Source organism: Hevea brasiliensis, chromosome 1, assembly GCF_030052815.1.
Source record: "Hevea brasiliensis isolate MT/VB/25A 57/8 chromosome 1, ASM3005281v1, whole genome shotgun sequence".
In the NCBI taxonomy this organism is placed as follows: domain Eukaryota; kingdom Viridiplantae; phylum Streptophyta; class Magnoliopsida; order Malpighiales; family Euphorbiaceae; genus Hevea; species Hevea brasiliensis.
The window spans coordinates 95,113,807-95,185,895 of NC_079493.1; the positions used below are offsets into that span (position 1 = coordinate 95,113,807).

Consider the following 72,089-nt stretch of genomic DNA (forward strand, 5'->3'; position numbering starts at 1 on the left):
TATAAAATATTCGTGGTAGGTTAGAAAATTATAATTCCTTTTGCAATAGCTTAATAATATTGCTAAGGACGGCGGGGCAAAGTTTTAAAATTTTTAGAGCTCATTTGGGCAGTTTGTGCAAAAGGGCTAATTGTAAAGACTAAATTGAATGTTTGGATGGGCCTAGGAGGGCCATGTGATGTGATTGAGTTGTGGATGTGTGACTTGTGGATATAGAAGTGCATTTTGAGCCCTTTTGCAGGTTGGGTAGGTCCTAAGTATAGGGGAGACTCTGCCAGATTTTTTTCATGACTTAGGGCGTCTTTGGTCCTTTCTAAACTTATAGTGAGTCAAATATATTATATAATTGCAATGAAATTTGTCAGGTGAGCCGAGACAGCCTTCCTCCTCCGCCCAGCCACCGTAGTAACCTCGGTTCAAGTCTATAATTAAAATATTAATTTTAATTATAATTTTAATATTATTATATATTCAGGCATGCCCATGCATCACTTATAAATATGTATCTATGTATTTAAACATTAGGCACATTTTATATTGCATTCTTAATTGATGAAGTGCCATGGATGTTGTTTGTGGTAATTTGGAGCAGTGTGCGTGCGTTAGTGTGCGTGTGATGTGGTATTGAATATGGATAGGATGGGTAGACGCGGCTTGAGAGACACTCATTGGGACCTGGTCCTTTATGGATAAGTCGGGGTAAGCATGGCTCGAGATGATCTCGCTGACCTCTGTATTTGGTTTATCAAGCGAAAGTCTGGCTTGAGAGACACTCGCTAGCAGAGGTTGGATTAAGAGAGCTGTATAGGGGATCAGCTCCCATACATGTATTGTTTGAACATTATTAGGTGTGTGAGTGCTCCAAATTGTCTATTTACTGTTATGATGTGATGTGTATGAAAATTTTGATGGTGTTGCATTCCACTCCTTAGGATGCATTAGCTTTAGGTAGCTATAGAAATTATAGTTAAAATTGGTATTTTACTCTCTGAGTCGAACGCTCACTCCTGTTCACCTTATTTTTTTAGGCTACAGAAGGATTATTTGTTATGACTAACCTACTCCTCTTCTTCGCAGGTCAATTAGTAATATTTAATGTATTTTGTATAATTTAGCCAAATTTTAGACTCTGCATGTGTTAGGAGTATTTTAATCAATTTGGAGACTGTAATATAATATTATGTTGAATTTGTAAGAACATTAAATACATGCATGACTAGATTAGATGAGGGAGCTGAGCTTCCATTGGATTTTATGATATTATCAGTATGTGGAGGGTGAGCTGAGCTCCCCAAATGATTATATATTGTGCTTACAGGTCGAGCAAGTCAAAAAATCCCCATTGTATGGTCCATGTTATGGTCGGACTCTGTCCGATTGAATTCTTGAAATTGGGCTTAAAATGGATCTTAAGATTGGGTTAAGGAATAGTTAGGCTTACTACGAGCCTCGGGAGCTTTAGTTTGGCCCAGGTCCTAGTGCCGGTCTGGCCCATAGGTTGGGTCATGACAATTGTGGTATCAAAGCTTAGGCTTCAGTTTCATGGGGAGTATATGTCTAAAGTTTTGGGAAGAGTCTAATAGGAGTCACATGCGGAGAATAGGGTCCACATTTTTCCTTGCATTGTCATCTTTGCTTCTAGTTTCTGCTTTATATAATTGTGTGTAAATATGAGTCTATAGAGTTGTGTAATATGCTATTTTGAATTTTTGTGGGCTAATGCTGTTGAATTTCAAGAAAATACATAGAAGTAGAAGAGCTACCACTACACAGAAAAGGATGTGCCAGACGAGATGTCGGCATAGGATGAGGCGCCTAGCCCAAGGAAGCTATGCAGGAGACCTAGAGCTGCTCAAGTAGAAGAGCAGCTGCCACTAGTATAGGAATAGTCTTTTGTGGCCCAGGGTCCTATGGACCCAATTGCAGCTACCCTAGCCGGATTGCAGAGAACCATCGATATGATATCATAATATATGGTCCACCCTCCACAACAGCAGCAGCCCATCGCACCAAGAGGGGAACCTTACAAACAGATAATTAATTTTAAGAAGTTGGTGCCTAGTATCTATAATGTGACTAATGATGCTTACTGATTTTTGGACTCCTGCAAACAGGCAGGAGTGGAACTATAGTTGACTAACAGGAGATTGGTAGAGTGTGTACAACATGTATTGGGGCCAGTGCTAAGGCAGCGGATGACAAACTACGTACTACCTCGCATTGAGGGATTGTCTTGGACCCAATTTGTGGAACTGTTTATCAACAGGTTTATGCAAGAAAGCTTCAGAGACTAAAAGCAGTGGGCCTTTGAGGCCTTAAGGTAGAATGGCAGATCCGTAGATGAATATGCTATAGAATTTTTGGAACTGAGTAGGTATGCCCCCATAGCAGTGGCTACAGAAAATATAAAAGTAAAGAGGTTCCTAAAGGGGCTGGACAGGAGGTATGTGAACCTAGCCATGATGTCTTATCAGTCTTTTGATGTGGTAGTTGATCGAGCCTGACAGATTGAAATTAGCTATACAGGAGATGATAGCGGAAAGGTAAAGAAGAATAGAGCAGAGGGTTCTTCAGGATTTCCCCACATGAGTACCACGGATAGTGGAGGCCAAAGTCATTACAGAGGAAGAAGTAGAAACAACAAGAAGGGTGGTTTTAAACATAGATATCGAGGATCTGCACTGTGGCAGATCCGGTGAGTGGTCACGCTTGGGTTACAACAGCCTGGTCCGTTTAGGATCCTCCTTGGCACCTTGCATGCAGTGTGGAAGAGGACATTCAGGACCTTGTATGATGGGTTCAGGAGTATGTTTCCTGTGTGGCCAGCAGGGTCACTTTGCTAGAGAATGTCCCATATTTAGCAAGCCACAGATGGGGTCATAGGGTTCTATTGCAAATGTTCCCCGTCAATTGTATCCTGTTGCTTCCAGCATGGCAGGCAGTCAATTCAGTGGCTAACAGGGCCGAGGACAAGGAGGACATGGATTTGGAGGTAGGTCAGGAGGTAGAAGTCAATTTCAGGGTTCTGCAATGCAAGGTAGGGGTCAAGCTCGGGTTTTCACCTTGAGCCACTAGGATGCTCAGGCTTCCAATGCAGTTGTGGCAGGTATTCTTCTAGTCTGTTCCTATGAGGCTCGTGTTTTGACAGATCCGAGTGCTATGCACTCATTTGTCTCCCCTATTTTTGTCATGAGATTGGGTAGGAACCCTACAACTTTAGAATGCCCCTTGTCTGTAGCTACCCTCTTAGTGACAACATAGACGTGGATATGGTTTTTCTAGGTAGCCCAGTGGTAGTGGATGGAAGGATCCTCCCAGCAGACTTGGTTCCTCTACCAGTAATGGATTTCAATGTAATTTTGGGAATGGATTAACTGGCAACTCATTATGCCACTTTAGACTGCAAGAACAAAAGGGTGTACTTTCATATACCTGGTGTGGAAGAGTTTAGCTTTGATGGTGACAGGAGCGTGGCTCCATATAACTTGGTGTCAGTAATTAGTGCTAGAAAAATGTTGAGGTATGGGTGTCAAGGGTATTTGGCATTGGTGAGAGATACATCTGTAGAAGGTATTAACATTGAGAATGTTCCTGTTGTCAAAGAATTTATGGATGTCTTCCCTGAGGAGCTTCCAGGGTTACCACTAGGAAGGGAAATAGAGTTTTGCATTGACATTGTGCCAGGTACAAACCCCATATCAATGTCACCTTACAGGATGGCCCCAGCAGAATTAAAGGAACTAAAGGAGCAATTACGGGAGCTTTTGGACAAGGGTTTTATCCGTCCAAGTACCTCCCCCTGGGGCACTCCTATTCTACTTGTGAGAAAGAAAGATGGGTCCTTAAGGTTATGTATTGATTATAGATAGCTGAATAAGGTGACTGTGAAGAATAAGTACCCACTTCCTCGGATCGATGATCTATTTGATCAGCTCCAAGGGGCTAGATTCTTTTCCAAAATAGATCTACGGTCAGGCTACCATCAGTTGAGAATCAGGAATGAGGATGTGCGCAAGATAGCATTCAAGACAAGATATGGTCATTATGAGTTCCTGGTTATGTCGTTTGGACTCACCAATGCACCAATGGCCTTCATGGACTTGATGAACAGGGTGTTGAGGCCGTTCCTGGACCGTTTTGTCATCGTATTCATAGATGACATTTTGGAATACTCTCAGACCGAGAAAGAACATGTGTGGCATTTGAGGATGGTGTTGCAGACTTTGAAGGAGCACCAGCTATATGCTAAATTTTCAAAATGTGAATTTTAGCTAGAAAGCATCTCATTCTTTTGACACGTGATTTCTAGTGAAGGTATTCAAGTAGATCCCAAGAAAATTAAGGCTATAACTGATTGGCTTCAGCCTACAACAGTTACTGAGGTGCAAAGTTTTCTAGGCCTAGCTGGTTACTATAGGCATTTTGTATAGAATTTCTCCAGGATAGCCGCTCCCCTAACTAAGTTAACTCGAAAGAACATTCTGTTCATTTGGACAGATGATTGTGAGGAGAGCTTCCAAAATCTTAAGGAATGTCTAACTACAGCCCCTGTGTTGACATTATCAATGAGTGGTAAAGGATATACTGTGTACTGTGATGCCTCCAGAGTTGGTTTGGGATGTGTTTTGATGCAGCATGGGAAAGTAGTGGCTTATGCTTCAAGGCAGCTAAAGAGGTATGAGCAAAACTACCCTACCCATGATTTGGAAATGGTGGCTTTAGTCTTTGCACTAAAGATCTAGAGACACTACCTGTATGATGAAGTGTGCGAGATATACACCAACCACAAGAGTTTGAAGTACATCTTCTAACAAAGGGATTTAAACTTGAGGCAGAGGAGATGGATGGAACTTCTGAAGGACTATGATTGTACCATCTAGTATCATCCTGGGAAGGCCAATGTAGTAGTAGATGCTCTGAGCAGAAAATCTTCTGGCAGCATGGCCACAAATCAGTGATGAGGAGACCGTTAATTCAGGAAGTACACGAATTGATGGATCAAGGTCTGATCTTAGATATTTCAGATGAGGGTGTATTATTGGCCCATTTTTCAGTAAGATAGACCCGCGAGATAGAATCAGAGTTTCTCAGCATAAAGACTCACAATTAATAAAGATTATAGAAAGAGTACAGCAGGGTGAATGTTGTGAATTTGGATTTGCTAGCGATGGTGCTCTCATGTAAGGTTCCAGGATATGTGTGCCCGATGTGGACAACCTCAGGAATGAGATCATGCAAGAGGCACACTATACACCCTACAGTATCCACCCAGGCTCCACCAAGATGTACCATGTTATGAAAGATAGCTACTAGTGGAATGGCATAAAGAGAGACATAGCAGACTTTGTGTCTAAGTGTTTGACTTATCAAAAAGTGAAGTTTGAACATCAGAGGCCATCAAGGAAACTGCAAGAGCTCCCTATCCCCGAATGGAAGTGGGAAATGATCACTATGGATTTGGTAACTGGGTTGCCTCATACCACTCGGGCATATGATTTGATATGGGTAATTGTAGATCGTCTAACTAAATCAGCACATTTCTTACCTGTGAGAACCACCTATTCTATTGCACAATATGCCAAGCTCTATGTTTGAGAAATAGTCAGATTGCATCGAGTTCCTGCTTTCATAATATCTGATAGAGGGCCCCAATTCACTTCTCAGTTTTGGAGAAAGCTACAGGAAGCACTTGGCACACAGTTAAACTTCAGTACCGCCTTCCACCCTCAGACAGACGGGCAGTTAAAAAGGACAATTCAAACACTGGAAGACATGCTTCGTAAGTGTGTTCTGGACTTTGGAGGTCAATGGGATGATCAGCTACCCTTGGTGGAGTTTGCCTATAATAACAGTTATCATTCTAGTATCGGGATGGCACCCTATGAGGCGCTATATGGCAGAAAGTGTAGGCTTCCTTTGTGTTAGACGGAAATGGGAGAAGCGAAGGTGCATGATATAGACCTAGTACAGTACACTTCAGAGATGATTCGTTTAATCAGGAAATGATTGAAAACGGCTTTAGCAGGTAGAAGAGTTATGTAGATCCTAGATGGAGGGATGTAGAGTTTGTAGTAGGCGATTACGTATTCCTAAAGGTTTCTTCAATGAAGGGAGTTATGAGATTTGGAAAGAATGGCAAGTTGACACCTCAGTATATTGGACCTTTAGAGGTTATTGACAAAGTCGGAGCAGTTGCTTATCAGTTGGAGTTACCACACAGCCTTTCTCATGTTCACCCTGTGTGTTCACATCTCCATGCTTAGGAAATACATACCTAATCCTTCTCATGTGCTACATCCGGATAATATAGAGCTGAAAGAAGACTTAACATTTGATGAGCAGCCAGTAGCTATAGTGGACTACCAAGTGAGGCAACTAAGATCAAAACAAATTTTTATGGTTAAGGTTTTGTGGAGGAGCCAATCAGTAGAAGAATGCACCTGGGAGTCAGAGCGGGACATGTGTAGCAAGTACCATTTATTTGTTTAATGTGTAATTCTGTTTTTTTATACTGCCTTGCGTAAAAATTCGAGGATAAATTTTCTGTAAGGGGGAAGAATGTAACACCCCTAATTTTTAAATTAATTATTTTATGGGTAGCTATTAATATTTTATTTTATTTAAATTTTAGAAAATTATTTGAAATTTTTCGAGTTTTTGAAATCAGGTTCTATTTTTCGAAAATATAAAACTTTGATGATTTTTAAAAATTTATTTAAAGACCACATGGCAAAACTAATAATATATTTAGACCCTACGAATTTTTCTGAGTTTTCTAGAAATTTTTCAAAATTTTTGAGCCTCGTTTTCTGTTCCAAGGCAGAGTAAAAATTTAATTTTGGGTATCCTGAATCGAACCGACTAAATCGAATAGGACCGAGTTGGACCGGTCGAATCAGATCGGCCCTTTCCTTTTTCTATTCTCCTTCCCTGCGCGCCTGACTTTTCCTCTCCCCTCTCCATTTTCTCTCTCCTCTCTCCTCCCCTTGTCGCCCCATCACCGACCCAGCCTTCCCCAGTCGCTGGCAAGCCTCTAGGACACCTCCCCATCGCTGGCTGACGCTCCAGGCCACTGGAAAATGACCCCAAAAACTCCCCTTTGCGTGAGCGCCGTTTCGGCTTTCGGGGCCGATTCGGCCACCGATTAGACCGGATCTTATCCCAAAACACATCTACACCTCGAGAGCTTTTCGTAGACACCAAGAACACAAAAATCCATTGAGCAGTTTGTCCAATTTTTGCTCGTGAAGTTTTAGCCTATTTTGCTTTTGGGCTAGATTTCTCGAAAACCGTAAACCCCACAAAAAATCAGAGAGTACCGGAGTGCTCCACTCGACGAGAGCTTCCCGGTAATACCCATTTCGAATTTTTTTTGACACTGTTTTCTGGTGGGTCTCATGAAACTTCGTAGTATTTTTCCGAGCATTAAATGAGTTTAGAAAATTTTGTAAAAATTATATACTAAACCCCGTGTTGTGGGCTTCGCGTAGGTACCTTCAATTCACAGAAATTCAATAATTGCTCAGGTCTGTAATTTCGAATCGGACAGGTAGACTACCAAAAAAGTTTCAGAATTGGACCAAAATTATAGGCTACCCCACCATTTTCAGACGTTCCGGATGCATCCCCAAGGTCTCCGAAATTGGCATAGGTAAACCCGAACCCTACTTTTTCTTAATTATCTAGTGCCTGATTTTGATGAAAAATCTATAAAATATTCGTGGTAGGTTAGAAATTTATAATTCCTTTTGCATTAGCTTAATAATATTACTAAGGACCGCGGGGCAAAGTTTTAAACTTTTTAGAGCTCATTTGGGTAGTTTGTGCAAAAGGGCTAATTATAGGGATTAAATTGTAATTTTTCAAATTATAGTTATTGACTGTTTGGATGGGCCCAGGACGGGCCATGTGATGTGATTGAGTTGTGGATGTGTGACTTATGGATATAGAAGTGCATTTTGAGCCCTTTTGCAGGTTGTGTAGGTCCTAGATATAGGGGAGACTCTGCCGGATTTTCGGCACAACTTAGGGCGTCTTTGGTCCTTTCTAAACTTGTATTGAGTCAAATATATTAAATAATTGCAATGAAATTTGTTAGGTGAGTCGGGACAGCCTTCCTCCTCCACCCAGCCGTCGCAATGACCTCTGTTCAAGTCTGTGAGTAAAATATTAATTTTAATTATAATTTCAATATTATTATATATTCAGGCATGCCCATGCATTACTTATAAATATGTATCTATGTAGTTAAACACTAGGCACATTTTATATTGCATTCTTAATTGATGAAGTGCCATGGATGTTGTTTGTGGCAATTTGGAGCAATGTGCATGCGTTAGTGTGCGTGTGGTGTGGTATTGGATATGGATAGGATGGGTAGACGCGGCTTAAGAGACACTCGCTGGGACCCGGTCCTTTATGGATAAGTTGGGGTAGGCATGGCTCGAGATGATCTTACTGGCCTCCGCAATTGGTTTATCAAGCGAAAGTCTGGCTTGACAGACACTCGCTGGCAGAGGTTAGACTAAGAGAGCTGTATAAGGGATTAGCTCCCATACATGTACTGTTTGAACATTATAGGGTGTGTCAGTGCTCCAAATTGCCTATTTACTGTTATGATTTGATGTGTACGAAAATTTTGATGGTGTTGTATTGCACTCCTTAGGATGCATTAGCTTTAGGTAGCTATAGAAATTATAGTTAAAATAGGTATTTTACTCTCTGAGTCGAACGCTCACTCTTGTTCATCTTATTTTTTCAGGCTACAGGAGGATTACTTGTTGTGACTAACCTGCTCCTCTTCTTCGCAGGTCAATTAGTAATATCTAATGTATTTTGTATAATTTAGCCAAATTTTAGACTCCGCATGTGTTAGGAGTATTTTAATCAATTTGGGGATTGTAATATAATATTATATTGAATATGTACGAACATTAAATACATGCATAATTGGATTGGATGAGGGAGCTGAGCTCCCATTGGATTTTATGATATTATGAGTATGTGAAGGGTGAGTTGAGCTCCCCAAATGATTATATATTATGCTTACAGGTCGAGCGAGTAAAAAAATCCCCGTTATATGGTCCATGTTATGGTCGGACTCTGTCTGGTTGAATTCTTGAAATTGGGCTTAAAATGGGCCTTAGGATTGGGTTAAGGAATAGTTAGGCTTACTGCAGGCCTCAAGGGCTTTAGGCTGGCTGGCCCAGGTCCTAGTGCCAGTCCAGCCCATAGGTTGGGTTGTGACACATACACACTCTCTCTCTTTCTTATTTCTTTTCTTTTTCTTTTTTCGGTCATAACTTCCTTCTCCGATTACTGTTTCTGGCATTCTTGGTATCAAAATGCTCTTTTCTTTATGGGCATTATGTAGATATCAAGCTTGCATGGTGTCATTTTTCGATTTGTGTGAATCAAGTTTTAGAATTTTTCGCCCATTTTGACTTCCAAACAAAATTCTCCCAAACCAAAATTTTTCTAAAAAATCTGAGTATACCAACGTGTTGTGCACTCTGAGAGCTTCGAGTATTTTTCAATACCAAAAAATTTTTGAGACCTACGAGCTTGCTAGTGAGATTTCGAGTCTTTAAAGTCACCTTTTACGTTAAATAAAATTTTTTTCTAACTCCTTATATTATGGGCTTCATGTAGGGACTTTCGTTTTAGAGAAATCCTACTGGTGCCCGGGACTGTAGTTTTGGTCCAGACGCGTAGGCTCTGAGACACATCTAAGAAGTAAGTCGATATTATAGTCGTTCCTACCATTTTCAAATGCCCCAGACACGTTCCAAGTGTCAGAATTAGCATAGATAACCCCGAATGCAAATTCACTCCTTTTGCCTTAAGTTGAATTATAGTTCAATCATTAATAAAATATTCGTGAGTGTATGAAATATAGTAATTTTAAATATAATATTAAGATAATATTATTAAGGACCTCCAAGGATATTTATAGAATTTTCACAATTGAATTGGATATATTTAAACAATAATGAATTTTAGGCCCTTAAGTTGAAATTGAGCAATAACACTAGTTAATTGGTTTTGGCAAGCCCCGAATGGCATTGTATTGTGTTCTATTATGAGCTTGAGGCCTTTGGGTTGTTGAGATATAAATTATGTTTTCTTATAGGGAGGTTAGGTCCTAAGTATAGGGGAAACTCTGTTAAATTTTTGACACAAAACTAGGAAGTCTTTTGTTTCTTTAATTTAATTATTATTGGTTTATTCTTGATAGTTCTTTGGTATATTTGCTTAGGTGATCCAAATCAACCATTTTCTTCTTCTCAGCAGAATCAATAAGCTTTAAGTTGCACTGTGAGTTAGATATTGATTATTTTTATAATTTCAATATTATTTATATTCTTGGCATGCTTATATATATATATATATATATATATATATATATATATATATATATATTAGAAGCATTCTTATTGTTATACATTTAATTGTTGTTAATTGTTTGTGATTGTCGTGTTGAGGATAATTTAGAGTTGTGTATGTGCCATATAGGTATGGTATATGATGGATATAGATTGGACGGGTAGTCGTGACTTGAGCTAGTCTCACTAGAACCCAGTCCTTATAGATATGGAAAGTTGGAGTGAGGCACAGCTTTAAGTTGATCTCACTTGGGACCGCATTTAGGTTTGAGCAAAAGTCTAACTTGAGTTGAGCTTACTGGCTGGTCTTAGATTAAGAGAACTGGATAGGGGATCAACTCCCATAGTTATGTGTGAAAATGCTATTCTGGGTGCGTGTGTAGCTCCAAATTATCTTCTTGTGTGAGAATTGGATGAATTGCTTGATATAAGTGCTCAGTGTACATTTTATACTTAGGAACGCATCAGTCTTAGATAGCTATAGAAATTATAACTATAATCAATATCTAAACTCTCCAAGTTGAACACTCACCCCTGTTCAATTATTTTTCCCCAGGTGATAGGTGGATATTATTTTGGAGTTAACATGTTTTCTTTCTCACAGGTAACTTGAAATGGTTAATGTATTAATTGTTAATTTTATTATTCAAATCTAGAACTCTGCAGTGACTATAATTGTATTCTCGTATTATAAAATTAATGTACTTGACTTATAGTGCTTATGTGATATTGCATTCAGGGTGAGCTAAACTCCCCATTTTGATATTGGATGTTGATTTGGTTTGTGATAGTGAGCTGAGCTCCTCAATTGTGGTTTTGTTTGTAATACAGGTTGAGTGAAATTTCTCCTCGTTGGATTGTCCATTTTATGGCCGAATTTTGTCCGTTTGTTTTCTTGATATTGGGCTTTTTTTTTTTTTTTTTGGTTTTATTATTGGCTTATAAACTATATAGGCTTACTATGGGCTTTGGAAGCCTATGCTGACCTAAGTCCTAGTGTCGATTTAACTCGTGAGATGGGGTCGTGACACTATTTATAGAGTATTAAAGTCTAACTAAATAAAATAAAATCTCAACCACTTAGTCAAGATTAGATCACTATCTTAAAAATTAAAATGAGCAACCTTAAAAACTATTATCTTTAAAATCTTGTGGGATACCGATGAATAATAAATCAACCATATTTGACTCAGTGTTAACATTCTCTCTCTTAATTCAAACATGGACTCAAAATAGTTTTTTTTTTTATTGTGATTGGAGCACTTCTCTCCAAAAGACAGGTTGATATGTTGGCGCACTTCTCTCCAACTAACAATTTTGGTGCATTTCTCACTAATTTTTGATCATTTTGGAGCACTTCTCTCCAATCTCTTCATTATTGATGCATTTCTCTGACCTTTTTAAGCCTTTTTTATCAAAACTTTTATTTGAGCACTTCTCTCCAACAACCTATGATAAATTTGTGTTTAAAGATTTCTCTCATGTGCCTATAGGATCATTGAGGCTCTGATACTACTGTTGGAACAAAAATAAATGTAGAAAAATAAAGAATAGAAAGAAACACTCTGTACAACTCCATTGACACAAAGATTAATTAATTGTGCTATTTATATAGCATTAAAGTCCAACTAAATAAAATAAAATCACACATAAATCTCAACCACTTAGTCAAGATTAGATCACTATTTTAAAAATTAAAATGCAACAACCTTCAAAACTATTATCACTAAAATCTTGTAGGATACTAATGAATACTAAATCAACCATGTTTGAATTAGGTTCTAGCAGATAGCTATTTTAAATATGGTATTTGTGGTTCACATAATGTTAGTGGTTCTCATTATTATGGTTACATACACTATTATGGCTAGGACTATTGTGATTAGAAGAATGGAGTCGTACAAGGCTTTGCCTACTACCGCTTCTAATTCTAATCGTATTCAGATGAAGGCCTTAACTAGCACTCAAGCTTTATATTTTAGACTTTACTGGTGGTGCATTTTACCCTTACGCTTCCTCTCTTTTGTGCTTCAATTCTAGGGTTAATTTTTCTCTGTTCGATTTAATTTCATCTCAAATTAATGATTTGTCTGTAGCCTATTTAAATAATAAAACTCATCTGCATTAATCTATAACTGATGTGCTCGTGATGTAGAACAAAGGAAAGAATCAAAAGTAAAGAAAAAAAATCAAGGACCAATCATTGAAGAAAAGAGAACTAATTTTCAAAGTTTATTGATCTCATAAAATTGTTATCACAAAAATTGCTAACAATGAAAAACGTAGGTCTTATTTATAAGATTAGGAATCCCAATTTCTTTAGGATTTTAGAACCTTAATTCAATCATAATTAGGAATTGAAGAATCTTAATTTAATTAGGAATCTAATCTATTTAAGATATACAATCATCAAAAAAATAAAATTCTTATTTTTTATATTTTTTCCTAAAATAAGTACTCTCAAAATCTTTAGGAGTGTATTCTGCATCATTCCCCCTTGGTTAATTAGAACACCACTCCGTAGAGTAAACTTGCAAATGACCATCCAAGAGAGAAGGATATAGGCTTTGGAATTCGTTGTGTGATCCAAATAGCAATGGAATCAAGATGGCCTTACCACTTGACAAGAAATCTATGAAATCCACCTTGTGAGGAAGAAACGAGCTCATCACCAAGCACAGTGTCAATGATATCTCTAGGCTGAGGAAGTGTTAGTAACTTTGGCACAAGCTGATCTATATAAACACTAGAAGATAAAATAGGAGGCTCAAAAGTGCCTCGATAAGTGACAAGTCCTTCACATTGAAAATAAGGCCAATATTCATATCTTTAGGTAAGTCAAGTAAATATGCATTAAATCCAAGTTTTTGCAAAATGGAAAAAGGGCCAATAGTTCGAGCATGAAGTTTTTCTAGAGAATTTTTAGGAAATCTTTCAAGACGAATACGAATAATGACATAATCACCAATATTGAATTCTTTATTCCTACGATGCACATTAGTAGCAAGTTTGTAATTTTCATTATTTAAAGCAATCTTTCTCATAATCTCAGCATGCAAATCATGAATATATTAAGCAAAAGATTCAGTAGGTTAGGAAACATGAATATCAGGTGGAAGAGGAACAAGGTCAATTAGGGTACAGGGAGAATAGCCATGAATAATCTCAAAAGGGCTTTTACGTGTGGAACAATTTACTGAATTATTATAGGTAAACTCTATAATAGAAAGAACCATATCCCAATTACCTTACTTCTTTCCTACAAGACACCTAAGAAAATCACCCAAGCTATGATTCATAACTTTAGTTTGACCATCTCTTTGAGGGTGAAAAGCCAAAGAAAATTTCAATGTAGTGCCAAACAACTTCCAAAGTGTCTTCCAAAAGTAATTAACAAACTTAACATCCCTATCAGATGCTATAGAAGAAGGTAAACCATGCAATTTGACAACTTCTATAAAGAACAATGCCGTTACATGTGAAGCATCATATGTCTTGTTACATGGAATGAAATGAGCCATTTTTGAAAACCTATCCACTGCTACTAAGATAGAATCATGCCCTCGAGCTATTTTAGGTAACCCAAGAACAAAATCCATACTTACATATTTCCAAGGGGTATGTGGAATAGGAAGAGGAGTGTACAAACTAGTGTTATGTTTCTTAGCCTTAGCTAACTAATAAGTGCGGCACTGTGAGACAATCCTAACAACATCTCTCTTCAATGAAGGCCAATAGAACCTATCATCAACAAGTGCAATGGTCTTATCTTTTCTAAGATATCCTGCTAGCCCACTTACATGTAATTCCCATACTAAGAATTCTCTAAGTGAAGTGCAAGGAATGCATAATTTGGTGGCCTTAAAAAAATAACCATCAAGAATAACAAAATCACAACGATTACCTGTATTCACCTCTTGAAAAATAAGACCAAAATCAGGACAAGTATTATAATCATCTTTCATTCTTTCAAATCCAATGACATGCGCACTTATTTCATGAAGAACAAATGCTATATGACTAAGTGCATCAGCTGCTTATTCTCAACACTAGAACAATGTTTAAGAATAAAGGAATACTCATTAAGAAACTCAACCCACCTAGCATGTCTAGAATTCAATTTCTTTTGTGAGTTCATGTAACACCCCTCACCCGTCTACAGTGTAGCCGAGCAAGGTATGCCACATTCGGTGCCAGAGCACCCTATCTTATCTTATCACGTACATTAATAATTTAATGTCCATTTGTTTTTATTATCCCACATATAATTTTTTTTATCACATTTCATTCTTATGAAGACTCAGACAGAGTCTCCTCTGTTTTATTAGTGCATGGCGGGTTTCACTATTTACCTGTTAAAATTTTCATATCATAAGTTCAATCTATATCAATTTACCTCTTGTCATATCCTTCTCATTAGTTTTCATGTATCACATCATATCATCAATTCATATCATATGTCATATAGTCAATTCATGTAAAACACATTTACTTTTATTAATAGAATTCATAGACAATAATTTACAATTTATATTACAGTCTCAAAATGAATTACATCTTTGACTTATGTACATAAATAAAAAATGCAAAATCTAAATACACAAGAGCCCTATAAAAAATACTCTACTGAGGTGACTCCCACACTAGTGCAGATCTGCTTAGAATATCTGTCTGGACTCTACTAATCAATCTCTCCAATACCTACGCAAGGAAACAATTCATTGCGCTAAGCATATTGCTTAGTGGTGCATAATTTAAAATAAAGATAATTGAATAATCAAGGATAATTATTTCATGTATAATTTCATATAGAGATTCATACTTTATGGACTCTGAGTCAATTACATGTTTACTGAACTTTAAAAGCAATTATACATGTCGAGATCCTTTCTAATAATTTATTCCATTTTCAGTCTTCTTAATTTCATATCAGTGGTTTCTTCATGTAATTATTTAATTTTTAAAGCTTATTACTTATGAATCGTTTCATAACTTTAGCTGCTCTATAGGAGCATATTAATTTACTGAGATCTCTTCAAACAATCAATTGATTTTTACACCTATTACTCATATCTGTGATCTTTTTGGTATTTAATTAAATTTAAGACTCATTACTCATATTTGTGCCCAAGTAGCCTATGACAGACTATAAAGACTGGATACACAGGAGTATACAAGTTAAATATCCGTATGCCTATCATGTATACATCTGTCATGTCAGGCACAAGGCCAGTGGGCAGGCATAAAGCCAAAAATCATATCAGGCACAATGGCCAACGGGCAAGCATAAAGCCAGTAGAACAATCATATAAGACATATATTGTATATCAATGATTATTCCTATGGGCAGTACTGCAATCTGTAGTCCCTAATTGGTATACCAATCGATCTAAGCTATATACATAAGTCTAGGTATACTTTGGGCAAATTAGTATTATTAAGCACTTATAGTTTTATTATTTCTTGCTATGTACTATTAAGGGTTCATAACATATTGTTATTTCACTTCATGTACTATTTATGCTTTATACCATTTTCATGTCATTATAATGGGAACAAAGGCCCCAAGTACATATTCATATAACTTATGAATTTATCACTCTCATTATTTTATGTCATGTACTATACATATTTATAGTATTGTTATTTCATATATGATGGAAACATAGGTTCCAAGTGTATTTTCATATAACAAGCCATTTAGGTAATTTAAATTTTATGTATCAAATGATTTCATTTCACCTTGTAGTGGAAAAGTGGGTCCCACATACCTATTTCATGTAATTCAGTGTTTAGTAAGACATTAGGGTCATTAGGGTTAAAACCCTAACATAAGATAAGTTGTCTTATGAATGTTTCTTTAGGTTTAGTTTTAATGTCTTAACTTTACCTATCAATTTGATCACTTTGTGGCCACTGTTTGGCCATGCTTCCTTCATGGAAGTTTTTCTTCTATGTCTTTTCTTGTTTTCCCTTTTTGAATCATGTCATTTGGATTTCTGAAACTCAAGTTATGGTCAAATAACCATAACTGGTTCATTTCCTAATTCTGGATCCTTAGCTAGGCAGATTTTGGAGTTATAATTTACCAATTTAATTGGACATATTGTAGTCACTTTTAGACTTAGTATTCTTCACATAATTTGTTGCCCTATGTCATATGGTCACTCAAAATTTTGGATTGCAATTTTTCAAGTCTTGTAGAATTACTTAGATCCAAATCACTGGCTTGGACTCAAGTACCCTGTGCCAACAGGATCCTAGTTTAGGTAAGTAGTTTTGACTCAACTTTTAGGATTATTACATTTATAATTTGAGGAAAGTGTCTAAAACAAAGTTGTAGATCTATTTCTCAGGTTTCCATAACAATATGGCTCATCCCAATTGGAGTTTCCAAGTGAGAGATATAACTAAAAGAGTATTCTAGAGTCAAATGGTCACTTAGGCAATTTCCAGAATTTGCATACTAACTTGATCTTATCAATTGACCTAGTTCCCTTGATTTGTGGGTTTTGATCAAAACACCAATATTGTAGATTGATGTCTCATGAACATTTTGCCACTAGTTTCATTAAATTTGGATTTCTACAGACCAAGTTATGGCCTTTTTGCCAAAACTGGTCAAGTAGCCTTTGTCTAGCAATTCTGGGCAGTTTTGGTACTGGATAGCTTTGGTAACCCAAATTGGGCAAGCAATTTGGCTCAGTTAGAGGCATTTCTAGGCTCTGTGATCTTCATGAAAGTTGAAGTCCTATGTCTAAGCTTTCCAATGGTATAAATTTCAGGTTATTTGGATCTGTCTGGAGTAAGTTATGACCAAATGAATGTACAATATTCATTTGGTCATTTTCTGGATTTACTATTTGGTAATTCGGATTAGGTCACTTTTTGGACAGAATTTGGGCATGATTTCTCCATGAAAAATGGTGCATTTTAGGTCTAGTTTTACCTCCAATTGGTCTCATATCAATTGGAGCCACACAATTTCGGTTATGACTCAAAACACACACTGAATTTCAATAATTCTCAACCTGCACGAAAGAACACTCCCAAATTTTTGTTTCTCCAACTCCCAAACTTCAAATTGGCATTCAGGGCAGTTCTAATATCATCAATTCATTTCAACACAATCAATTTCTAACAATTACATCAAGTCTCCAATATTTAGTTCAAAACCCTAATTCACATTGTCAAGGTCAATCACAATATACATATGAATTCAAATTTCTATCACAAGTAACTTCATCAATCAACATATAGCCCTCATCTACTTATTCATCAACACTGTAACACCCCTATGTTCGGTAGTGCGTTCTACTGTTTCGGTGACCAGTGTCGGTCCGGACAGCTAGAATGCCTAGAACTACATTTAAAAGTTAGTGAGGAGACATAAAATAATGAAATACAAGAAAAGAAAATACAAGAAAAATAAAGGAAAAATAATAGCAATGAAATGTAACCAAGTTAAACGAGCGGAGAACCCTAGCGATGGGTGACTGCACCGGGAAGTTGCGGCATTGACCGTTGACTAGCCCTGGACCGCAGGGAACCCTGGAAAATATTTTTAAGACTTAAATGAACATCTATTGAGGCATAAATATTATTAGAAATATCAAAGAAAAATTAATTAATTAGTACAAAGAAAAACGGGAAATCGAGAAAACGACAAAACTCGGTGTTACCGAAAAATCGGGAATGCAACCCGAGCAGGGGCATTGTGGTCATTTGACACCCCGAGTTGTCTTTTGACCTAAATTTCCATTAAAAATAAATGATATTACACTTGGAAAATGTCATGAAAAATTAAAATAGTGGTACAAAATCTAAATAGCAAAAGATAGGGGGAAAATGTGCAAATTATGGAAGTTTAACATAAAAAATGTTTTTAATCCTATTAGTGCTCCACTAACTCCACTAAAGTGGACCATTAAACATATTGTGGACAGCAGATCACTCATCTTTCTCAACCTCACTCACCTTGCCGAATTGAAAAAAACTCTCAAAACCTCCATGGACGGCCAACCATGGCCAAAGCTTCCTAACCTCCATGCAAGCATGAAGTAAGCCCCTTTTCCACTTGATTTCTTCACTAAAGTTGTTCTACACAACTTGGGCAGTAGATAGGCAGCAAGAAATTTAAGTTTTGGTGAGGTTTTGAAGAATTTCAAAAGTAGTAAGTATGTATTTTTTATTCTTGTTTCATTAAACCTTGAATGGATGTTATGGGTAGTTAATTTGTGGAAGGATTTTTAAAGTTTGATGAGTTAATGGAGAGGTACATTTTGACAGCCATGGAACTTCAATAAGAACAGTTTATACTTGCATGTAAATAGTGGTTTGAATGATGATTTAAATGTTTGATTGTATTGTACTTGAATTCCATGTGTAAGGTATAATTTGGAAGCTTAAAAAGTGAAAATGGCAATTGATGGATATGTGTAAACTTGTGGCAGCCTTATGAAGAAGATCAAAATGTGTTGTTTCATGGTTTGGTTTATGGAATTATATTGTTGAATTATGTTGTTATGGATGACAGCATGTATGTGTGTATAAAGGTTTGAATTTGGACATGTAAATGAGGTGCATTTATGTGTTTAATTGTTGTAATTAGACTTGGAAAATTCTGGGTTATAGTGTGCATATTGAGAATGGTTATAAGCTGCCAAAATGACCAAAAATGTATTGTTAAATGTGTTAATGGTAAGGTAAAAAACAGAAATGACATGGAAGAGTTAACTTGGTAAGCATAGGATGTGTAATTGATGAGTGATGAACAATGTGTAATAGGGCAGTGTATGTTTTAGCTTAGAACTTTAAGTGTGTGGCTCCAATTGGTATGAGACCAATTGGAGGTGAAACTAGGCACAAAATGTGCCAACTTTCATGAAGGAAGCTTACCAAAATTCTGCCTAGAAGATAACTTGAAAAATGACCAAATCTGGATTAGTGCTTTGAAAGCCTGAAAATTGACCATTTGGGCAGTAGTTGGTGTTTTGGCCATAACTCACTGAACATAGGTCCAATTGACCTGAAATTTTTACCATGAATAGTTTAGATATATATCTACAATTCTTATGAAGACACCAACACCCAGAAATGATCATAAGCAATTCAAATAGCTTGCACAAGTTCGGGTACCAAAACTGGCCGAACCAAAAGTGACCTAAAAATGACCTAAAGTTACAATTTTGGTACATTCTGTCCAGCATTGGTAAATTGACCATAACTTGGTCTACACAACTTAGAATGATCTGAAATTTTGCCCCGCATGCAATAAGACATAGGCCTACAAGTTTGTAGTTTGGACCGAAACCCAAAAACCGAGGGAACTAGGTCATTCGGCTATGTCAAATTAGTATACCGAAATCCAGCAAATTGCAATAAAATGCAATATACTTGAAAATGAATTTGGTAACATGTACCAATACTAAAAGGCTATTAAATGTGACATATTGGTAACATTAGAATTGACTCACTTAGAGTGCATCAAGGGTCAATATTATAGGTTGACTAATGAAAGGAATTGAAGGGAATAGTACCAAGAAAGTTTAAATATTGGATTTTATTGTTAGAAACAAATTCATTGAGTACTAAAACACTTTAAATTGTGTGTTTCATTTGAAAAGGATATTGAGAAGCATAAGGAACACTGAGTCAGGGCCAAGAGGTATATATCAGAGGTTTGTGCACAATAGTTATTTCTTTTGAATTTTTCAATTGAAATAAATTATGATTATTTGTATGTTATTGTTTTAAATTGTGTTTGTGCACAATAATTTTGATTTCTCATTTTCTACTTAAAAATTTAATTGAACATTATAGTTTTAAATTGTGTTTGTGCACAATAGTTATTTCTTTTAAATTTTTCAATTGAAATAAATTATGATTATTTGTATGTTATTGTTTTAAATTGTGTTTGTGCACAATAATTTTGATTTCTTATTTTCTACTTAAAAATTTATTTGAACATTATAGTTTTAAATTGTGTCTGTGCACAATACTTTTTATATTCACTGCTTTTACTAGAAAATTTATTTGGAGAAATGAGTTATGAATAATTTTTTATTGTTTTGGCTTTGAGAATCTTATTTGGAAATTATTGTGTTGCCTACTTGGCAAATGGAAATTTTGAGATAAAATGTGATTTGGGAATTGTATGAAATATTGTGATTTGGAATTGTTTTGATTCACACGTGGCATGACACTGTTATTATATTCCTCCCTCTTTGACTTATCAGTCTGGGGTGAGTGTGATTATGTTCCTCCCTCTTTGACTTGCTAGTCTGAGGTGAGTATGGATGAGTACTAATTATCTAGCTAGCTTCCTCCCTCATTGATTTCGATTATTGGGGTGAGTGTGTCTTGTCGTGGTGTACAACACGACATGTGCGAAAAAAATTGTGTCATGGCCTAAATGGTGTTATTGATTGGCAAAACTATATTATTCAGTTATTTGATCAAATGGTGTTATTGATTGGCAAAACTGTGTTATTCAATTATTTGATCAAATTTGTGTTATATGAACTTTGTAAATTGTGAAATGGAATTGTGTATTATTTGATTTGTGAATTGTCAATAAAAGATTTATATATCACAATTCAAATTGTTATTGTGCACCACTGAGTAAATTTTACTCAGCGATAGCTTTTCATTCTTTGTCGCAGTAGACAGATCGACAGGCTAAGCATTTGCTAATGCTATATTGAGAGTTCACCGGGTATATTGAGTATATCATATTTTGCATTTTGTATTGTAATGTATGTTCACTGTATGTATATAGTGTTCTTGATTTTGAGCAGTTGTAAATTAAAATTGTACATTAAAGTTGTAAACTAAATTTGTAAATTATTTTGGTTTGTAAATATTTCTTTTGTCTCAGCTTTTGAAAACATTGGAAAATTATTGTGGATTGAGTAGACAAATGTTGAGAAACTTATTGTGTTGATTTGGATGTTGGAGTTGAGATTGAGAAATATATTTGAAGTGCTTTTTACAGGTTTTTGAAGAACTGTTTTATTCAAAATACAGATGGCACTCTGCCAAAATTTTTATAGAAATTATTAATTCTTCAAATGTGTTAGCTGTTTCACTTCAGTAAAAGAAACTTTTAACACCTGTAATAGTGCTCACCACTGTAAAAAGAAGTAAGAAAAGTTTTAAAATCCCTTGTAGTGTATTTAATGGGTTATCAGGGCGAAGTTTGGTAATTCATTAGGTATACTACGGGATCATATTATGCCTTACCGAGAGGTAGGGTGTGACAAACACCATTAATCAACATTTACATACATGAAATTATCAATCTCCTAAGTTCCTCAAGGCTGCCAAATTGAGACATTTACACAAAGTCCTCAATAATTTGTTCAAACCCTAGTTCAAATTGTCAACCTCAAACATACACATGCAATTAAATTCCAGTACATATTATTACCTTAATCAACATCACTAATCATCATTTACATGTAAGAATTAATCAAATTCCCATACTTCTCAAGGCTGCTGAAACTTAACACTTCTCTTAACTTACCATTTCTTTTGATTTCAAGCATAATTCACTTCATCTTAACTTCAATTCAATTTTTAATGAAGAAAGGAAAAGGGTATAAGCACTAACCTTGTTTCAAAAATCTCTCAACCTTGTAAAACTTCAAAATTTCTCTTTCCTATTGCTGCCTATATACTTCCCAAGGTATGAGGACTAATTTTTGTGAAGTGAACTTGTGATTTTATGTGGAAAATGAGAGGGATATTAAGCTTGCATGAAAGAACTTCCATGGAAGAAGAAATGGAGATGGAAGTCGGCCAAGGTTGAGAGGAAGAAGAAGAAATGAAGTTAGTGGTTGAACTTTTGTCTTCTAATGCCTTATATATTCCCACTAGCAATTTGTTTAATTCATTATAATAATTTAAAGTTTTCATATTTGCAATAATTCCCTTTAATTTCCTTTAATTACATTACACATATAGTTTCATATTTTCATGGGATTTTTAAAATTATAATGTCACTTATTTTAATGGACATTTAGGTCAAACGTCAACTCTAGGTGCCAAATGACCAAAATACCCATCTTCAGGTTATAGTCACACTTTTTCGGTAATATTGATTAAAGCCCTGATCCGACAATTCCTTTAATTTCATTTTCATCTATACCGATTAACTAAATTTTCTTTGACATTTTTAATGTCATTTGTACCTCAGTAAATCTTTAATTAAGTTTCAAAAATTATTTCCTAGGGTTTCTCGCAGGTCTGGGGTTGTCAACTGTCTATGCAGTGACTTCCCAGTACGGTCACCCATCGCTAGAACTACAGCTCATTTAACCTAGTTACATTTCATCTCTTTTATTTTTCCTTAATTTTTCTTGTATTTTCTTATCATTTATTCCATTATTTTATGTCTCCTCACTATCATTTAAGTGTAGTTCCAAGCATTCTGACTGTCAAAACAGTGGAACATACGGACTATCTATGGTGAGGGTGTTACAATTCTTTCCCTCTAAATAAAATTTCATCCTTGAAATTTATCCAGTGTAAATAATCGAGGAACCATTATCTCCTTGGCTTTCTGCTTTTTCATGTTATAATACTTCACTTTCTCTTTACTCTGTCTTACTAGACTTAGCTCTACAATCTTATCCTCATCTCTATTTACTATTGGAATACGTAGCTCTACACAATAATTCTAAGTTGGTACTGTAATCTGTAGCTTACAGCACAAACATCAAGAACATTACATAGTTACCATGGTATATCCTAATAGATCAGATTTTTCCTATACTTATCCTTTTCGAATCTATGACATTCTATGGACCGAGATCCATACCTTCACCTAAAATAACCAGAGAAAACAGATCTGTATTAGTGTCACCTCGACTCCTATATAAAGGCTCATGCATGTTATACACACTATATCTTTCTGTCTATCTAGGTCTAGAACCGCCTAAACCTTTGCTCTGATACCAATAAATGTAACACTCCTCACCCGTCTACAATGTAGCCGAGCAAGGTATGCCACATTCGGTGCTGGAGCACCCAATCTTATCTTGTCATGTACATTATTAATTTAATGTCCATTTATTTTTATTATCCCACGTATAAATTTTTTTTATCACATTTCATTCTTATGAAGACTCAGACAGAATCTCCTATGTTTTATTAGTGCAGGCGGGTTCTACTATTTATCTGTTAAAATTTTCATATCATAAGTTCAATCCATATCAATTTACCTCTTGTCATATCCATCTCATTAGTTTCCATGTATCACATCATATCATCAATTCATATCATGTGTCATATAATCAATTCATGTAAAACACATTTACTTTTATTAATAGAATTCATATACAATAATTTACAATTTATATTACAGTATCAAAATGAATTACATCTTTGACTTATGTACAGAAATCAAAAATACAAAATCTAAATACACATGGGTCCTACCAAAAATACCCTACTGAGGTGACTCCCACACTAGTGCAGATCTGCTCAGAATCTCTGTCTGGACTCTACTGGTCAATCTCTCCAATACCTATGTGAGGAAACAATCCATCGCGCTAAGCATATTGCTTAATATAATTTAAAATAAAAATAACTGAATAATCAAGGATAATTATTTCATGTATAATTTCATATAGAGATTCATATTTCATGGACTCTAAGTCAATTACATGTTTACTGAACTTTAGAAGCAATTAAACTTATCGGGATCCTTTTTAATAATTTATTCCATTTTCAGTCTTCTTAATTTCATATCAGTGGTCTCTTCACGTAATTATTCAATATTTAAAGCTTATTACTTATGAATCATTTCATAACTTTAGCTGCTCCATAGGAGCATATTAATTTACTGAGATCTCTTCATATAATCAATTGATTTTTACACCTATTACTTATATCTATGATCTTTTCGGTATTTAATTAAATTTAAGACTCATTACTCATATTTATGCCCAAGTAACCTATGACAGACTATAAAGACTAGATACACAGGAGTATACAAGTTAGACATCTATATGCCTATCATGTATACATCTGTCATGTCAGACATAAGGCCAGTGGGCAGGCATAAAGCCATAAATCATATCAGGCACAATGGCCAACGGGTAGACATAAAGCCAATAGAACAATCATATCGGACATATATTGTCTATCAATGATTATTCCTATGGGTAGTACTGAAATCTGTAGTCCCTAATTGGTATACCAATCAATCACAGCTATATACATAAGTCTAGGTTTACTTTGAGCAAATTAGTATTATTAAGCACTTATAGTTTTATTATTTCATGCTATGTACTATTAAGGGTTCATAACATATTGTTATTTCACTTCATGTACTATCTATGCTTTATACCATTTTCATGTCATTATAATGGGAACATAGGTCCCAAGTACATATTCATATAACTTATGAATTTATCAATCTCATTATTTTATGTCATGCACTCTACATATTTATAGTATTGTTATTTCATATATGATGGAAACATAGGTTCCAAGTGTATTTTCATATAACTTATGTGTTTAGCAAACCATTTAGGTAATTTATATTTTATGTATCAAATGATTTCATGTCACCTTGTAGTAGGAAAGTGGGTCCCACATACCTATTTCATGTAATTTAGTGTTTAGTAACACATTAGGGTCATTAGGGTTAAAACCCTATCATAAGATAAGTTGTCTTATGAACCTTTCTTTAGGTTGAGTTTTAATGTCTTAAATTTACCTATCAATTTGATCATTTTGTGGCCACTGTTTGGCCATTCTTCCTTCATGGAAGTTGTTCTTTTATGTCTTTTCTTGTTTTCCCTTTTTGAATAATGTCATTTGGATTTTTGAAACTCAAGTTATGGTCAAATAACCATAACTGGTTCATTTCCTAATTCTAGATCCTTAGCTAGGCAGATTTTGGAGTTATACTTTACCAATTTAATTGGACATGTTGCAGTCACTTTTAGGCTTAGTATTCTTCACATAATTTGTTGCCTTATGTCATATGGTCACTCAAAATTTTGGATTGCAATTTTTCAAGTATTGTAGAATTACTTATAGCCAAATCACTGGCCTGGACTCAAGTACCCTGTGCCCACAGGATCCCAGTTCAGGTCAGTAGCTTTGACTCAACTTTTGGGATTCTTACATTTATAATTTGAGAAAAGTGTCTAAAACAAAGTTGTATCTCTATTTCTCAGGTTTACATAACAATATGGCTTATCCCAATTGGAGTTTCCAAGTGAGAGATATAACTAAAAAAACTATTCTGGAGTCAAATGGTCACTTAGGCAATTTCTAGAATTTGCATACTAAATTGATCTAGTCAATTGAAATAGTTCCCTTGATTTCTGGGTTTTGATCAAAATACCAATATTGTAGATTGATGTCTTGTGAACATTTTGCCACTGGTTTCATTGCATTTGGATTTCTGTAGACCAAGTTATGGCCTTTTTGCCAAAACTGGTCAAGTAGCCTTTGTCTAGCAATTCTGGACAGTTTTAGTACTGGACAGTTTTGATAACCCAAATTAGGTAAGCAATTTGGTTTGGTTAGAGGCATTTCTAGGCTCTGTGATCTTCATGAAAGTTGAATTCCTATGTCTAAGCTTTCCAATGGTATAAATTTCAGGTCATTTGGATCTGTCTGGAGTAAGTTATGACCAAATGAATGTACACTGTTCATTTGGTCATTTTCTGGGTTCACTATTTGGTAATCCGGATTAGGACAGAATTTAGGTTACTTTTTGGACAGAATTTGGGCATTGTTTTTTCATGAAAAATGGTGCATTTCAAGTCTATTTTTACCTCTAATTGGCCTCATATCAATTGGAGCCATGCAATTTTGGTTATGGCTCAAAACACACACTGAATTTCAATAATTCTCAACCTGCACAAAAGAACACTCTCAAATTTTCATTTCTCCAACTCCCAAACTTCAAATTGGCATTCAGGGCACTTCTAATATCATCAATTCATTTCAACACAATCAATTTCCAGCAATTACATCAAGTCTCCAAAATTTAGTTCAAAACCCTAATTCACATTGTCAAGGTCAATCACAATATACACAATTTAAATTTCTATCACAAGTAACTTCATCAATCAACATATAGCCCTCATCTACTTATTCATCAACACCATTAATCAACATTTATATATATAAACTTATTAATCTCCCAAGTTCCTCAAGGCTGCCAAATTGAGACATTTACACAAAGTCCTCAATAATTTGTTTAAACCCTAATTCAAATTGTCAACCTTAAACATACACATGCAATTAAATTATAGTGCATGTAACTACCTTAATCAACATCACTAATCATCATTTACATGTAAGAATTAATCAAATTCCCATGCTTCTCAAGGCTGCTGAAACTTAACACTTCACCTAACTTACCATTTCTTTTGATTTCAAGCAGAATTCACTTCATCTTAACTTCAATTCAATTTTTAATGAAGAAAGGAAAAGGGTATAAGCACTAACCTTTTTTCAAGAATCTCTTAACCTTGTAAAACTTCAAAATTTCTCTTTCTTTTTGCTACCTATATACTTCCCAAGGTGTGAGGACTAATTTTTGTGAAGTGAACTTGTGATTTTATATGGAAAATGAGAGGGATATTAAGCTTGCATGAAAGAACTTCCATGGAAGAAGAAATGGAGATGGAATTCGGCCATGGTTGAGGGGAAGAAGAAGAAATGAAGCTAGTGGTTGAACTTTTATGTTCTAATGCTTTATATATTACCACTAGCAATTTGTTTAATTCATTATAATAATTTAAAGTTTTCATATTTGCAATAATTCCCTTTAATTTTCTTTAATTACATTACACATATAGTTTCATATTTTCATGAGATTTTCAAAATTATAATGTCACTTATTTTAATGGACATTCAGGTCAAAAGTCAACTCTAGGTGCCAAATGACCAAAATGCCCTTCTTCGGGTTATAGTCATACTTTTTCAGTAATACCTATTAAATCTTTGATCCGACGGTTCCTTTAATTTCATTTTCATTTGTATCGATTAACTACATTTTCTTTGACATTTTTAATGTTATTTGTACCTCAGTAAATCTTTAATTAGGTCCTGAAAATTATTTCCTAGGATTCCTCGCAGGTCTGGGGTAGTCAACTGTCTACGCAGTGACTTTTCGGTACGGTCACCCATCGCTAGAACCGCAGCTCATTTAACCTTGTTACATTTCATCTCTTTTATTTTTCCTTAATTTTTCTTGTATTTTCTTATTATTTATTCCATCATTTTATGTCTCTTCACTATCATTTAAGTGTAGTTCCAAGCATTTTAACTGTCAGAACAATAGAACGTATGGACTACCTACGGTAAGGGTGTTACAATTCAAATAACTCAATGCTTGGTGGTTAGAAAACAAATGAAACTATTGTGGTAATAAATAATATCTTCAATGATGAAGAGACTAGACTATAGCATAAAACTCCCTATCATAAATGGAATACCTTTATTTTTCCTCATTGAGTTTTCACTAAAGAATGCCATAGGATGACCTTTTTAACTCAAGACACCTCCAATGCTATTACTTGAAGCATCATAAGCAACTTCTTAAACTTTGTCAAAATTAGGATGCCCTAAAACAGGTGCTTTAGTTTTTTAACTTAATTTCACCAAAGGCTTTAGCAGCAACTTTAGCCCAATTAAACTCACCTTTCTTAAGACAATCAATAATAGGAGCCATGATTGAACTAAATCCCCTAACAAACCTTCTATAGAAAAAGTAGCTAATCCATGAAAACTACGTACCTCAGAAATTATTTTAGGTGTACACTACTCTTTAATGACTCTTACCTTTTCAAGATTAGCTACTATACCTTGCATAAACACAACAAAACCTAAGAAAAGCATTTTAGATTGCATAAAAGAACACTTCTTAACCTATATTTAATAGTGATGTTTATGGCTTTACTATTCATACACATTCTCTAGGAATTATCTTTCTTAGGTGTTAAGAGTGCAAGAACAACACATGGGCTAAGACTATGCCTAACAAATCCCTTTGTCACAAGTTCTTCAACTTGCCTATTTAACTCAGCTCGCTCCATAGGGTTCATCCTATAATGAGGAAGATTAGGTAACTGTGATCCACTAAGTCAATAGCATGTTGAATATCTCTCATTGATGGTAACTCACTAGATAACTCATTAGGCATAATGTCAGAGAACTCTTCTAATAAGTGTTTTACCTCAGAGGCGGTGTCAAGTCTAGATTCCCCCAAGGGACCTATTTAGCTATGATAGCTAAGCAATACTTACTTTCGCTTCCTACCTTTTCAAAAGCCACATGATTCAAAATGGTAATTTTCTTTTCAGCTTTAAGTGAAGACTTAGGCTTTGGTTTTGAAGATGAGGAGTTCTTTTGGGAAGGTTTGGCAGATATCAAAATGGTTTTCTTTCCATGAAACTTAAACACATAGGTGTTTTCCTTACCATGGTTAAGCACATGATGATCATAAAAGCCAAGGGCAACCTAAAAGAATACGAGCAACATTCATAGGTAAATTATCATAATAAATTTCATCTTTATAATGACCCATTTGGATGGGAACAAGATATCTTTCAGTTACAGGCAAAGTTGTATTATTTACCCAAGTAACCCTAAAAGGTTTATCATGACAATGAAAGCATTTTATGGAAAAGCTATTAGCTCGAGACTCACTAGATGCAACAACAGAATGAGAATTAGCAAAAATAATAGCTTTACCTATGCTTTTTCCTGTGCTATCTTTAAGATTGAAAGATGATTTTGACATAGTTTTAATCTGGCTTACACTCACAGATTGTGGAGAAGACTTAGGTTGATATGATCTAACTGACTGTGAAGTAAACCTACAGGAGGTGGGGAATTGGTAATAACTCTCAATCTTTAAAGCCTTGTGATAAGCTTCCTCTATTGTTTCAAGAGAATATAATTTGAGTTCCTTTTGAATGTTAAGTCTCAATCCATTAATAAACTGATGAAGTACAAGGAAAGGGTTCTCAACTGAATCACAACATAAATCACATTAAGCAAAGTTTCCTCAAAATTTTCCATGTATTCAGTAACACTAGAGGTTGATTGCTTAAAATTCATCATCTTATGTACTATATTGTTCCTATAATATCTAGGTACATACTTCTCCTTCAACTTACTTTTCATGATCGCCCATTGAGTAATAGGAGGCTCATTCAAGCGCTCCATATTGTGTTGAACACTTTGCTAATATTTTATGGCAGCTCAAGTCAATTTTATTTTGGCAAAACAAACACGTTCCAAATTAATCATGTGATAAAAATCACAATACTCCTCTATCCCATCTAAACAATCAATGAAAGTATCAGGGTCTAATTTTCCATCATATTTAGGAGCATTTAGTTTGATCTTTCTAGTAATATCAACATGTTCATTATTAGCATATCTAAGAGATTGCCTATGGTCTTTATTAAAGAGTCTACCATGAGGATCAAGTTGCCTATAGTTTCTATCAAAGGCCCTACCATGATGATCATAATGGTCAAAATGAGGATCTTGTCTAAAATGAGTGTTTGGTGTTACATCAAGAACATGATCATCATAACCAATATGTGTCCTTTCTTCAAAGTGCAAAGGCATATTACTAATGTGATTAAACCTCACTTGTTTTGTTGCTACATTACTACCCCTATGCGATGCATTTTGTGCACCTGGTGTATAAATTGTAGCAGGTACAGACTCAACAAAATGAGATGACCCTAAGTGTAGCTTAACAAACTTTTCTTCCATTATGGTTTGCTTGCCAATAGCTTTCAGACGTTTAACAATTTGTTCCACTTGTCTCTTTAATTCAACAAATTCAGGTTGATCATGTAATGTGGAATTTGGGGGTGGGTGTGAGCTAGAGGTATGGTGCTTATCTTTAGTAATATTGAATGCTAAGTAAACTAAAATTACTAAAATGAATGCAAACAACAAACTTAATGCAAACACACACCAATAAGAATATTAATTCCAATTTTAATGATTTATGTCAAGGTTATGGGTGATTGGATTGGATATATGATTGGTATATAAGTAGAAAGACAAAATTAAAGGAATGAAATTGAGTAAGGCTAATGTTGAATGGGTAAGGTGAATTATGAAGCAAATTTTTGGATCTAAAGTCCCTTACAAAACTACCCAATTTATGAATAATAATCAAGTTTCAAGTAGAGAAGTGTACCTCACTGAAAACACAAAATTTAGTTTCTTGGAGTCATTTTCTAAAAAAATGGTTGTCAAAGTCGGACTCAAAACGTCAAAATTAGTCAAGCAGGACACTTTCAATTTTTTTACTGACTTGGCAGTAATGACATGGCACTGGATGACTGATGCGGCAATGACGTGTTGATTGCATGGCAGTAATGACGTGGCTGCGATGATGTGGCAGTGGATGGCTAACGTGTTGATGAGGTTGCAGGATGACATGGCAGTGAAAGAGATAGATCAAGTGAAATGAGGCTCACAGAACCTGTTGGTGAGCTCACCTTCTTTACTCGATGATCTATTAACCCGACTCGTCAAGTTCTTGCTCCATGGGTGTCGAAATTAATTTTTGACGATAGAGAGGCATAGATCAATGGTCAGAGAAGCTTGGGGAGGGTCTAGCAGCTTGAAATGCTTGATTCTCAAGTGGGTGACTTTTCGAGTGAAGATCTAACCCGGTCAAATATTGGAATCCGGCGAATTTTAGGTGATTGAAAAAGTATCTGCAGACTTGCCATAGGCCAACGAGTTAGCTGGTGGTGGCAGCGTGGTTGGGGAATGGCCGCTAGTGGTGGATCTTGTGTGAAAATGGTGGGCATTGGCTCCTAGGTTCTAGTTCTCGAAAGCTTTTTTTATATATAAACAGTAAACTAAAGGCAAAAATTTAATGAAGGAAGCTTGGGACAATAGTGGAAGGATGGGATTTTAGAAGGCAAGAACACATAGTTGAAAGCTTAAAAGTTTGCGGAAGCTAAAGAAATGAGGATTGATCTTGGCTTTGATACCAAAATTGATGTAGAACAAAGGAAAGAATCAAAAGCAAAGGAAAAAACTAAACCTTGAAGAAAAGAGAACTAATTCTCAAAGTTTATTAATCTCATAAAATTGTCATCACAAAAACTACTAACAATGAAAAACCTAGATCTTATTTATAGGATTAGGAATTCCAATCTCATTATGATTTTAGAACCCTAATTCAATCATAACTAGGAATTGAAAAATCTCAATTTAATTAGGAATCTAATCTATTTAGGGTACACAATTATTAAAAAAACTAAAATTCTTGTTTTCTATATTTTTTTTCCTAAAATATGTACTCCTAAAATCTTTAGGAGTCTATTCTACATCAGTTAAGGTGGACAGATTTTATTATTCCTTTGTTTTGGTTCCCAATCTTCACCGTCGTCAAGTTATTTGGGAGTAGTAGTACTATTCATATATTCGTAGTCTTAAAAGAGAGGGTTATTATCTACCATGCTTAATTTAATTAAAACATAGAACCTACCCCTGTAAACATAATTTATTTGATTAAAAAAAAAAGTTTGGTAGCTATTAGAAACATCCAACCATTACTAATTCTAAAAGCTGTAAAACGGAGTTAAATTAATTTTCATCCAAATATCTCAATTGTATGAAAAAAATAATCCGAACAATAACTTAATAATTTAGAATTACTGCTAGTTCATGAGATCAACAAAGTCCAAGCTCCGCCAAAGTAGCCTAGCTGGCAGCTTAATTATTTACTATTAATATCATTAATTTGCATCATGCTGTGGAGTAAGAACTAAAAGTAGATTTTAGCCAATTTCAGGGGACTGAGAACAAATTTTCTATTTTCTTTCTGAAAATAAAAATTTTGCGTCCAAATTCAGCAACAGGCAATGGACAATTATCTGATCGATTAGAAAAAAGCTAGTTCAGTGGAAGAGTTTCAAAAGCAAAAAATCTGAACAGTTAGGACAGGTATCCAGTATCCACCATGCAATTTCTATATGTTTTTCTGAAATTCACTTTGTCATCTTTCACTAGGCATGACAAAGCAGTGAAAAAATAAGATTCTTGCCGTGATTGGGGGAAAAAAATCCTAGGAGTAAGTAAATTGTTCATTACAAACCCAAAGTCCCTAGTAACCCAAAGCCACTAAATTCTAATGGTTAGCCTTGCCACAAGAAGTTGAAATTCATACAGCAAATCTCCATCTGAAGCCACATGGAAATTTAGACAGAGTATTAGACAAAGCAATGTTAGGAACATACCAGCTAAAGCATCATAAACTCCATGAGCTGAATATTTGGGCCAATTTTGCTGACTCCAGAGAGAAGTTTACCTGTTCAAAGAGGTCTAGAATTCAAACATTTAGTTCTACCATGGTCCTACAATAGATGCTAAAAATTACAAATATTCATGTGAAATAAGCTAAAGAGGACAAATCCAATTAAAAATACAAACATGCATGAGATAAGCTAGAAAGGACTGAAACTTGAGCAACAGGAAAGGTCATAATTCAAATATAACCACAATGTCAAAAAATAATATAGTAGCTCAAATTGAGACCTTAATATTTCACAATACTTCACAACAGATGCAAAGAAAATGGATATGCAATGATGAAAATAGAATTGATTTGCACTAGTGTTTTTAATTTAATTAATTAATTTCCAGTTCCAATTTTAATTAACCTAAGTAGCCAAAGATGAAAACCAAAAAAGGTTATCAGAACACAGTATCAGAAGTGATTAGAGGAGTAAAGAAAATCTAATGACAAAAAAGGAGTATAAAGTTATTCTGTGGCTGCTTCCAATAAAATCCGTGCAAGACATATGTAGATTCCAGATAATAATTCAGTAAAGTGACATTGTTATAATAATTAAAAAGCATGCTGCAATGTGAGATGAATCCAACCAGAATGCAGATTCCAGCAAATAGAATGCCAACAGCACAAGCACAAGTAACTGAATGAAAGAAATTAATCATAAATTAAACCTAAATTAATTCTTAATTAATACCACCCATAAATTTGTAAGCTTTAATTTGTGTACCGTAATACAAAATCCATTTCTGCATAAAATTTTCTTAGTTCAACTCATTGTTTGTTATTGGTATCAATAAACCTCTTTAACAGGACGAAATCCCAGATGTTGACATCAAGCAAGCCTCTCAAGAGTGCCTAAATCAAGCCACGGACGAAGACACAACCACAAACCCCTCTATCCACGGCGAGATCGAGGGATGGGGATTCTGTGCACAGGCGAGATGGGGGAAGATGACAAGTGAAGATTTGGGGAAAATAGTGAGTGAATCGAGAGAAACGATAAGGATTCAGTATGTTTAAATTTAAATTTTAATTATTTTAACGAAAAACTAGTTACAACAAAGGCCACCTTTTTTCCAAACAACAGAAGTCACTTGACTTTACAGTATGTTTGCTTCAAAGCATAGTTACCACCAAGGCGTGGTCCCGGTGCGTGGTAGGTAACACCATCACTAAATGAAATATAGGATTCGCAGGGCGCTAATTCGATTCGCGATTCACCTAGCTGATATGTAAGTTTAATTTGGGTATGTAAATTATATTTATCTAATAAATAAATTATTTTTAATTTTATTTAATATAATATATTTATAAATTTAAAATATTAATTCAATATGATAATTTTCTAGTATAATATAATATAATATAATTTTTTTATAAAATTCAAAGTTATTTAATTATTGTTTTAAGGAAAGTTATTTAATTATTATTATTATATTAAAAATAATATGATTTTAAATAATTAAAAATATAATTAATAGTTAATAATGATTATATTTTCTAAAAAATTTTAATTTTCTCTCAATAAACTATTTATTTGCACTCCCAATACTAAGATTACACTGTCACCTAACCCACCCAACCTACTAACAAGCCTGTTCATCTACCCCACTTTTAATGATTTAGTCTTTCAAAATGTACTTTCTTCTTTCTTCTTTCTTCTTCTTTTTTTTTTTATTTTATTTTATTTTTACTACTTATCTTCTTATTCCTGTGTTTGTTGCTGTACACATGTGCATGCCTTTTGATCTTTCTTCTTTTTATCTTTCTCCTTTCTTTCCTTTCTTTTTTTCATTATCGCCAAAACCTTTATTTTAAAGACCCAGACCACAGTTCCGAGGAGGTTTAAGTGAATCTGGTAGCCATGCTTTAAACACGCACTTGGATTTTACTAATGACTTAACTTGAACACAGTAACACACATAAGCTCACTTTTATGATAAACCAACTTTGTTAATAGAGAAATTTAAAAACATTTGATAACTCCAACACCTTGACTAATGATCGAAAATTCACCATCAATCAACTTATAGCCTCTAAAGTCCATAAAACTACTCCAACCCTGACAAGTGCATTACCATTGTGAAAGCATGGAAAAACTACAGCTTATTTTTTGGCACTTCTTAATTTGGGCACTTACCGAAATGCATAACATGTGTCACTACGCTTGTTTGGTCCATAGTTACCAGATTCATCATCTTCCTCTAAGTTTCTCGTTCTAGATCGCGGGACATTTGCATCCCAAAACATTGTGGGATACATTCTGAAATGTCAAATCTGGCAAACTCATTCACTCAACACTAAGTGTCACTATGAATGTAAAATCAAAGGGGAAATTGGAAGCAAGGAGAAGAAATACAGAGAATTTGAAGAATTATAATTCAAATATTTATTTTCTATATTTTTCTTCTTAGTAGTGAGCTTTAATTTTTATGGGTGTCGATGCTTATGCTAGAATCATAACCAACAGAATCACCTTTGTTGAAGAATCTGCCTCTACCATTGTTGGGACTTGGGAGCTTGCGACGAGTGACAAAATCATATTTTAATTAATAAACTTTTTAATTTAACAAGTACTACTAGTATATTATCGAACGGGTTATCAATACTTATTTTAAAATAGGAAATTGGGGGAGTGAGACTTGAACTTAGTTTTACAAAGTGAGTGATATACCTTTAATCACTGGATCAAATCATATTAGGCATTATTGATACTCTTTTCACTTTTACACTAATATAATAAAAATATGGCAATTATAATTAAATAGGAGTACAAGGCATTCTATTAGAGATTTCTCATATCCCAATCAAATTAAATCGTCAGATAATTAGATATTAACTTTATAGAACTTAGCTCGTATATTAAAAGAATAGATAAATTAATATTCAATATCATCAAATCACATTAGACAACCTAATATTTTTACTCTGAGTGGAGAATCACAAATTTTTAATTTAATATAATTCATATTACAATTTCTAACGGTGATAGTTCAAGCATCATCACCAAACAGAGATTATTTTATAATTTTACCTAAAAAGTAACTATATAGAAGAATTTATGAATTAGTATTAAGTCGCTTATAGATATAGACACAATAGTATAATACTATAATATTATATGCATGTCATTCATGTGGTTAAAATATATAACATAATATAGTCACAATAATAAAGGATTATAATTTAAGTCATGAAGTATTAGAGTAAATACTTACTAAAATAGCTTAATAATTAATATAAATCATTTTAATTACTTAACAATAAAGTACCTAATTACTTGATGAAACAACTTGAATTATAATAAAAGGACTATTTAAGTTAAAGGCTGTATTTTATAATTAAATAACATTTATAATTTAAGACATTAATTTACTAACTATTCTCCATGTTTTTGGGTAATTAAATGTAAATAAAATTAATTGAAAATTAAAATTATATCAAAGGAAAAAGACCCACAGAATAGGAATGTGACACGAAAAGTCATTATATCTATATAATTGAAATTATATTAAAGAAATAATAGGAAACAGAGTAGGAATATATATGAAAATTGAAATTATTAAAGAAACATACCAAACAAAATAGGAATCATTGATCTTACCAATTAGAGCAAATCAGGTAGGATAGAAAAAGAGTAGGATATGAAAAAAAAATACCAAAAAAGAGTATGATACGAAAATCAGGTACTGTTACTCCTATAACCATTAAAGCCGATTTTAAAGTGCAATTTTCTGATATAAAGCAAGCTGCACGCCATTCACTCTTTGAAGGGAATAAAATTTCACCCTCTTTTTTACATAAACATGGTGTTTGGGAAAAATAGATTAGAGCAGAAAAAAATTCCATTGAAATACATGAAGATTCAAGTGATTAAAGTGAAGATGTAGAATCAACTGAGAAACCAAATCTCAAAATTGAAAAAGCATCAATGCAGAAATAACAGATTTAACAACAAAACCGCTGTTGAGTGAAATCAATGTAATTGGAGCATTAAAAGGGAAGAATTTAGGAGGAACAAAGCGTTGGTCATGCAAGCATTGCAACAATCAATTCAACAGCTTATATATAAGAATTCACTATCACTTTTTTGGAGCTCCACTAGGGAAGAAAGCAGAAATTCAACGTTGCCTGGCACTCATGAAAGATAGAGTTAAATATAACAAGGTGAGAAAAATGGTTGAAAAGGCAGAGAAATCAAGTGTGTCTTCATCTCTAAAAAATTCCACTATTAGCACAAAGCTTAAACCAATTGTTGTTAAAGCTAATCCTGTAGTTGTGGGATCCTTGAACCTAGTTTAGCATCATTTTCCTATAATACTATCACGATACTTAGATATTAATGTCACAAAGAAGGACAAAAGGAGTTGTCACCTAAGTAATAATTGGGACAAATTCATAAGAAGGGATGTGGGTGGCAACTTGCCCCTTATTTTATCATGAGCCCAATGGTTTAGGTTTGAGATAGTGAATACAAGAGAGGGAAGGTGCCTGGACTTATCTTAGAATAAGGGCTAGCCTTTATTAAAGATTCTTGAAGTTTGTCTTATTGTTTCTTTTTATTTTATTCCTTGTTCATATATTTATGCAAGATCAACGTTACACACACAATTAATTTAAACAAATCAACCATGTACATGCACAGTAATTTCTAATATGCCAAGTTGCTAATTTAGTAATGTTACCCTTTTACCACCTTGCCCTATATACATATTTATTAATTTAATTTCATAAAAACTTATTTATAATAATAAAACAAGTAGAGAGAATTAACTAACTTAAGTCTAGCATGCACATTATCTTTTTTTATTTACCAAGTTATCCTATATGCATCTTTACTAAGTCTAATTATTTAAGTCCAAATTATTTAAGTCCATTTCAACATGATTAAAATAATTAAAAGCTCAAAGTAAAATAAATAAAACCTACAACTAAAGAAAGGGGAGGAGAAAAGAGAATTAAAGTAAAAATGGCCTTCCAAGTCCAATAAAAATCCTATAACTATTACATGGCTTTTACCCCATGCAAGGAGTCCTGAATTCTAATGTAGCACATTTTGTTTTAATTTTCAGCTTACGTCTTGAAGTTCCATTCCATTTTTTTCTTTTGATCATGTTTGATCACTTTTTGTTTGCTTTGGTTCATTCTGAAATTTCTTTGGATCCATTCATTCCTTATTATACTTAAAAGAACAAAATATTAAACAAAAAAGAACAATAATAAAAATTAACGCTCAAAATTAATAAAACTTATTTAAAATCTTTGATCTCAAGTTTAGGAATTCAATCTCAATTTCTTCCATTCAATCTTCTAATATTCTCAAAAAAAGACAAACATCAAACTCATTCACAACAAAATAAACAAAGTTAGTATGAAATCAAAATAAGAAAAAAAAATTAAATATAATAAAATATTAGGAAAAAAAATGGAAATCATAATGTATGAGCTACCACTTTGTGTTTACATCTAAAATTATCAAAAATAAGGAAATAAATCAATCAAAAACATGCATGGGTTAATGTACAATGAGACACAAAAATAAATAAATAAAAGATGACACTATTAAGAAATTAATTGGGCCAATAAGATAAATCAAATGAAAGTGACATGTCATGTATAGTACATAGGTGAAAACTAGCCCATCAACCAAATTGAATTTATGTACATAAATGACGAATAATTATCTCTCTAACTATCTAGTTAGAGGGATAATTATCCTCAAATAATTTCAAAATTCTATTTAAAATAAATAAATAGATAAATGGAGGATAATTATTCCTCTAACCAACTGGTTATGAGGGATAATCATCCCTTAGATAATTATAAAACTCTATCTAAAATAAATGAATAGATAAATGGAGGATAATTATTCCTCTAATCAACTAGTTATGAGGGATTATTATCCCTCAGATAATTTCAAAATAATAATAAATAAATAGATAAATGAGGGATATTTATCTCTCTAACCAACTGGTTATGGAGGATAATTATCCCTCAAATATATTTTTTTGTTCTCTTTTATTTATTTGTTTATTTCTTCATTTTATCCTAAAAAAATAAAATTTAAAAGGCTTTAAAATATAATTAAGCCAAAAAGTCCATTAAAAGTCACTTTTACATTAGAAAATTTTAATAAATTTAATGCGCTTGGATATTTAATTAAACTCATTTAATTATTTTCTAGGCCCACGTGAAACCATGAAAATATTAAATTAAGTATAATTAAATAATTTGATATTTTAGGCTATTACAGTAAAAAAAAAAAAAAAAAAAAACTTTTTATGCTCCTAATTAGCAAACCAAAATAAGAAAAATATATATTCATGTCATTCTAAAGTCTTCTGAGTGCTTTAAGATTCCTCACTATCCAATGGTATTTCATCATAGGGCTCCTTACTGCTTTTACAAATAATGCATTCTAGAGGTCAAAAAATAGCTTTTTACAATAGCAAGTGCTTTTAACATGATGGAAAGGGATGTGGTGGACTTAAAAGTGATGAGAGGGCTATGTGCTAATGGAATTCCTTTTAATGTTCTAGGAATTCCTTTTAATATTCTAGGAAATCCTCAATTTTGTGAGATGATTGCAATAATTTACAATGCCCTCAAAGGATATAAAACATCCTCTTATGAAAAGCCAAAAACAATATTGTTAGATGAATGTAAAAGAGATGTAGAAAAGGACTTGGCTCTAATCAAGGATACTTGGTATACTCTAGGGGTGTCTATTGTTTCTAATGGGTAGTCCAATGTTAAACAATGAACTTTGATTAATGTTATCATAGCTAACAATCGAGGAGCTATGTTCATGTATATTGATGACTTTTCAGGCATCTAAAAAACAAGTTATATTTCTTCGAATGCCAATTATTTGGTATAAAATTGAGCATTAAATTATAGTAAAATTGTTCTAAAACATTTTTTTCCAGGTCATGCTATAGCAGAATACTTACTCAAGGCTATTGAAGAAGTAGGGCCTTCTAATGTTCTTCAAGTAATTACTAATAATGCATCAAATTGCAAAACTGTAGGAAAAGAGAGAAAATGTGTATAAACACATTTTTTTTTCTCCTTGTGTTGCTCATACTCTTAACCTAATTTTCAAGGATTTTGCTTAAAAGTTTGATTAGTTAAATGATACTTATAAAAGAGGGAAATGCATTGTGAAATACATTATCAATCACACATAAGCATTATCCAACTTTAGAACACAATCAAAATTCGAATTGCTAAAAGTAGCAAAAAATAGATTTGCTTCACATTACATCTTGTTGAAAAGGTTGTTAGTTTGTAGAGAGGCTCTTGTAACCATTATTGTTCTTAAATCATGGAAGGAGTGGACAAAAACTACAGATGAGAAAATAAGGACAATTAGCGCATTAGTTGCTGAAACAATTAATTATGATGAATTTTCGAAGGAAGTAGAAAATATAATAGCGATAACTAAGCTATTGTTTTTGTTGATTAAGTTTAGTGATGGTGAAGGCCCAAAGCTAGGATAGATTTATGAAAAAATGGATAGCATCCTTGGAGAATTAAAGGATATAATGACAAATAATATGCATAAAGATAGTTATGAACAAATGGAAGCTATAGTATTAGAAAGGTGAGGGAACATGAATATTCCTATGCATTGTCTTGGTTTTGCTCTCATACCTAGATTTTATGATCATCACTACTTAGAAACACCAGCTCCTAGAGGAGTGCCTATAAGGGCTCCAAATCTTGATAAAGAAGTTGTTTTAGGTGTTATGGATGCTTTTGGAAGGATAGCAAAAAATGGGGCAGAACATAAGCTTCTGTGTGAACAATTTGCAATTTTTCACATGAAAAAAGGGAGATACAGCATGCCAGCAGCTCAAATTGATGTTGTAACAATATATTCAATTGATTACTTGTCAACATATGGGTTTGAAATTCCAAAACTAACAGAGGTAGCAAAAAAGGTATTATCTTAGCCAATTAGTAGCTCTTTAGCTGAAAGGAATTAGAGTACATACTCTAATATACACAGTGTTAAGAGAAACAGGTTAAACTGTACAAGGGAAAACAAATTAGTATTTATTTCACTCAAACATTTGCCTTCAATTTTGGTTTTTTGAGAGTTATGTAACAGAACCTTACAAAAGATGGATATGAATCTAGAAAATTCATATTTGGAGGATTCAACTATAAAAAGTGGAGGACTTGGGATAGAGATCATTAGATGATGATGATTTTGATGTCACAAAGACCATTGAAGAAGATGAAGATAATTACACCAAATACAAAGGAAAAAAGCAAAGGAAAAACTAAAATTGATTCAAAGTAACCTTTTTTTTTTTCCCTACATTATTGATTTATGAACTTTTCCAAATTTCAATTGTGTTTTAGTGCCTTAATATATGTTGCATTTGGAATTATATTTTGTGTTATGAAATGCAATTATATTTGAAGTTTAAATTTTATTTTGTTTTCTATTTTGATTTGATATTTAATAGTTTTTTTTATATATTATTTCAATATTAATATGATAACTATTGAATTTCTAAAACTAACAAAACTAAATAAAAAATCACACAAGATAAAAGATTGGTAATAACAAAATGTTTAAAAAAGATCATTTTACACTCAACAAACCCAAAATAGTATTGAAATGTACAATATCCCGAAAGAGCAAACCGACTAAGCCCACCCCTAAAGTACCCAAAAATTAACTAAGTAGCGTATCGCGTTCCTATTCCCATACCACAACCCGCTGCATACCACATTCCAAGTAACTATGGTTTGGTCAACCTTGAAAACCACCATTAGTTGCTTGCCTCTGAAGCAAAGAAAAATAACAAGGAAAATCCCAAGTAGGATTAAAGGAAATTCTTGGAAGACAGTAGAGAATAACAGAGGCCATGCTTTTATTAGCATTTAGTCATTTAAGAGGCACAATTTACATTTAGAAGAGCAACAAGTGCCACATTTTTTTTGTAGTAGCTGCTGCATGCATCTATTTGTTCTAAGATTTTAAGCTTGATGAATTTGACAAACACAGAAATTGTATACTTCGGAAATCTAAACTTTAAGGCTTTCATAAGATGTCAATGTATAAGTACCTTAAGTTATCTAAAGTTTAACATTTTCTCTATGCGACACTGGAAATGGTAGTTGATGTCATTCAGGAAATATTTAAAATTGCAATTTATCTTACAAAGATCCACCTTCACAATTGATAGCATGTGCTATTCTATTAACAGGGAACTAAATAGTTGGAGTTGTCTCATGAGCTCAGCAAATCTCAATAAGCATTTTTTTCAGTTCAAAAGGATTGCATATATATATATATATATAGTTTACACAATTAAACTTTATTATCAAATAATACCATCTACCCATTACATTATGCTACAAACTCAAAAATTAGTTGCATATACATATAAAAAATCCATAGCCAACTTCAACTTCTATAAGCAAATTAACCAAAATCCATCACTAAAGTCATGGGAAAAAAAAAAGAAAATTGAAAAAAACCTGACCTTAGCTTCAGCGAGCAAGGGAAGATGGAGAAGGATCTTAAGGGGCTCAATATCGGCAGCCATCACTATCAACTCATATACCCCTATTAAGGGTCTTAGTAACTGAAACCCAACATTATTATATACTAAAAAGAACATAAAAATCAAATAGAAAAACACATATTGAAAACACAAGAATAGAAGTAGAATCTGTAGAACTCACCTTCATTAGCTCCTTTTTTAGTTGTTTGTAGTTGCCTGCTTGTTAAACAAGATCGAGTTTGCCATGGTGAGCTAGGCAATTGCAAACGGGTATGATTTTGGGTTCATTGCCTCCCCTGTCCGCAAGGACAAGCACATATGAAATAATCCTAGAAGCTAACAATCATATAATGAAGTTTGATTGGGAAGAGAGAGTTTGATTGGGAAGAGAGAGTACTATTTTGGCCAACATAATAAGAGGATGCTAGGGTTTTTGCTAGAGATAAAAGAACATTTATAAGTCACAGTATTGACATTTACAAATAACAATAGAATCTTAGCTATTCTTGACACGAAAATTTTGTTTTAAATCTGAAAAGGGTGATCTTTGGCCCCACCAGAACAGAGAATGGAGTAGTCGAGAATGATCCTATGATTTTGCGATTTTGGATGGAGTAGAATGGCTCAACAGGTAGAGATCAAAGACAGACTAAACGAAATTCTATTATGCTATTCTAGACAAATATGGACAACTAGAGGCAGAAAGAAGGTGCCACTGAAAAGTAAGGAGGAAGAAAGCAATTTTTGTGGGCACTGAGAAGTTGGAAGGAAGAAAGATAATTTTTGGGTTACTATTTTCTCTTTTCCCCTGCAAAATTTGATTGCGCTCAATCCCCCCTTTTTTTGTTTTTCTTCTTCTTCTTTGTTCTTTTATTGAGGCAAAAGTTTGTTTTGGTTCCAAATAACATCAATTTTCAGGCGAGATGCTAGTTCGCCACAATATATGGTAATCATAATGATTTTAGTGGCAAAAATAAATTCTCCACTAAAATTGTAATTTCTTGCAGTGAATTTAAGTGTTCATTAGATCATTAAGTTTAAGTGTGCAAAAAGCAAAAATCAAATAATTTAAATGCATAATTATGTATTTATCAGTTAATTATTATATTTATATCAAATATTATTATTTTTAAACAGTTATCGGGTTTCTTTTACTTTTTATTTTTTCTTTTGTTTTTTCATTTTCTTATTAGATTATTATTATTATTATTATTAAATTAACTTTAAAAGCCTTTATATTTATTATACTATAACAATAAAAATGAAAAGAGTTGGCACACTTTTTTTCTCCTCAAAACTCTAATTAATTTGTTATTGTAGTATGATTTTTATTACTATTAATTTTTCTGTTGTATGCTTATTTTAGTTTAGATTATTTTTATTTTAATTTTTTTAATTTATTCAGCTATGATTATGATTCAAATTTAAAACCTTATAATTTTATATAAAACTCCAATACTATTAAGATAAATCTCATTAATTTTTCTGATGTTAAGTTATTATAATATTTTATTATTAAACTTATTCAATATTTACATAAAAAAATAATATGATTTAAATATTTTCATAAAATTCAAATAACATATAATTAAATTATAAATTAAATGTAAAAACCTTTTTATTTTTTCATAAACAAATACTTTAACAATGAATTTAGAAAATAAAATATCCTAATTTATAATAAATTAAATACATATATATATATATATATATATATATATATATATATATATATATATATATATATATATATATATATATATATATAAACTTTGAGTTATTATTCCAACTATATTGTAACACTTTTATTAATTTTTATTCATTTTTATTTTAATTAATTGGGTCTCTCAATTTTTAAATATCTAATTTTAAAATATTATCTCATTTTAATTATTTTTATTATTAAATAATTATATTAATTGTTCCCTATTAATTTATTAAATCATAGTACCATAATTATTTTTTCTGCTTGACTATTTATGGATATATGTTATGTGCGTGCTAACTGTAAATAGTTAAATAACGTTTTCAATAAACTATAAACGATAATATGGTTTAAAATATCTACATATAATATTAAAAAATATTAGCTTGTAATTTTCCGATAGAGGCAGGTGATGCGTGGCCGCTGATTGGTTGATTGCGAGAATAGCAGTGGGCTTTGGACCGTTGATCTCGATGACATTTTGCTCAGTTTTGGGTCTAGGTTTCTCATGCAGAGTACAATAGTTGGATGCTGGTTTTCGTCAAACTGATTGACGAAATGCGCATATCATAACGGACAACTCATTATTCCCTCAAACTTTTGACTTCAAAAATAAAATTCTCCCAGAATTATACTTTTAAAGTTAAAAATTTAGTTCTCAAAATATGGGTATACCATTCAACATATAAAATGATATCTCAAAATTTTTGATACCATCATTGATGGTCTGGTATTCTTTGTAAACTGTACAATAATATTTTTCGAATTCTTTAAATTCTTCACTGACATGATCATAAATTTATCTTGACTTTCTTGTAAGAAGACAGCACCCCTCAATATTTATTACTAATATCAGTATAGTCTGTAAAATCTTTTTCCCTGTATATTATTCTTTATTAGGCCTTATGATTTGAGGTTACATCAATAAAATAAAAGAATATATATATATATATTATATGCATACAAAATTAATATTTTCATCCATGTTAAAAATTACCTATTGTTTAATATTATTATTGAAGTTATTATTAAAAAATTTACTTTTAAAAATATTATTTAGAGATATTGGAAATTAAAAAAAGAATGATAAGAAGGATATTTTGTTTTTTAAAAAATAGTATAAGGTTGGTCTCTTTTAATAATACTAGCAATTTTTATATATAAATTGCATGTTATTTATATTTGTTTTACTTATTCTTTATTTAATTTTCTTTATGTGCTAATTAATTAATAAACCTTAAAACTAAGAGAAATATTTTTAGATGTAAATATAATAATACCATGAAAACTAAGAAAGCTAATGTAAATATATAAATTAATACTATGCAAACATCTATAGATAAGCTTCTCATTGCTAAATGTATTAGTAACGTATTTGCTGTCATTGACAAATATCTATTGCTAAATACATTTGCAACGAAAATTTTGTAGCTAAAGTTATTAGTGATGTGTTAGCATGTACTAGTGACAAATTGATTGTCGCTAAAAAGTCTTATTAGTGACAAATTGTCATTAAAAAATTTTCAATAGTATCTTTATAAATAGTATAAACAATGAAGGGTATTTTTTCTATCTCAGTAATATATATATATATATATATATATATATATATATATATATATATATATATATATATTATTTACAGCCTATGCAAGAGGACAAGAAAGAAAAAGGCTAAATACATCATTATACATTAGTACTATTCAATTTTTATCTATCACACGCATAAACTAAATTTCAGACCTATTACACACCTCAAAAAAAAAAAAAAAATTACACTTAAACACAAAATTGAAATGACACGGGAATGTGAGATACAGGGGCGATGACGTGTCAATTAACTACCAAATGAGTAAGGAAAATATGACTTGACACATTCAAGCTGTGGGAACATATTTGTATTTGTGTTGCATATTTCCTACCAACAAGCGGATTTACATCCTCGCTATTTCCACCTAAAACAGAAGCTGGGTCTCTCTGCCATTTGTGACCCACTAGTAATCCACTTCTGGCAACATTTTTCATGTTCTAATCCAATCTACCTTTAAGCCATGTCAAAGAAGACAGAGAACCGAATGAAGAGAATGTCACCCTCAGGCATGCCGTAAGAGAACGAGAAAATGTTTTCAGCGTTGCCCATATCATTACCTCTTTTAATGGTACATTCATTTAAACATGGTGATATGGGGATTGTAGCACGCCTAATGTTAAAGATGGTTGAAGTTGCCATGACTACCCAAGTACACATAAGGCTAGCTCTCTTTTTGTCTCTTGCCCTGCGTGTTTCCATTTCAACTAAAATTTGAGAAAGAAGATAAAGGAAGCAACGCAACAAACCCATGTAAAGTATGGAGCATGGAAGCTTATTACTGCTGCTTCTACTTCTTCTTTTTTTCTTCTTCTTTTAATTGAATAATTGGTAGAAAACTGTTTCTTGTAAGCAAAATTTATGGAAATAAAAAAGAGAGTAGCATGTGGTATGAACTTGCTTCTAGTAAGAGTTACTTCTGCCAAGGTGATCTTCGACAGGCTCTAAAGAAATTTTTAGCTATGGAGGAGCACTATGCTGATATTAATGAGGATCAATTTGACTTCCATTCTTATTGCTTAAGGAAAATGACATTATGTGCCTATGTGGGAATGCTTAAATTTCAAGATTCACAAGCATATTTTCATAAAGTAGCTGTCGGAGCTATTAGATGGTACATAAAATTGTATGATTCTCCTCAAAGTTGATAAATAAAGAAGATGATGAAATGACAAAGTCGCATCCTTCTCATAAAAAGAAAATGAGACAAAAATAGAAAAAGGCAGAAGCTCAGCTAAGAGAAAGCAGATGTAAAAAATGAAGAATTAAGTGCTAGTGGTATCTCTAAGTGAGGAAAGCAACATGTCAAACTTTTAGATCTAGATCCAAATGGAGAAAAGTTATCGCAAGCTGAAGATCCATTATTGGAAGCTACAAAGTACTTGAAACTGCTTTAGAAGAGCTCACCTGACTCTTTGAGATTCACTTGTTTTCATTTGAAGTAAATAAGAGAAAGTAGAAAATTTTGCTTGCTTTATAGTATTCTTTTTATCGAAAGTTTTTATAACCTATAACTCATGCCACTTTGCTATGTTGACTTTTTTTGCTTTGGCATCTGTATTGAAGTGTAGGAATAATCTCTGTAGGCTTATGGTGTAAAGTAGATAGTTTATGAAATGATAAATAAACAAGAGGATAAGATACTGAGGCTCTATTTGTTCCCAAAAAAAAAAGCAAAAAAATGATTTTTTTCTTGGATGTCTCTTTGTTCTGCTGGAAGCACGCCTTGCTTGCATTCTTCTAGTTATTATTTTTTAATAGTATTTAGAAGAATTTTTTACAAAAAAAAAAAAAAGAAAAGATTTCAACCTTATTGTTAAATAATTCACAGTAGGACATGATCCAGTAGAAGTGAGTTTGAACCACTTGGTTGATAAGGTGTCTTTTGGATAAATCTGAACTTTGAATTTGTTTTCTCCTTGGAGTAAGAAAACTTCTATAACATACTTTACCTATATAGTGCAAACTCTTCCAAAGAGTTATTCCCTTTAGCCTTCTTCAATGATATTAGAAAATAGATTTATCATTTCCATTTTCAACATTCTTATATTGTCCTTGCACATCTCATCAACCTATATATACATATACAACTATGCAAGTTTATGTGCATGAGACTGCAATACTTCAATGAGAATATAATCCTTTCCTTGTCCCTATTTTCTTTTCTCTAAGACCCATTATCTCACCTTCAAGAAACTCCAATTACAGAATCTACTGTAGCAAGTTTGGAAGCTTTCTTGACGTGAAACTCGAATCAAAACCTAACTTTCTATATTTTGATCTCTCCTAGTTTGATTTGGCTGCTAGATCCTACTTTGATGTCATCATTTTGGTAACTGACCAATTAACCTTTGCCTCACTAGGCAAGGGTCCTGCTATGGAATTAAGGTATGTTGTGTTGATCCTTCATTGTTATGAACTGAGTGTTTTAACTTGTTTAAAATAAGGGGAAAAAGAAAATTGATTTCAATGGTTATTGGGTTTTGATGGAGAACAAGGTGAAAAAGAAAATGGCTAACATGCACCAGATAAGAGGACGAAGAGTTGTCTTCAAGAAGAAGGAAGAAAAAAAGATGGTTTAATTGGAACCATTAGATTTTCCATATAGATTTTATTTTTCTAATTCACTTACTTTCATGCGCTTAACTTCACCTTTCCTGCTGACTGGACAATTTTGTGTTTAAATATAATATATATATATATATATATATTAAAATTAAGGTGTCTAATAGGTCCGAAATTTAGTTCAGGTGATAAGGCAAAAAACAAAATAGTTCAGGTGTGTGATGAATTATTTGGCCGAAAGGAAAATGAGACCATCTATTTAATATTTGTTTTTATAATCAATAGCATGGATAATTGATACCCATATATCAAACTTATGGCTATATATTTGATGAAACTAATGTATTAGAGAGAAATCTCTGTGTTTTTCATATATGAAATTCTTAGTACATGCTTCTATTTATATATAAGTGATTTATCCTAACAAGGAAACTAAGATAAAGAGAAAATAATATTACAATAGGAAAGAATAATCAAATAAGATTATAATAATCTGTTACTCCAACAAATTAGGGATTCCAACACTCCTCAAGTTGGTTCATGTATATTACACATGCTCAACTTGAAAATTATAGTATAAAACAAATTGCTGCTTAAACTCTTAGAAACACATCGGCCAACTATTATTTTGAGTATACATGAGAGACACTCAAAGTTCCATCCATTATTTTCTCCTTTATGAAGTGTCAATCGATCTCTATATGCTTGGTCCGATCATGTTGGACTAGGTTGTGTACTATGTTGATGGTAGCCTTGTTATTACATAATAAGTATAAATTATTGAACTCTAATAGCTTCATTTCTTCCATAAATTTTTGTAACCATAATAGCTCATAAATTCCCTGTGCCATGGCCTTGTATTCTGTTTTTGCACTGGATCTAACTGTTACATTTTACTTTTTATTTCTCCTAGTGATTAGGTTACCATCAATAAAGGTATAATAACCTGTTATAGATCTCTTGTCATTAAGTGATCTAGCCCAATCTGCATCTATAAAGAAATTTATATAGAGATGACCATGCCTCGAAAAAAGAAATCCTTTTCTAATGCAGATTTCAAATATCTCAAAATACAGAAACAACTTCTATGTGAGGTTCTCTAGGATTATGCATATACTGACTTACTAGACTCACTGCATAAGCCATGTCAATTCTACTAAGAGGATAATGACATTTGTAGCTGTTTTGAGTACCAGAATAACTTACAAACACACATTTAAGAGCTTTAGGTTTTAATTTTCCAACATTTGTTTTATGGACAAAATAGACACATTCAAAAATTTTTGGAGGAATAATATAAGGATTATGGCCTTGTAAAACCTCTAAAGGGCTCTTAAAATTCAAAGTTCTCAGAGGCATTCCATTGATAAGATATGTTGCAGCAAAAACTACATCGCCCAATCATTTGAGTCATAGTAAACATAAGAGATTGAGGCACCACTAATAAATGTTTATTTTTCCTTTCAGATACCTCATTTTATTCACTAGTCTTGACATAACTAGTTTGGTAAATAAGCAAAAAAAAAACACCATTAACATACTCTGTGCTATTATGAATTCTTAAAATTTTAACATTAGCATTAAACTGTGTGCAAATCATTTTGTGAAATTGCTGAAAGCAAGGAAAAACTTCACTTTTTGCCTCATCAAATAAATCCATGCTAGCCTGGTGCAACAGTTAATAAAAGTGAAAAACCATTTATACCCAACAAAGAAGTAGTTTGGGTAGGTCCCCAGACATCAGAATGAATAGTCATAAAAGGGATTAAACTTCAATTATATGTTGAAGGATAAGATTGTCTTGTTTGTTTAACAAATTCACAAGCATCACAAACCAGTAATTTTGAGTTGCAACTTCTAAACAAATTAGGATATAACCTTTTTAAAGTAGGAAGAAATGGATGTCCTAATCTCCTATGCCACTAGATAATCTCTTCATTAGTACTCATAGACTGTCCTAACACAGCCTAGTTTGCTTCAAGATTTGAGGAACTACAACTGTCATTTTTAAAATACCGACCATCTTGCAATTTACTATTGTGGGACCCTCGAATCTTGTTTAGCATCATCTTCCCATAACATTGCAAAGATGCTAGGATATTAACGCCATAAAGGTGGAGGAATAGAGTTACCACCAGAGTAATAATCGAGATAAATTCATAAGAAGGGATGTGAGTGGCAACTAACCCCTTGATGAGGTCCACTACCTTTCTTTTACCATAAGCCCAATGGCCTAGTTTCGGGATAGTGGGTACGAGAGAGGAAAGGTGTTAGGCACCCTCTCCACCTAAACTTACCTTAGAACAAGGGCCAATTTATACTATTGATTCCTAAAGCTTGTCTTATTATTTCTTTTATTAAGTTCCTTAACACATATTTATGCAAGTTTAAGGCTACACACATTTGAATTCAACCATTCAAGAAAATAACAAGTAAGTACAAGCACTTAGAAAGTCCTATCATGTGATGTTTCTAAGTTAAAAGAATTACCTTATTTACCATCTTACCTTATATGTATATTTAATTAAGTTAAATACATGCCAAGTCATTTATAAGTTATACATAGCAAACAAAAGAAAGAGTCAGAGGCATTTCAATTTAAAGTTTATACATAAGAGGAAGAGTAGGGTCCTAATCATGTCAATTGTTCTAGGTTATGTACTTAAACTCATTAATTACCATGTTCCCCAACATGTGACGCTCCTTACCCGTCTACTGTGTAGCCGAGCAAGAAGTGCCACATTCAGTGTCGGAGCACCTTATCTTGTCTTATCATGTCCATTGTAAACTTTTAATATCATTTAAAAATAGGTAATCCATGTGTAGAATTTTTTTTTTCATAACTTGTTTCTGTGGATACCCGGACAAAGCCTCCTCTGTTTTGTTAGCATCTGGCGAGTTCCACTAATTACCTATTAACATGTGCATATTCATTTCACACTTTTCCATATCATATTCTATTGTATAATATCATTCACAATTATTTATGAGATCTCAAAAGGGTATTGTCTATTGCATTCATATAGAAATTCATAGACAATAATTTACAAGTTTATGTACAATCTCAAAATTTAATTACAATCCAAAATGAAATACATCATGGGTTTATGTACAATGAACAAAAAGACAAAATCTAGATATATATGGGCCCTACCAACAAAATTACTGTCGAGGTGACTAGTAGACATTGGCAAATCTGATCGGCCTCTGTATGAGCACTACTGCTGCTGTTGCTACGGCTGCTGGGACTGGTCTCCAGTACCTGCACGATGGAAAAACCAACACGCTAAGCATAACGCTTAGTGGTGCATAATTTAAAATAACAAGAATTAAATAATTAAAAATAATAATAATTCTATATGATAATTCATAATATCTAGGTCGTTCAAATTTTTATTTCACTTTGGAAATAATTGAATTTATCAGGATCTTTTTTGTTTACTTATTGTATATTCAGTCTTAATTAATCATTATCAGTGCCCAAGAAACCTATAACGGATTATAAAAGCTGGATACACAGGAGTATACTAGTTAGACAGCCATATGTCTATCTAGTATATATCGGTCATATTAGGCATGAGGCCTACAGGCAAACATTTAAGCCAGATATAATATTAGGCACAATGGCTAACGGGCAGGCATAAGGCCTGTAGAACAATCATGTCAGACAGATTTTATCTGTTAATGATTATTCTTATGGGCAGTACTGCTATCTGTAGTCCCTAATTAGTATACCAATTGATCCAAATTAAATAAATAAGTCTAGGTATACTATGGGCAATTAAACATTATTGCTTATTTATTAGAAATGTTCATGTCACTTTATAGTGGAAAAATAGGTTCCACATACCTCTTTCATGTGATTTAGTGCTTAATGGCTTATTAGGGTTAAATTCCTACCATAAGATAATTTATCTCATGAACATTTCTTTAGGTTCAGTTTCTGTGTCTTACTTTTACCTATCCATTTGATCAGTTTGTAGTCACTTTTTGGCCACACTTCCTTTATGGAAGTTATTCCTCTATGTCTTGTATTTATTTTTCCTTTTGAATCATGTCAATTAGGTTTTTACAACTCAATTTATGGTCGGATAACCATAACTGATTCATTTCCTAATTCTGGTTCCTTAAATAGGCAGCTTTTGGACTTAGAGTTTACCTAATTAATGGAACATGTTGCAGTCATTTTTAGGCATAGTGATCTTCAAAGATATTGTTGCCCTATGTCTTTTGGTCACTTAGAATTTTTAATAAAAAATTTTCAAGTTTTGTGGAATTATTTATGGCCAATTAACTTACCTGGATTCCGACACCCTGTGTCAACAGGATTTCAATTCAGGTCAGTGGGTTTGACTCAAAATTTTGAGTTCTTGCATTCACAATTTGAGGATAGTGTCTAAAAAAAAAGTTGGAGCTCTATTTCTTAGGTTTCTGGAAAGGTATGGCTCATCCCAATTAGAGTTTTCTAGTGGAAGATATGACTAAAGGACTGTTCTGGGGTCAAGTAGTCACTTAGGCAATTTCCAGAATTTGTGTGTTAAGTTAACCTAGCCAAGTGACCTAATTCCTTTGATTTTTGAGTTTTGATCAAAATACCAATATTATATATCTATGTCTTATTGAAAATTTTCCACTGGTTTCATTGCATTTGGATTTTTGTAGACTAAGTTATGGCTTTATTACCAAGACTGGTCGGGTAAGCTCATGTCCAGCAATTTCTGGACAACATGGTTCTGGATAGATTTGTGTCTCAAATTTGGCCAGTAATTTGGTTTGGTTAGAGGATTTCTGGGCTCTGTGTTTTTCATAAGAGTTGTAGCCCTATGTCTAATCTTTCCTATGATATAAAATTTAGGTTATTTTGACCAGTATAGAGAGAGTTATGACCAAATGAATGTGTACTGTTCATTTGGTCATTTTCTAGGTTCTGTGCATGGTCATCCAGATTGGGACAGTGTTTAGGTCAAGTTTTGGATAGAATTTGAGCATGGTTTCTTCATGGAAAATGGAGTGTTTTGGATCTGGTTTCGCCTCCAATTGGCCTCATACCAATTGGAGCAACACAAATTCAGTTATGGCTCAAAACTCAAGCTGGACTCAATGGGTCCCAAACCTGCAGAGAAAAGCACTCCCAATTTTTCAATTTCCTCCAACTCCCTTACTTCAATTGGCATACATAGCACTTTTATAAGTAACAATTTTATCTCAATTAGGTCAATTTCAAGTATAAGAAAAAATCTCCAATTCATGATCACAAACCCTAATTTCAATTATCCAATTTATACAAACTCAACTCATGCAAACTTCTAATCATATCAACTTATTAAATATTCTCATGGAACCAATTTTTATCATTTAAAAGCATCAAACCCCAAGGAGTTTCATGGCTGCCAAAATTAGGGTTCTTAAATTTCTTATCATTTGTTTTCAATTTCATGTTATACTCACTCATTTCATCATGCTTACAAGATTTAAAGAAGAGAGATAGTGGTATCTTGCACTAACCTCTTGTGACTCAACTTTAAACTTCCCAAAACTTCAAATTTCCTTCTTCTTATGGCTACTTAGAGCTTCCTTATGGTGTGGGGATGATTTTTAGTGAAGAGAGTTTAAGATTTTATGGGGACGAAGCTTAGGAAATCAAGCTTTGAGAAAGAAAAAAAATGGAGGGAGAGAGAGAGCTTGAGATTTTTGGCCATGAAAAAGAAAGAAGAAGAAGATGGCTTTGGGTAGGTGGATTTTGTCTCTTGTGTCTATTTATATATTTATAATTATTGTACTTAATTTTTTTTATGTCAGAATTTCATTTTATTTTCTTTTCTCTTCTTCTTCTTTCTTTTCTCATTTTCAAAAATCAATTTATACTTTTAATTTATGTTAATTATTTTAATTTCTCTCATTTTTAATTGACATTTAGGTCAAAATTCATCTCTGGGGGTAAAATGACCAAAATGCCGTTCGTTGTGCTTATCGGGTCATTTTTATTTGTACTGATTAATAAATTCTCTTAAATTTTCTTTAACATCTTTAATGTCATTTTTACCTAAATAAACCTTTAATTAAGTCCCAAAATTATTTTCTATATTTTCTTAACATTTATTCCATCAATTTATGTCTCCTCACTATAGTTTAAGTGTAGTTCCAGACATTTTGACTGTCCGAACAGACATTAGTCGTTGGAACAGTAGAATGTACGGACTACCTACGGTGAGGGCGTTATACTACATGCATCTATACTAAGTTCAATTATATGCTAAACATATTGTAACGCCCTCACCGTAGGTAGTCCGTACATTTATTGTTCCGATGACTAATGTCTATCAGATAGCTAGAATGTCTAGAACTACACTTAAACTATAGTGAGGAGGCATAAATTGATGGAATAAATGTTAAGAAAATATAGAAAAAATTTAGAGAAAATAAAATAAAAATTTAGAGAATTTATTAATTTGTATAAAATAATAAAAATAACCCGATATGCACCATGAAGGGCATTTTGGTCATTTCGGTCATTTCACCCCCAGAGATGAATTTTGACCTAAATGTCAAATTAAAAATTTGAGAGAATAAAATAATTAATATAAATTAAAACCTTTACGAATTGAAAAAGAAGAAGAAAAGAAAAGAAAAGAAAAAAGGTTTAGGAAAAATTTAAAAATTTAAAGTATAAAAAAATAGAATATATATAAGGCATAAAAGACAAATCCCACCAACCTTTCTCCACTCCACTCCACTCCCTCTTCTCTCTCTCTCCTTGGCCGGTTGGTTGCTCTCCTTTTTCCACTATTGTTGTCAAGCTTAAAGCTTGATTTCTTCATTATTTACCCATCAAAACGTTTAGCACCTTTCATTAAAAATCCTCCCCACTCGATAAGGAAGCCATTGATAGTAATAAAAAGAGGTAGAAGGGAAGTTTAACAAGACACCCAAAAAGGTTAGTGCTCTAACTACTATTCTTTCTTCTATAAGTATAAGAAGCATGTTAAACTAGGTATAAATTTCATGAAAATCAAAAGAAAAACTTGAGAAAAGGGAGACATGATTTTCAGCAGCCATGGAACCCTTGAGGTTTGATGCTTTTAAGTCATGAAAAATGGTTCCATGAGAATGTTGAAGGAGCAGAAGCATGTTGATTAGTTTATTAGAGCATTGAATTTCAAAATTTTTCTTCTAGGGTTACATGCATTATGTCATATCTCTTATGTACCCAATTAATTTCAATGCTCAATTGCATATTAAAACACTTTTAATATGTATTAGGATCTATGTTTACCACTCAAGATTGTGAATTAACAAATTAATTCATTTAAACCCTAGTTTAAAAGAGGAGTTAGAGTGCTAATCTCTTTGATGCACTATGGATGTAATTGGCACCTTTAAGAAGCACCTAGGACCCCAAGTGTTGTCCCTCTAGCTTGTCCACACCAAGATCACCAATGGGCAGCCCCCAATTTTCTTCTCAAGCCTTTGCCAACCAATTATAAATTGGGTTTTTGCCTTTAGAGAGGTAGTATGTATGTATAGGATACTAGAAACAATTTCTAACAATTTTAATTCAAAGGATTTTGGGCAATTCTCTTTGAATTAATGAGACAAGATGAAGAGGAAAGGGAGAGAGGTGTACCGCCACACTTGAGAAAAAAAAAGAGTGTGTTATGTTTCATCTTTTCTTTTCCTCTTTTATATAATTAGGTCATTAAGTTACTTAAACCCTATGCCACATGTCACCACCTCATTGCATCTTATTTTTAATTGCAAACATCATTTGTGAACTGAAATTCATAACCATTTCTAGTCAAACTAGATATAGAAATGATGTTCTTAAAAGTATCAGGTACATACAAAATATTATTCAAATACAAAACATGTCCACACATGTAAAAAGATTTAGATCCTATGGCTAAAGCTTCAACAGTTGAGCCATCGCCAATCTGGAGTCTAACATCTCAAGCATGCAAGCTGCTGTTGTTTGCTAGTTCCTACATATCATAAGAAATGTGAAAACTGGCACTAGTATCTAAAACCCAAGCAGTAGATGAACTATGAGCATCATCAACATCTAAATAACAAGATATATACATACCTTCTGAAGGTGTATCCTTTTTGTCCTTCAAAGAAGCGAGATACTCTTGGCAGTTCCTTTTCCAGTGCCCATCCTTCTGGCAGTGGAAACACTTTCCTTTGCCTTCATCAGCTTTGGTTTTTCCTTTCTATTTGGCTATCTTCTTGGAAGGTCCTGGAACTTGGGGTTTCTTTTTCTTATTGCCCTTCTTCTTGTTGGACTTTCCAGCAGAAGAAGATGCAATCAAAGCTGCCTCTTTTCCTTTATTGCCCAGCATATTCTTTTGGGCAATAACAAACATGTTAAGTAAACCAGCCAAGGTGTATTCCTGCTTAGTCATATGGAAATTTGTCACAAAATTCCCAAATGACTCAGGTAGGGACTAAAGGATCAAATCCGTCTGTAGTGGAAATCCATGTTAAAGTCAAGATGTTCCAGCTGCTCTATAAGCTGAATCATCTTGTGGATATGATCCCCAACATTCTGTCCCTCTGACATCCTCATTCGAAATAGCAGCTTAGATATCTCATACCTAGCATTCCTATTATCCTCACCATATAACTCTTGTAGGTGAAGGAGGATCTCACTAGCACTTTGCATATCTTCATGCTGCTTCTGTAACTCATTGCTCATAGAAGCAAGCATGTAACACTTGGCTCTCATATCATGCTCCTTCCACTTGTCCAAAGTGTCATGTTCCTCTTGAGTGGCCTTTGGAGGTAAGGGACCAGGAACATTTGAGTCTAGAACATATCCAATACGTTCTAGGTTCAGGACAAGTTTTAAATTTCTTAACTAATAAGAAAGATTAGGTCCCGTCAACCTATTGTGATCAAGTATGCTCGCAAGGATATTGGATGGTGGTGGTTGTTGTGTGCTCATTATTATTAGAAGAATAGCTGTAGAAAATAACTAGATTAATTAGTAAATGTATCAAGTAATTAACCAAAATTATTATGGTCTTTTAATCAAATTGGTCCTTCCACTAACTTGGCGAATCCTACACTTCCAAAGTAGGAAATGAAAATCCTAGTTGAATGGATTTCTAGTGGGTGATTGAATTCTTATAGTATTATTGATCATCCTCAGGCACATCCATTATTGGAATTACAATAAACTATAAGTGAGCAACTCCTTGCCCATCACATCTCATGTGAGGTTCAATCATTTATCTAGCCCCTAATGCTAAAAAATCTCAAGCACATCCATTATTGATTCATCTTGCATTAGTTAAGTTGATCCCATTAAGCCAGTAAACATGCAAATAATTTTAATGTCCTCATGTAAATCCATTATTGGCTATCAACTATTTACATATTTACAACATCTAATGCTTAATAATTATTCTTAAGAAAATCTCTTAAATTAAATACATAACATGCAAATATTTAAAATTTCTTAAAATAATTGCCTCAATGGAGGGCCCATGATATAATTACTTTAATTATACCATTTCGAACTTAATCATTTGTTTGGAAGATTTAGTGGTCGGCTTAATTACTATTATGGTCTCACTTTGCACATTATCCATTTGGCATGCATATATCATATACTTGCATACATTCCCATACATCTCACGCATACATGGATAAATAATAAATATGGTATGATCATGGACTTTCTAAGGGATTCAATTCTAAGCCACCAAAAATTGAATCAGGGCATTCCTAGGTGCATTTCATTCATTCATTTTACAAGAGTTGCTGAAGGAGTACATAATCAACACTTGATCTTGAATTCCTCCCACTGGTCCCACCAATGCTCTTGACCTCCTTGATCTTCTTGCAATCCAATTACATTATAATCCTTGGCATACCAAGGCGAATTTACAAGAATATGAACTTTAAAGTCCTCAAATAAATGAAATTACAACCCAAATTATTACAATACTTATAATACATGTCACCAAAATAAAATTAATTATTTTACAACCCAAAGAAAAATAAAAGAAATAAATCCAATCACATTGGTCTTTTATTGTCCATGATCATCCATCATGCATATTACCATTTAACAATTAAATAAAACATACATACTAAAATTAAATTGAATATCTCATATTTAACTAAAAAATTCAGATTTGAATCTCATTCAAACAAATTTAAAAAATCAGATTTGAATCTCATTCAATCAAATTTAAAAATTCAGATTTGACTCTTATTCGAACAAATTTAAAAATTTAGATTTGAATCTCATTCAAACAAATTTAAAAATTCAGATTTGAATCTCATTCAAACAAATTAAATTTAGAAACTCTTTCCAAATTTAATACCTTGAAAACAATTTTCAAAATTTAATTGTGTGATCAAAATTCTTAATTAAACAATTTAATTAAGCATGGGCCTAAAGACATACAACAATTATATACTGAAGCCCAATAACCATGCGCACCATGAGGTACACAACCATACCGCCACCTCTTGGTGAATCTAAACAGCTTTAGATCAATCATAATTTGATCAAAATCACACAATTAAATCTCAATATTCAATCTAAATGGCAAATATAGTGGTTCTGATACCAATTGAAGGAGCGGAAGCATGTTGATTAGTTCATTAGAGCATTGAATTTCAAAATTTTTCTTCTAAGGTTACATGCATCATGTCACATCTCTTATGTGCCTAATTAATTTCAATGCTCAATTGTATATTAAAACGCTTTTCATATGTATTAGGATCTATGTTTGCCATTCAAGATTGTGAACTAACAAATTAATTCATTTAAACCCTAGTTTAAAAGAGGAGTTAGAGCACTAACCTCTTTAATGCATTATGGATGTAATTGGCACCTTTAGGAAGCACCTAGGACCCCAAGTGTTGTCCCTCTAGCTTGTCCACACCAAGATCACCAATGGCCAAACTTTAATATGCTTTTCAAGCCTTTGCCAACCAATTATAAATTGGGTTTTTGCCTTTAGAGAGGTAGTATGTATGTATAGGACACTAGAAACAATTTCTAGTAATTTTAATTCAAAGGATTTTGGGCAATTCTCTTTGAATTGATGAGACAAGATGAAAAGAAGAGGGAGAGAGGTGTGCTGCCACACTTGAGAAAAAAATAAGAGAGTGTTATGTTTCATCTTTTCTTTTCCCCTTTTATATAAATAGGTCATTAAGTCACTTAAACCCTATGCCACATGTCACCGCCTCATTACTTCTTATTTTTAATAGACTCAATCACATTAAGCCAAGTGTTAAAGCTAGACTTAATCTTGACTTTGATCATCTTACATGATAGGAAGATAAATGGCAAGCTTATATGATGCCATGTGTCACCATCTCATGGTGCCACATGTCACCATGTGAATTGACCAAATTACCCTTATATTGTAATTTTGAGTTCTCAACCCAAAATCATTATTTCTCCTCTTCAAATCAATTTATATCAAATAATTAAATTTATTTTTAAACACTTTAAATATAAATTTAACTTATACTATACATCCAATAACCCAGATTTGGTTTCAAGTCATGCTAGGGACTTTGCAATCTTATTGCAAACCAAACCTATTTAATTAATCAATTAAGCTCTTTAATTAATCAATCAAATCACATTTTACTTGGTGATTATCTTGTGTATGTGTGTGACTCACTAGGCTCATCACTAATTAGCAATAAGATATGATATTAACTCTTAATATCATCAGCTCTTAATATCATTAGAACTCTTTCTTATCATAAATGATTTCTTTAAATCATTTTAGGCATCTCATAGACCATGGTTGACACCTAGCATAGCGTGCCATGGCCACCCAATCTGTAACAAGGAATACCTTAAATGAACCTTTAATTATATGTTACCATGCACTAGAATCTCTCTGTTACAAAATCCCAATTCGAGCTGGAGTCATGGTTTATGTCAAACCCCATTTGCTATGAATATTATGTTCTCTTTTAATTCCAGTTCTTGATTAATTAGATTTTCCTGTTAGAAACTCTTTTCTGACTAAATCTATCTGTCCTGGCCAAGAACTTGAAACATCAAAAATAATTAAATGAACATAAAATTTTATCCCTATTTACTTAGAGTAATAGATTCCATCTTGATAAACACCTATGTCCATATATAACTAGTAGGAGCCAACACATGCCCATATACCCATACACAATACAAGTATGAAAGCAGTATAAAACTCAAACCACCTATATACAAGATAACTGTGTTATCTCAGGTCTAAAGATTATATGCACTGATATGATATATGACAATGCATTGACAAGAGTAAACTCCATGTGCTTGTCATATGCGTCACTAGTTCGGCCTACTTATCATGTATAAGTGCCTATCATGTTTGTTATATGGCATGAGACTCACCATTCCATCTTATTTATATCTCATATAAATACCTTGGTAACAAACATGAATATAATCTTTCTGGATAAGTCATATCCTGTGTGAAGTATCCTCGATTGTGAACCAATTTATGATACTTTGTGCTAGAAATACTGTCACTCATATTCTTAACAACTTAAGAATAAAATTTTTAACAAAATATCAATGGACCTTTTTTATTACACATAAATACATTATGTAAATGGAAAAGTGAAATTGCCTTTTATTAATAAAATAATTAGGGTTTGTGACACCCTTTACCCGTCTACAGTGTAGCCGAGCAAGTTATGCCACTCAGTGTGCCGGAGCACTAATTTATGTTTCTATTACAATTTATCCCTTTATAATTCATTTATTTTCAATTTTGATAAATCTGAATTTAACCGCAAATTTTATAGAAAATTCGGCAGGGTGCCGGCTGTAAATTGGAAAAACAGTTCTTCTGAACCTGTTTAAAAACACTTCTAAAATAATTTCCAAATCCAAACTCCATTATATATATTCAAGTCAATCTCAAAATCTCAATCTCAATCACACAATATTATTTTCAAAACTTTTCCGTTCACTTCACCACTTGAAGCATATTCACAAATAATTCTCAACATTTATTTATCAACATATATAATGTAGAAAATCTTAATAATATGAAATTTCATATATTTACATTAATACATAATTACAGGAGTTTATAGTTACAATCCAAATTAATACAAAATGCCAAAATACAAAATACTCCCAAAATCCTATGTCCTACCATATGCACTGCAGGTGTGAGGTGACTCGGGACTCTGGATGCAAATCTGAAGGCTCACCCGGTCTGATGTCTACTGGGCTCACCAGCTAGGTCTCCAGTACCTGCGCGTGGCAAAAGCGACGCGCTAAGCAATTCTGCTTAGTGGTGACAAAATAAAATAAAATAAAATGAAATAAAATAAAATAAAACAAAGATGCAGAATGTGTGTTTGCAATTTTTGGTAGACTTAACTTCTGATACTATTTGCATTATTATTCAATTAAAATTTTGGTAAGGTTCTTTAACATTGCCCGAGTAACCCATACTAATTGACTGGACTGGATAAACAGGTAAACTGGCACTGGGTACTAAGTACCTCAGACCATCACGCCATCGGTCACATTGTGTCTCCTGGCAGGTAAATGTACTAATAAGCTGTAATAATGATCAGAGTTAAAACCCAAGTATATCAACTCAAATAACATAGCCAAGGGCTATTATTTCACAGAATGGCATAGGAAAGCCATGAAACACAGAATGGCATAAAGCCATATGCAGTACTGCTAACAGAACCCTATTGGCATGCCAAGCTATCCAAACCAATCTTGTTAGGTATACTAGGGCATTTTACACTTTTGAGTTTTACAATTTTTGAATTTCAAGTTTTGGTGTTACTATTCACTTCATTAGTCAACCAAAATGTTGACTTTTGCATAGACAATAGGTACATTGGTTTTAATACTCCCAACATACCACATTTTGCATTCAAAATTTGTTGGTATTGGTTGCCCATACCATTTCTAAGCTTAATGCTAATTGAGCAGAAATTTCAGTTTTCTTGCTTTATTTTTACTGTTCTATTATTCATTTTTGCAGTGGGAATTTGGCAAAATGATCAACATGAAAGTTGTTCCTTATTTTGTCTAGTTGAATTTCCTTTTTTGAATCACTCCATTTGGAGTTTTGTAGCTCAAGTTATAGTCCAAAAACCACAACTGGCCGGATTGAAATTTTTCTGGGCTGACCATATCTACAATGTAGTGAACAGTGACAGCAACTCACTTGTTGGATAGGTTCTGGTCATAATTTGGGGTAGATTTCTTCATGAAAGTTGTTGGTCTATATCTTAGCTTGTTGCTGGTAAAATTTCAGGTCAATTGGACCTTTCTACATTGAGTTATGGTCAAATGAACAATCACTATTTATTTGGTCATTCTGCAGAATCAGACTGCAGGTCACTGACTGCAACTCACTTATTGGATAGGTTATTTTCATAATTTGGGGTATGTTTCTTCATGAAAGTTGTTGGTCTATATCTCATCTTGTTTCTGGTAAAATTTCAGGTCAATTGGACCTTTCTACATTGAGTTATGGCCAAATGAACAGTCACTGTTCATTTGGTCATTCTGCAGAAACAGCCTGCAGGTCACCCGGATTGAGCAAGCTTTTGGTCCACTTGGTTTGGTTTTATGGGCATGATTTATTCATAAAAGTTGTGCCATTATGTGTCTAGTTTCATGTCCAATTGGCCTTGCACCAATTGAACCTCTACAATTCAAGTTATGGTTGCCCAAACCTGTTGGACTCAAGTCCAATTCTGCAGGACACTCCATTCTGCAGGTCCCTTTAATGGCAGCCACACCAAACCCAATCGAAGCACTCAACACACTTCATTTTTAATTTAAAAAGAACTAAATGGTCACTAATTGACCATTAAAACTCACTTTTATCATTACATGCTCAAAGTCCCATTTTTTCACCCCAAACCCTAACCGTAACATCTCAAATCATGCATTTAACTTGCATTTCATCAATCCACTTAGTAAATACATGTTGTGGGCAGCCATAATAGTCTTTTAATTTCATTAAACTCAACCCAATCAAACCCTAACCATGGCTGCCCAAAATCTAGGGTTTCCATCCAAATGGTATTCAATAATTTTTCTTTGCAATTCACACTTATTCAAGTCCCTAAACATGTATTCAAAGCAAAAATTTAGGGTTAGGTCACTAACCTTTGTTGGAGAGTTTCCCTAGCTTAGAAAACTTCTTGATTTTTCTTTCTTTTTGCTGCCCAAAGTGTCCTCAAGGTGCTAGGTTAATTTTTTTGTGAAGAAGGCTAGGGTTTTGGAGTGAGATTTGGTGAGGTTGGGAGCTTGGGTGAGCTTTAATGGAGTTTTTTCTTCCTCTCTCTCTCTCTCCACGTTTTTGGCTGCCCCAAAGGTTGAAGAAGTCTGATTTTTTTGTTCCATTTCCAGCCCATTTGTCTCTTTTAAGTGAGCTTATGCCATGTGTCAACATTGGGTTGGTTGGGAGAATTTTAAATGACCTCATGGTGATGTCATAAATCTATTTTCTTTCATTTTTACTCCATTTCTTATCTATTTAATTGCAATTAAATTTTTAACAACATTTAATCATATTTTATGTTATATAAATTATTTATTTAACTGAACAAGTTGGCCCAAAAATCATCTCTGAAGACGAAATGACCAAAATGTCCTCCGTTTGGCTTAACGGGCCAAAATTGTCTTTACCGATTGAAAATTTTTTATAAGTATTTTCTTGGAATTCTAATGCCATAAGAACCTCAATAACTCTTCTCTGGAGTCCCAAAAATTATTTTATAATTTTTTTCCCTAGGTCTAGGGCTCCTGGTTGCGAGAACCGCAACTTCTCACTAGGTTACCCATCGCTAGGGCATCGGCTCATTTAACTTGGTTGTATTTTATTTCTAAAATTTTTCCTAAATTTTTTTTATTAATATTTGAGTTAATTATGGTTCCTCACTTTAGTTTAAATATATATTTTTTTTTACCGAACGTTCTAGCTGTCCGGACCGACACTGGTCACCGGAGCAATAGACTATACAGACTAGCTAAAATGAGGATGTTACAACTCTTCCCCTCTAAGAAAAATTTCGTCCTCGAAATTTACCTGATGCAAACAGTTGAGGGAACTGTTGCCTCATTATCTTTTCACTTTCCCAAGTTGCCTCTTCAGTGTTGTGGTGCCTCCAAAGCACTTTCACCAGTGGAATTTGTTTATTTCTCAGTTCCTTCACTTCCCGAGCTAGGATATGGATAGGTTCTTCTGTATATGTCAAGTCCGGTTAGATTTCAATCTCTTCCATGGAAATGACATGTGATGGATCTGAGCGATATCTTCTCAGCATAGAAACATGGAATACATTGTGTATTTTATCCAGTTCTGGTGGTAAAGCTAGCCGATAGGCCACTGGTCCCACACATTCAATGACTTCATATGGGCCAATGAACCTAGGGCTTAACTTACCCTTTCTCCCAAACCTCAGTACTTTCTTCCACGGTGAGACTTTGAGAAACACTTTATCGCCAACTGCATATTCTATCTCTTTTCTCTTCAAGTCGGCATAAGATTTCTGTCTATCTGAGGCAACCTTCAGGTTAGCTTTGATTATCTTTACTTTCTCCTCAATTTGTTTCACCAGGTCTGGTCCTACCAGCTTATCTTCGCCCAATTCAATCCAACATACTAGGGTTCTACATTTCCTCCCATACAGTGCTTCATACGGGGCCATTTGGATGCTAGCTTGGTAGCTATTATTGTAAGTGAATTCTGCCAGTGGGAGGTATCTATCCCAACTCCCCTCAAACTCAATGACACAACTTCTTAGCATATCCTCCAGGATCTATCACATAATTCACATTGTTACTATCATTTCAATTTATTAATTGCAAAAATTCAATTAGTTCTTAGGTTTACCTGAATTACTCGTTCTGACTGTCCATCTGTCTGAGGATGAAAAGCCGTGCTAAAACGGAGTTGTGTGCCCAAGGCTTCTTGCAACTTTTTCCAGAATCTCGATGTAAACCTTGGGTCTCGGTCAGATATGATGGAAAGTGGGATTCTATGCAGTCTAACTATCTCACTGATATACAATTCTGCTAGCTTCTCTAGTGAGTAGTCAGTCTTAATTGGCAGAAAATGTGCTGACTTTGTCAATCTATCCACTACCACCCACACTGCATCGTGCTTCCTTTGGGTGAGAGGTAGACCACTAACAAAATCCATAGTGACCCGGTCCCATTTCCATTCAGGTATGATTATAGTCATAGAATCCTGATGGAACTTGATGTTCTGCTTAACTTGTCGACATGTCGACACTTAGTCACATAGTCACTATATCTCTCTTCATACTGTGCCACCAATAATGAGGCTTCAAATCATTATACATTTTTGTGCTTCCCTGTGCATAGCATAAATACTAGTGTGTGCTTCTTTCGTAATACTAGTCTTGATTCCCCATCATCCGTACACACACTCTTCCTCCGTAGTACGCACACCCATCCGCTTTCACCTCATATTCGATTTCCTTCCTCCGAATTTTACCCATAATGGCCATTAGTTTTTCATCCGCCTCCGCCCATCTTGTATCTGCCAGAGCAGGTTGGCCTCACTTGCAACTCAGCCAAAATAGCTCCATCTTGAGCTAGGGACAGATAGGCATTGAGTGATCTTAAAGTCGTGATGGACTTCTCGCTTAAAGCATCAAGAACTACATTTGCCTTCCTGCATGATAATCAATCACACAATCATAGTCCTTCAGAACTCAATCCATCGCCTGCTCGAGGTTGAGCTCCTTCAGGTTGGCAAGTATTTTAGGCTCTTGTGGTCCGTATAGATGTAGCATTTTTCACCATATAAATAATGCCTCCATATCTTCAAGCATAAGATAATTGCCGCTAACTCTGTGTCATGAGTAGGGTAGTTTTTTCATGTGGCCTTAATCGCTCGGAAGCATAGGCGGCCACTTTTCCTCTTGCATCAATACACACCCTAGCCCATTATGTGAGGCATCATCAGAGACCACAAAGTCTTTTCCCGACACCGGCCGTGTTAACACTGGTGCTTCTGTCAACATAGCCTTTAGCCTCTCAAAACTGGCTTGGCACTCTTCGTTCCAGCCAAATTTCACATTCTTGTGTAACAACTTAGTCATTGGAGCAACTATAAGAGAGAACCCCTTCACAAATCTTCTCAGAATACCCAAATAGCCCCAAGAAACTTCGACTCGCTTGTATTTCTAGGAGGCTTCCATTCCATCATCGCTTCTATCTTTTGGGATTCACTCTAATCCCTTAGCGATACTATGTGTCCAAGAAAAGAGATCTCACTCATCTAAAAGTCACACTTGGACAACTTAGCATACAACTTCTTTTCTCGCAGGGTTTGCAGAACAATCCTCAAATGTTCATCATGTTCTTCCTTGGTCTTAGAATACACCAGGTTATCATCTATAAAGACCACTACAAACCGATCTAAGTATGGATGGAAGATACGGTTCATAAGGTCCATAAATGCTGCTGGTGCATTTGTCAAACCAAATGGCATCACTAGAAATTCATAGTGTCCATAACGAAGTTCTCAATGCGCTTTTGACACATCCGCATCCTTACCCTCAATCGATGATACCCCGATTCGAGATCAATTTTTGAAAATACACCGGCTCCTTTCAACCGATCAAACAGATCACAATTGCGGGCAACGGATATTTATTCTTCACGCTTACTTTGTTCAACCGCCAGAATCAATACACAATCTCATAGTTCCATCTTTCTTCTTCACAAACAAAGACCGAGCTCCCCATGGTGACACATCAGCGTATGAACCCCTTATCCAAAGAACTCTTGCAATCGAAGTTTTCAACTCCCTAAATTCGATGGGTGCCATCCTATAAGGAGCAATAGAAATGGGTGTCAGATCTGGCATTACCTCAATAGCAAACTCGACTTCCCTTTCTGGTGGTAAACCAGGCAACTCTTCAGGAAACACATCTGGGAAGTCTCTTACTGTGGGTATGTCACCCAAGTTTGGCTTAGCCTGCCTAGTATCAACCACGTGTGCTAGGTAAGCTTCACAGCCTTTTCTCATCAATCTTCTTGCAACCATGGCTGAGATAACATTGGACAGGAAATCTGTCCTTTCACCCACAACAGTAATCTCATTACCCTCAGAAGTTTTTAGAGAAATCCTCTTCAATTTGCAATCAACTATTGCCTGATGACGTGATAACCAATCCATTCCCAAAATCACGTCAAACTCGTGGAAGGGCAACTCAATTAGGTCTGCCGAGAATTCATACCCCTGAATCCTCAATGGGCAACCTTTATACACCTTATTCACTACCACACTGTGGCCTAGTGGATTTGTGACCAAAATGTCTTGATCACACTCCTCTACTGGAACTCCCCTCTCTATGGATAGTTTGATGCAAATGTAGGAATGAGTGGATCCTGGATCCACCAATGCATGTACAGAAGTGTTGTAGAGGGAAAACGTACCCCTAATGACATCCGGGGCATCTTGCTCCTCCTGAGCTCTAATGGCATAGGCCCTAGCTGGTATTCTAGTGTTTGGCCTCTCAGCTAACTCGGATGCAGGCCTCAGTGATGGACCAGCTGCCTCAGGTTTACCAGGTTTCCTACCCCTTTGTGGTGCAGGAGCAGGTCTGTCAGTTTGCGTTGGAGCAACAGTAGTAGTCCTCTTTGGACAATTCTTGATCTGGTGTTCTGTCGATCCACACCGTAAGCATGCACCGGTCACTCGCCAACAATCCCCCTTATGCCACTTCGGCATCGACAAGCGTAAGATGCCGGGCCTGGTCCCCTAACACCGCCCCCGAGAGCTGCCCATTGATGGTGTGGACTGCCTCTCCTAGGTGTGAACTACGGTGCAGGGCCCTCGAGATCGCCTCGACCATGTGGTGGTCTGAACTCGAGCAGAGGACCCTTACTCTTCTTACCGGGAGCAGAAAATGCACCGATCGGACCCCTCTTCTCGTCTTTCCTTCGCTTTGTTCATTGATTCTGACCCTTTCCACTTTTGATGCAAGATCCACTAGCTTAGCAAAATCGGATCTCCAATGCCGTGATCATGACTTTGATGTTGTCATTGAGCCCTTTTTCAAACCGTCGCACCTCTCTCGCCTCTGAGGGACTATCTCCCTCCCATATCTACTCGACCGACAAATTCACGCTCATACTCACCATCGACAATCCTCTGTCTCTGCATCGATAAATTCCTTCTTCGCTCTTCTAAATACACTTTGCTAATATATTTCTTCCCGAACTCGGGAGGAAGAATTCTGTGTGATCCGCTCAGTTGCACTCATCGTTATCGTGTCCCACCACTGATATGCATCATCCTGAAGTAGGGACACAACACCCACCAAGTTTTGCTCGGGGGTGAAATTTAACTGTTTCAGCACTCTGATGGTTTTATCCAACCAATTTTCTACAGCCATGGGATCATCTTCCCTCTTCCCAAAGAAATCTACAGCCCCATGCTTTCTCAATTTCTCCAGATGAGATTTCTGTGGTGCTGGTGGAGGTTGTGGCTGTGGTTGTGGTGGTGAAATTACCCCCATCATTTGCCAGTAGAATTCAGTCATTTGTTGAAATAGTGCAAACTGAGGTTGGGCATGTGCCTCAGCTGCTGGTGGAGCAGATTCTCCCCGCCCTAGACTTCACTTCTGGTGGAGCATGACTCTCCACCTCTTCATCAACTGCTCTTTGCGAAGCAGGATCCATATCCTATTCAAAATAAGAAAACAAACAGATCTGCATCAGTGTCACCTCAACACTTACAAATGCAATGCAATGGTATGTACTCCATCTAGGCCCAGAAACGCCTAAACCTAGCTCTGATACCACTAAATGTGACACCCCTTACCTGTCTACAGTGTAGCCGAGCAAGTTATGCTACTCAGTGTGCCGGAGCACTAATTTATGTTTCTATTACAATTTATCCCTTTATAATTCATTTATTTTCAATTTTGATAAATCTGAATTTAACCGCAAATTTTATAGAAAATCCGGCAGGGTGCCGGCTGTAAATTGGAAAAACAGTTCTTCTGAACCTATTTAAAAACACTTCCAAAATAATTTCCAAATCCAAACTCCATTATATATATTCAAGTCAATCTCAAAATCTCAATCTCAATCACACAATATTATTTTCAAAACTTTTCTGTTCACTTCACCACTTGAAGCATATTCACAAATAATTCTCAACATTTCATTTATCAACATATATAATGTAGAAAATCTCAATAATATGAAATTTCATATATTTACATTAATACATAATTACAGGAGTTTATAGTTACAATCCAAATTAATATAAAATGCCAAAATACAAAATACTCCCAAAATCCTATGTCCTACCATATGCACTGCAGGTATGAGGTGACTCGGGACTCCGGATGCAAATCTGAAGGCTCACCCGGTCTGATGTCTGCTGGGCTCACCAGCTAGGTCTCCAGTACCTGCGCGTGGCAAAAGCGACGCGCTAAGCAATTCTGCTTAGTGGTGACAATATAAAATAAAATAAAATAAAATAAAATAAAATAAAACAAAGATGCAGAATGTGTGTTTACAATTTTTGGTAGACTTAACTTCTGATACTATTTGCATTATTATTCAATTAAAATTTTGGTAAGGTTCTTTAACATTGCCCGAGTAACCCATACTAATTGACTGGACTGAATAAACGAGTAACCGCATCGGGTACTAAGTACTTGACCATCACGCCATCGGTCACATTGTGTCTCCCAGGCAAATGTAACGACTAATAAGCTGTAATAATGATCAGAGTTAAAACCCAAGTATATCAACTCAAATAAAATAGCCAAAGGCTATTATTTCACAGAATGGCATTGGAAAGCCATGAAACACAGAATGGCATAAAGCCATATGCGATCGCTAAGAACCCTATTGGCATGCCAAGCTATCCAAACCAATCTTGTTAGGTATACTAGGGCATTTTACACTTTTGAGTTTTACAATTTTTGAATTTCAAGTTTTTGTGTTACTATTCACTTCATTAGTCAACCAAAATGTTGACTTTTGCATAGACAATAGGTACATTGGTTTTAATACTCCCAACATACCACATTTTGCATTCAAAATTTGTTGGTATTGGTTGCCCATACCATTTCTAAGCTTAATGCTAATTGAGCAGAAATTTTAGTTTTCTTGCTTCATTTTTACTATTCTATTATTCATTTTTGCAGTGGGAATTTGGCAAAATGATCAACATGAAAGTTGTTCCTTATTTTGTCTAGTTGAATTTCCTTTTTTGAATCACTCCATTTGGAGTTTTTTAGCTCAAGTTATGGTCCAAAAACCACAACTGGCCGTATTAAAATTTTTCTGGGCTGACCATATCTACAGTGCAGTGAACAGTGACTTCAACTCACTTGTTGGATAGGTTCTGGTCATAATTTGATGTAGGTTTCTTCATGCAAGTTGTTGGTCTATATCTTAGCTTATTTCTGGTAAAATTTCAGGTCAATTGGACCTTTCTATATTGAGTTATGGTCAAATGAACAATCACTGTTCATTTGGTCATTCTGCAGAATCAGACTGCAGGTCACTCAACTCACTTATTGGATAGGTTATTTTCATAATTTGGGGTATGTTTCTTCATGAAATTTGTTGGTCTATATCTCATCTTGTTGCTGGTAAAAAATTTCAGGTCAATTGGACCTTTCTACATTGAGTTATGGCCACTGTTCATTTGGTCATTTTGCAGAAACAGCCTGCAGGTCACCCGGATTTGAGCAAGCTTTTGGTCCACTTGGTTTGGTTTTATGGGCATGATTTCTTCATGAAAGTTGTGCCATTATGTGTCTAGTTTCATGTCCAATTGGCCTTGCACCAATTGAACCTCTACAATTCAAGTTATGGCTGCCCAAACCTGCTGGACTCAAGTCCAATTCTGCAGGTCACTCCATTCTGTAGGTCCCTTTAATGGCAGCCACACCAAACCCAATCCAAGCACTCAACACACTTCATTTTTAATTTAAACAGAACTAAATGGTCACTAATTGACCATTAAAACTCACTTTCATCATTACATGCTCAAAGTCCCATTTTTCCACCCCAAACCCTAACCCTAACATCTCAAATCATGCATTTAACTTGCATTTTATTAATCCACTTAGTAAATACATGTTGTGGGCAGCCATAATAGTCTTTTAATTTCATTAAACTCAACCCAATCAAACCCTAACCATGGCTGCCCAAAATATAGGGTTTCCATCCAAATGGTATTCAATAATTTTTCTTTGCAATTCACACTTATTCAAGTCCCTAAACATGTATTCAAAGTAAAAATTTAGGGTTAGGTCACTAACCTTTGTTGGAGAGTTTCCCTAGCTTAGAAAACTTCTTGATTTTTCTTTCTTTTTGCTGCCCAAAGTGTCCTCAAGGTGCTAGGTTAATTTTTTTGTGAAGAAGGCTAGGGTTTTGGAGTGAGATTTTGTGAGGTTGGGAGCTTGGGTGAGCTTTAATGGAGTTTTTTTCTTCCTCCCTCTCTCTCTCTCCATGTTTTTGGCTGCCCCAAAGGTTGAAGAAGTCTGATTTTTTTGTTCCATTTCCAGCCCATTTGTCTCTTTTAAGTGAGCTTATGCCATGTGTCAACATTGGGTTGGTTGGGAGAATTTTAAATGACCTCATGGTGATGTCATAAATCTATTTTCTTTCATTTTTACTCCATTTCTTATCTATTTAATTGCAATTAAATTTTTAACAACATTTAATCATATTTTATGTTATATAAATTATTTATTTAACTGAACAAGTTGGCCCAAAAATCATCTCTGAAGACGAAATGACCAAAATGTCATCCGTTTGGCTTAACGGGCCAAAATTGTCTTTACCGATTGAAAATTTTTTCTAAGTATTTTCTTGGCATTCTAATGCCATAAGAAGCTCAATAACCCTTCTCTGGAGTCCCAAAAATTATTTTATAATTTTTTTCCCTAGGTCTAGGGCTCCTGGTTGCGAGAACCGCATCTTCTCACTAGGTTACCCATCGCTAGGGCACCG

At 34.1% G+C, this 72,089-nt stretch overlaps 1 protein-coding gene and 1 long non-coding RNA gene across 2 annotated transcripts; both read right to left on the minus strand.

Moving 5' to 3' along the window:
* Positions 1–14,062: 14,062 nt before the first annotated feature.
* Positions 14,063–14,812, minus strand: LOC131183210 (uncharacterized). Its single transcript, XM_058153517.1, has 2 exons — positions 14,782–14,812; positions 14,063–14,418 (listed from the first exon to the last, which is right to left on the minus strand). Exons 1-2 carry the CDS (start codon positions 14,810–14,812, stop codon positions 14,063–14,065), a joined length of 387 nt encoding a protein of 128 aa, XP_058009500.1.
* An 8,875-nt stretch (positions 14,813–23,687) lies between these two features.
* Positions 23,688–33,421, minus strand: LOC131179145 (uncharacterized). The gene is made up of 2 exons (XR_009148134.1): positions 32,648–33,421; positions 23,688–23,916 (listed from the first exon to the last, which is right to left on the minus strand). It is a non-coding gene; the product is annotated as an uncharacterized LOC131179145 (long non-coding RNA).
* Positions 33,422–72,089: the final 38,668 nt, after the last annotated feature.

Excerpts from the sequence above, each read along its gene's own strand:
- LOC131183210 (XM_058153517.1), bottom strand. The coding sequence starts at position 14,812 with ATGAAAACTAATGAGAAGGATATGACAAGAG. Across the intron at positions 14,419-14,781 it reads TGAGAAGGATATGACAAGAG|CTGATGCACTTAGTCATATA; the intron begins GTAAATTGATAT and ends GAGAATAAGCAG.